The sequence below is a fragment of the Martes martes genome (genome assembly GCF_963455335.1).
Source record: "Martes martes genome assembly, chromosome: 11".
Taxonomy (NCBI): Eukaryota; Metazoa; Chordata; class Mammalia; order Carnivora; family Mustelidae; genus Martes; species Martes martes.
In genome coordinates this window covers 21145848-21217936 of record NC_137899.1, presented here as the reverse complement: position 1 = coordinate 21217936, position 72089 = coordinate 21145848, and the positions used below count along the sequence as shown (strand labels likewise).

Genomic DNA, 72089 nt, shown 5'->3' with positions numbered 1-72089 from the left:
AAACTATTTGTGATACATATATTGATTATTTTGTTTTCTGTTTTTAGTTTTAAAACTAGCTAAGAAGGAAAGGAATAAGTATGTATGTGTATGCATATATATGTATACACACATACACACAATGCTGAATTGTTTTTCAGTTACACAGTCCTATGTTTTTTTTCAATGGGCCAGTGGCTCTCGGTTGCTGACAGCTCTCTTCACCCACCTCCAGCAGCTGAAAAAACTCATTTCCAGAGGAGTCCTGGGCACGGCTCTGTCTTGTGTTAGGAGGCCAGTACTTGTAACTCCATTTATCAAAAATGCTCACCTTTCTTGATAATTACAGTTATACTTGCCCCTTTTATGGAATGTATGTAACAGAAAAGTATATACTTAGAACTCTTCTGTATGTGGAAATTGTTGCTAGAAATCTCCTTAGAGGTTTATTTTTCCAGGTTATCATAGGAGGAGTGGAGAGGACGCATTTTGCAGAGCCTGGAAATAATATGAAATGTGTCCTTTTCCCAGAGCTAAGTCATTCTCTTCTTCGCTCCCTGTAGGAAAAATACAGTGACGTTCCTTCCTCGGGCAGGGTAGGGTGATTGCGAGTTGTATAAATCTCACAGAACTTTTCCGGGCCATCTTTCACTCTGTCTTGCTCTCTAAGAGGAGGGAGAAAACTGCTGAAGGTTTAAACAGAAGGTGCTCTGCCGTATGGAGCGCATAGGAATGAAGTCCTGAATCGGTATTCAAGTAGCGTTGTATATAGAGCAGTGGTTCTGGACTGGAGACGATGGGTGCTGAAGAATTCTCTGGTGGCTTATCCAGGTTACACAGGCCTTTTCCGCTGTCATATCATGGCAAGTATCAAATGTTCAGGGATAAGTATGGTTCAGAAAAACCCCACAGATAATTCTCATCCTATCCCTTTCCTACTCTGCCTACCGATACAAAAGATAATGCACCTAAACCCTGCTCAAGGATATAGAGAATGCATGTAAAAAATACAAAAATTGGATACAGGAGAGTCCAGAAAAAGAACCAACAGCTGGCACCGTTTCCCAGAAAGCAGTATTTCCTGCACTAAAATGTCCTCTGGCGTTCCTAAAGTGGCTTCCTGGGCATCACCACACTGAGGGGAGACCAAAAGAGCTCTTTGCCCGGGGCACATATTATCTACAAAGCTTGTAAATAAAGCTGGGAGCACACGGCTGGAATGCTGTGTTCCTTGTGAGTGCCACTTAGTTGGCACCATTCCGCAGCCTGGTGACGCAATGTGTTGTTTCAGCCTGTCTCGGTCAGCAGCACTGAACAAACAGGCCATCTGATTTAAAGGAAAACAGCATTGATTCTCAAATTCCACATATCAGCAAGATCACATGATAATTGTCTTCCTCTGATTGACTTATTTCACTCTAATATGCTCTAGTTCCATCCATGTCATTTGAGAAACAAGGCAGAGGATCATGGGGGAAGAGAGGGAAAAACGAAACAGGATGAAACCAGAGAGGGAGGGCTGGGGCGGCTGGGGGATGGACACTGGGGAGGGTATGTGCTGTGGTGAGTGCTGTGAATTGCATAAGACTGACAAACCACAGACCTGTACCCCTGAAACAAATTATGTATTATACATTAATAAAAAATAAAGGAAAAGAGCAATTATTTTTTAATAAATTGCTAATTTAGAAAATATTTTCAGCCTTTTTCATCTTACATTTTAGATGTGTCTCTTACAAGCAACAAATACGTGGATTAAAAAAACCCCAAACTATTTTATCTTTTGACTGATTTTATGTTCATATAGGATATATGTATATATTACTCATACGTGCAACATGTATGTGGAGTGTATCATTCATCTTTTAATTTTGCTATTTGTACCACTTGTTTTTATTTCTTTTTCTCCCATTGTTAGCCTTTTGACAAATTTTAACCTTCCCTGTTTGAAAGCAACATACTTTGTTCCTATTCCTATTAATTCAGTATTCATACTTATCAAAGTCTAAAATCAATGAATAAATTTAATCTCCTCCTGACAGTTCAAGTGCCTCAGAACACTTTTAACTCCATTTATCTTGCTCCTGAGCTAGGCTGTACTTGCAGATTTTAAGTATTGTTTAATTTAAATCCATAAGACAGTATCATTGTTTCATATAGCCAGTTGTGTTTAGTTTATCCATGGATTTGACTACTTTTATTATTCTTTATTCCTTCTTCTCTTAGGATTTCCCTTGTTGAAGGTATGTTGGTAGCAAACCTTCAGTGTTTGGTGATCTGAGAATGTCATTATTTTATCCTCATTCCTGAAGAATATTTTTAGTGGGGATAGGGTTCTATGTTGGCAGATATTTCCTTTTAAGACTGTGGAAGGAGCTGAGATGCCCTTCAACAGACGAATGGATAAAGAAGACGAGGTTCATCTATGCAATGGAATATTACTCAGCTCTCAGAAAGGATGAATACCCACCGTTTGCATCGCCATGGATGGAACTAGATGGGATTGTGCTAAGTGAAATAAGTCAAGCAGAGAAAGACAATTATCTTATGGTTTCACTCATATGTGGAACATAAGGAATAGTGCAGAGGACCACAGAGGGAGGAAGGGAAAATTGAATGGGAAGAAATCAGAGAGGGAGACCAACCATGAGAGACTCTGGACTCCAGGAAACAAACTGAAGGTTACAGAAGGGAGAGGGGTGGGGGGTTGGTAACTGGGTGATAGACATTAAGGAGGGCATGTGTGAGGATGAGCACTAGGTGTTATATGCAACTAGTGAATCGTTGAACACGACGTCAAAAATGAATGATGTACTATATGCTGGCTAAGAACATAATAAAAAAAAATCGTGCAAACCGAGAGTGGTAGGGGAGGGTGAGGTGAAATAATGCAGGTAGAGCACATGTACACACACAGAGAACACACGGTCCTTTTGGGACGCAGCAGTGTCTTCCGGCTGCAGTTGTTGAGAGTTCAGACGGCGGTCTCTGTCCTTAGAATGCCAGCTGTTCCCCTCTGGCTGCTTTTAAGATCCTCTATGATGTTGATTTGCAGTTCCACAGTGATGTGCCTGGATGCTTGGCATTCACTGAGCTTCTTTAACCTTTGGATTATTGCTTCTTTCTTATAAACTTGGATAAATCCTGAGTGCTTATCTCATTTTCTCTTTCTTCTTATGTAGCTCTGATTAGACACACATGTTAGTCCCTTTCACTCTTCCACATTGCTTATCTTCGTTTTGATTTTGTCCATTTTGAGAGAGAGAGAGAGCATGTAAGTGGGAAAGGGAGAAACAGAGGGAGAGGGAGAGAGAATCTTTAGTGGAATTCTAATTTATGACCCTGAGATCATGACCTGAGCCAAAATTGAGAGTCAGATGCATAACCAACTGAGCTGCCCAGGCACCCTTGTCCATTTCTTTTGTGCTGATTCTAAAAAAAATGCCTTCTGAGCTGTCTTCCCTTCTGGTCCCTCTGCCGTTACCTAATCTGATTTATTTCTGCATTTTTAATTTCCATTAATTCTGTTAATTTATTAATTTTCAAATCTGGGTCATTTAAAAATTTTTCTTTCCCTATAGATACTTCCAAACTATTTTATTTTATTATTCTTTTAAGATTTTATTTATTTACTTGACACAGAGAGATCACAAGTAGGCAGAGAGGCAGGCAGAGAGAGAGGGGGAAGGAGGCTCCCTGCCGAGCAGAGAGCCCAGTGCAAGGCTCAATCCCAGGACCCTGAGATCATGACCTGAGTTGAAGGCAGAGGCTTAACCCACTGAGCCACCCAGGCGCCCAAGCTATTTTATTTAAAAAAAAAAAACAAACATTAAGCATAGTTATTTTAGAATGTCTCATAATTTTAATATCTGAGCCTTTTATGGGTCCATTTTCTGTCACCCTCCTTCATGGTGTCTTGTTTCCTTGTGTAATTAGTTACTTTGTGAACTGCTCATTCACTTTGGAAAACTATTCTGGCAATTCTTTGAGACTCAGGATGGGAGCCCTATCAGAGAGGATTTACATCCTGCCAGGTATTTAGGAAACTCTACCAGTCTAGTTTAATCTAAATATAAAGCTTGAGGTTTCTGTAACACGCAGGGGTGTAGACTTCAGATAGATGCAAGGCCTAGCTTTCAACAATAGCTTCTTAGGGATTTTTTTTTTTTTTTTCCTAACTTTGCCTGCCTAAAGCAACTTTTCTTGCAGTGCCTTCGTGGTGCAGTGGTAGGTTTACTATTGGTTTACCATTGGAATTCATCCTCATTCTAAAGTGTAGCCCTTTGGGGGCCTACTTTATTGAAAGACAGTCTTTGACTTCTGTTTACCATATCCTGTCAGGCCCTAAAAACTAAAGCCAATAGTCTCCAGGTTTGGTAAATGCTGCAGGACAAATCCACATTTAGTGCTTGTTTTTTTCCTTCAGGGCCCTATTTTCACTTGGATTTTGATCTGGTCATTTCTCACTATCCTGTTAGATCATTACTTCTAAAATAGTAGTAGTAGTAGTAGTAGTAGTAGTAGTAGTAGTAGTAGTAGTAGTAATATAATAATAGTAGTAATAATAATAAAGATGCGCATTAGTTTTGTTGTTTTCAGTGGTAGGAGAATCAGAATTATCTAGCCTGCTTATATTTCTGGGGGAAAAAAGCTGATAAAAATATGAAAAAAGCTTTTGTCAGAAGTTTGATGCTGCTGATTTGGACAGAAGATTCCTGGGTTTTCTTCTAAATCTTCCCACATCACATGGTCAGATTTCTTAATTTTACTTACTAAACTTCTGTTTCTCTATCCAAAAGCAAAAGACATTTAAAATAGCCACCAATTTTGGAATCTGTGTCAGTGAAGTCTGCAGATTCTTGTTAAAAAGACTCAAAATGAAGTCACTTTTGTTAAACCCCACATCAGCCACCAAGACTAAATGCCTATTTTTTTTTCTCATTAAATTCTAATCATCCGACATATAGTTTAATATTAGTTTCAGGAGCAGAGTTCAGTGCTTCATCATTTACATTTAACACCCAGCGCTCACCATCACAAATGCCTTTCTTAATAGCCATCACCCATCTCTTATCCTCCAACCTCCCTCCCTCCATAGTTGAGTCTCTATAGTTGAGTCTCTCATGACTTGTTGCCCTCTCTCTATTTTCTCCCTCGCCCATAAGTTCATCCACTTTATTTCTTAAGTTTCACATGAGTGAAATCATACAGTATCTTTCTCTGACTTATTTTACTTAGCACAGTACACTCTAGCTCCATCCACGTCATTGCAAATGGAAAGATTTCATTGTTTTTGATGGCTGAGTAGTATTCCATTGTATATACACTACATCTTCTCTATCCATTCATCATTTGATAGGCATTTGGGCTCTTTCCATAACTTGGCTGTTATTGATGGTGCTCCTGTACACATTGGGTGGGTGTGCTCCTTCATATGTGTATTTTTGTATCCCTTTGGTAAATACCTAGTAGTGCAGTTGCTGGATCATAGCGTAGTTCTATTTTTAGCTTTTTGAGGTACTGCCATACTGTTCTCCGAAGTGGCTGTGCTCCCACCAATAGTGCAAGAGGGTTCCCTTTCTCTGCATCCTTGCCAATACCTGTTGTCTGCTTTTAGCCATTCTGACAGGTGTGAAGTGGTATCTTGGTATGATTTTGATTTATATTTCCCTGATGCTGAGTGATATTGAGCATCTTTTCATATGTCTGTCAGCTATCTGGTTGTCTTTTTTGGAGAAACGTCTGTTCATGCCTCCTGCCTATTTGTTAGAACTGAGTTATTTGTTTTTTGGGTGTTAGGTTTAATAAGTCCTTTTTGAATTTTGAATACTAACCCCTTATCAGATATGTCACTTGCAAATATCTTCTCCCATTCTATACTGTAGGCTGCCTTTTAGTTTTGTTGATTGTTTCCCTTGCTGTGCAGAAGTCTTTTATCTTGATGAAGTTCCAGTGGTTCATTTTTGTTTTTGTTTCCCTTGCCCCCAGCAACATGTCTATTAAGAAATTGCTGGGGCGCCTGGGTGGCTCAGTGGGTTAAAGCCTCTGCCTTCAGCTCACGTCATGATCCCAGGGTCCTGGGACGAGCCCCGCATCGGACTCTCTGCTCAGCGGGGAGCCTGCTTACCTTCCTCTCTCTCTGCCTACTTGTGATCTCTCTCTGTCAAATAAATGGTTAAAATCTTAAAAAAAAAAAAAAAAAAGAAAGAAAGAAATTGCTATGGCTGAGGTCAAGGAGGTTTCTGCCTGTGTTCTCCCTAGGATTTTGATGGCCTCCTGTTTCACATTTAGGTCTTTCATTTGTTTTGAATTTATTTTTGTGTGTGATATAAGGAAGTGGTTCAGTTTCATTTTTCTGCATGTTGCTGTTCAGTTTTCTAAACACCATTTGTTAAAGAGACTGTATTTTTTCCATCGGATATTCTTTCTTACTTTGTCAAAGTTTAGTTGACAATAGAGTTGAGGGTCTATTTCTGGGTTCTCTATTCTGTTCCATTGACCTATGTGTCTGTTTTTGTGCCAGTACCATACTGTCTTGATGATGACAGCTTTGTAATAGAGCTTGAAATCTGGAATTGTGATGCCTTCAGTTTTTTTCTTTCTCAGTATTGCTTTGGCTATTCAGTGTCTTTTGTGGTTGAAATTTTAGGATTGTTTGTTCTAGCTCTGTGAAAAATGTCGGTGACATTTTGATGGGGATTGCATTAAATGTCTAGATTGCTTTGGGTACTATAGAAATTTTAACAATGTTTTTCCAAACCATGAGGATGGAAAGTTTTTCCCTTTCTTTGTGTCCTTTCAATTTCAAGGACAATACAAGTATTGTAGAACCTTTAAAGTATAGATCTTTTACCTCTTTGGTTAGGTTTATTCCTGGTATCTTACGGTTTTTGGTGCAATTGCAAATGGGATTGATTCCTTGATTTCTCTTTCTGTTGCTTCATTATTAATATATAGAAATGCAACAGATTTCTGCACATTGATTTTATATCCTGCAACTTTGCTGAATGCATGTATCAGTTGTAGTAATTTTTGGTGGAATCTTTCAGGTTGTCTACATAGAGTATCATGTTGCCTGCAAAGAGTGAAAGTCTGATTTCTTCCTTGTCAGTTTGGATGCCTCTTACTGCCTTATGTTGTCTGATTGCTGAGGCCAAAACTTCCAGTACTATGTTAAATAGTAATGGTGAGAATAGAAATCCCTGTCTTTCCTGACCATAGAGGAAAAGCTCTCAGTTTTTCCCCATTGAGGATGATATTAGCTGTGGGTCTTTCATATATAGCTTTTATGATGTTGAGGTATATTCCTTTTATTTTATTTTAATTAATTAATTACAATGATGATGATGATAATGATGTTAGTCACCAAACAGTACATCATTTGTTTTTGATGTAGTGTTTCATGATTCATTGTTTGCATATAATACCCAGTGGTCCATGCAATCCATGCCCTCCTTAATACCCACCACCAGGCTCACCGATCTCCCACCACCCTCCCTTCTAAAACCCTCACTTTGTTTCCCGGAGTCCATAGTCTCTCATGGTTTGTCTCCCACTGTGATTACCTGCCTTCGTTTTTTTTTGGATGGGACTGGAGGAGATTATGTTGAGTGAAATAAGTCAAGCAGAGAAAGTCAATTATCATATGGTTTCACTTCTCTGTGGAACATAAGGAATAGCATGGAGGACATTAGGAGAAGGGAGGTATATTCCATCTATACCTAATTTGTTGAGGGTTTTTATCCAGAATGGGTGCTGTGTTTTGTCAGATGCATTTTCTGCATCTATTGACAGGATCATATGATTCTTATCTTTTCTTTTATTAACATGGTGTAACATGTTGATTGATTTGGGAATATCGAACCATCCCTGCAGTCCAGGAATAAGTACCAATTGATCATGGTGAATAATTCTTTTAATGTACTGTTGGATTTGATTTGTGAGTATCTTGTTTAGAATTTTTGCATCATGTTCATTGGGCATATTGGCCTTAATTCTCCTTTTTAGTGAGGTTTTTGTCTGGCTTTGTGATCAAGCTATTGCTGGCCTCATAGGAGGAGTTGGGAGTTTCCCTTCCATTTCTATTTTTGGAACAGTTTGAGAAGAATAGGTACTAACTCTTCTTTATATGTCTGGTAGAATTCCCTTGGTAAGCAATCTGCCCAGGACTTCTTTTTTTGGGGAGTTTTTTGATTACTGATTCAATTTCTTTATTAGTTATGGGTCTGTTCAAAAGTTCAATTTCTTCCTGTTTCAGTGTTGGTAGTTTGTATGTTTCTAGGGATTGCCCAGTTTATTGGCATATAATTTTTCATAATATTATAATTGTATTTCTGTGGTGTTGGTTGTGGTCTCTTTCATTTTTGATTTTATTTATTTGGATTCTTTCTCTTCTTTTTGATGAGTCTGGCTAGGGATTTATCAATTTTATTAATGTTTTTGAAGAACCAGCTCTTAGTTTCACTAATCTGTTCTATAGTTTTTAAAAATTTTGATATCATTTATTTGATCTCTAAATTTTGTTATTTCCCTTCTGCTGGCTTTAGGGTTTATTTGCTGTTCTTTTTCTAGCTCCTTTAGGTATAAGGTTAGGTTATGTATTTGAGACTTTTCTTGCTTCTTTTTTTTTTTTTTTTTTTTTTCTTCTTGAGGCAATATACTTCTACAAGTATATTGCCTGTATTGCAATATACTTCCCCCTTAGGACTGCATTTGCTGCATCCCAAAAGTTTTGGACTGTAGTGCTTTCATTTGTTTCCATGTACTTTTACTTTTTTTTTTTTTTTTTAAATTTCCTGGTTAACCCATTCATTCCTTCTTAAACCTCCAGGTATTTGTGGTCTTTCCCAATTTTACCTTGTGGTTGACTTCAAGTTTCATAACACTGTCATCTGAAAATATGCACGGTATGATGTTGATCTTTCTGTACTTGTTCTGTACTGATTAGCGACCCAGTAAGTGATCTATTCTGGAGAATGTGCCATGTGCACTGAAGAAGAATGTGATTCTGCTTTAGGATGAAATGTTCTGAATATATCTAAGTCCATCTTGTCCAGGGTGTCACTCAAAGACAGTGTTTCCTTGTTTTCTGTTTAGATGATCTGTCCATTGCTATAAGTAGTGTGTTAAAGTTGCCTGCTGGTATTGTATTATCATCAGTGAGTTTCTTTATGTTATTAATTGATTTATATATGAGGGTGCTCCCAAGTTGGGGGCATTAATATTTACAATTGTTAGATCTTCTTGATGGATAGACCCCTTATTTATGATATAATGCCCTTCTTCATCTGTTGTTACAGACTTTGGTTTAAAATATAGTTTGTCAGGACACCTGGGTGGCTCAGTCGGTTGAGTGCCTTCAGCTCAGGTCATGATCCCAGGGTCCTGGAATTGAGTCCCACGTCTGGCTCCTTGCTCAGTGGGGAGCCTGCTTCTCTCTTTGCTTCTGCCTGCTGCTCTGCCTGCTTGTGCTCTCTCTCTCTCTCTTACTCTAACAAATAAATAAAATCCTTAAAAAATTTTTAAAAAAATATAGTTTGTCTGATATAAGTATGACTACTCTGGATTTCTTTTGACATCCATTGGCATGATAGATTGTTCTCCATCCCTTCACTTTCAATCTACAAGTATCTTTAGGTCTAAACTGAGTCTCTTTTAGGTAATATATAGATGGGTCTTTTTTTTTTTTTAATCCATTCTTATATCCTATGTCTTTTAATTGGTACATTTATTCCATTTACACTCAGTGATGATTGAAATAATATGAATTTACTGCCTTTGTTACCTATAATTTGGTATTTCTGGTGATGTTCTCTGTCCTTTCCAGTCTTTGTTGCTTTTAGTGTTCTTTCCTCCCCAAAGAGTCCTCTTTGGTATTTCTTGCAGGTCCGGTTTAGTGGTCATGAACTCTTTTCATTTTTGTTTATATTGGAAACTCTCTCTCTCCTATTCTGAATGACAGTCTTGCTGGATAAAGTATTATTGGCTGCATATTTTTCCCATTTAGCATGTTGAATATACCATGCCACTTTCTTCTGGCCTGCCAGGTTTCTGTGGAGAGGTCAGCTGCTAAACTTATGTGTCTACCCTACTGGGTTAAAGACCTTTTGTCCTTATCTGCTTTAAGAATTCTGTCTTTGTCTTTTGCAAGTTTCACTATGATATGCCTTGGTATTGATCTGTTTTTGATGACTGTGAGGGGAGTTCTCTGTGCCTCTTGGATTTGAATGCCTGTTTCTTTCCCCAGATTAGGGAAGTTCTCAGCTATATTTGTTCAAATATACCTCCTGTCACTTTTGTCCTCTCTTTTTCTTTTGGGACTTGTGTGAATATTATTTCTCTTTATAGAAGCATTCAGTTCCCTTAGTCTATATTCATGATCTAATAGCTTTCTTTTCCTCTTCATGATTTTCCACAATTTTATTTTCTAGATCACTTAAGTTCCTCTGCATCTTGTCCCCTTGTTGTGATTACATCTAATTGGGATTGCATGTTGTTTATAGTATTTTTAATGGCTTGACTAGATTTCTAGTTCTCTTATCTCTGCAGCAAGTGTTTCTCTGGAGTCTTCTGAATATCCCCCCCACCCCCCCGCAAGCCCAACTAATATTCTAGTGACTGTTATTCTGAATTCTTGTTCACATATATTACTTACATCTGTTTTGAGCAAATCCCTGGCTATGGTTTCTTCTTGATCTTTCTCTTGGGGAGAATTCCTCGGTCTTCCACAATGTGGTGGGGTTTCTTTTTTCAGCTCTAGTTGTTCATTTTGATTTTCTCTGTCCTTGGTTCGATTTCTTGGGTGTTCAAAATGAACTGGTATTTATCTAGCTGAGCTCAAGGGATGAGGCAAGCCTATGGTCTCCCTTCTCCTTCACCATCTTAACTCATTACTCCTTAATGCCTATCCTACCTGCAGTTTTAACTCCCCAGAACAAAACCTTTAACCAGTCATTTTGAAATCACCTAGCTAGCACTAGTGAGGTATTCCACCTCATAGGCCCTTGTCTTCCCCTTAGGAGAACGACCTTTCCTTGACACAATGAATCCTTTACTACAGTGCATTCTTTGGTAAATTTTTTCTGTCCCCTTTCTGCCTTTAAAAAATGTTGACTTTTCTAAAGTTCAGTAGAACTCCTTTCTATTGGGATGCTGCCTGCTTTCCATGAATTGTTTGATCTTTAAATTTACTAGGTTGAATTTTTGTTATTCAGCAACCTTTTATATTTATTTACCTTGCTTTGTTAGAAAACCAATTGATGGTGATTAAAATCTTAAAATTCCCAAGAGCACCACTAGAAGTTCAAAGAGCGAGAAGGGCATTTGGTAGAGCCTTGAATGCTAATCTCTGTTCTGCAACTAACCAGAGTTCTCGATGTGGAGTCTGTGGAACAACCTGCTAAGTTCTGTGTGAAATGTTTATTTGCAAGTAAGAATTTTTCTGTCATGATGGTACATAGCTTTAAGCAAATTCTCAGAGATCTAAGGCCCAAGGAAAATTAATAGCTAGTGAAATACATACAAAAAATTTGTCCTTTTCATAACTTAATCTATATATTTTATTTTTATTTTTGGCTTTTTAAAGTTATTTTTAAATTCTAGTTAGTTAACATACAGTATTATATTAGTTTCAGGTGTACAATATAGTGATTCAACAATTCCATATATCATTTGGTCCTTAGTCCTTATCATGACAGGTACACTCTTTTTTCCCCATCACATATTTAACCCCCCCCATAACCATGTTTGTTCTCTATAGATAAGAGTCTGTTTCTTGATTTCTTTTTTCCCCATTTGTTTCTTAAATTCCATTACGAGTAAAATCATATGGTATGTCTTTCTCTGACTTACTTTGCTTAGCGTTATACTATCTAGCTCTATTCATGTTATTGCAAATGGCAATAATTCATTTTTTTATTGCTGAAAATCTATTGTATGTATGGAGATATATCTATATATATATATAGATATCTATCTATATATCTAGATAGATAGATATATCTCACATCTTTTTAAAAAATTTATTTATTTGACAGATCACAAGTAGGCAGAGAGAGAAGGGGGAAGCAGGCTCCCCACCAAGCCGAGAGCCTGACAGGGGGCCCGATCCCAGGACCTCGAGACCCCGACCCGAGCTGAAGGCAGAGGCCCAACCCACCGAGCCACCCAGGTGCCCCATCTCACATCTTCTTTATCCATTCATCAGTCAGTGGATACTGGGACTGCTTTCATATCTAGGCTATTGTAAAAAATGTTGCAAAAATCATAGTGGTGTATGTTACCCCTTTTAATTAGTGTTCTTGTATTCTTTCGGTAAATACCCAGTGGCATGACTACTGGATTATAGGGTAGTTGTATGTTTAACTTTTTCAGGAATCTCTATACTGTTTTCCAGATTGGCTACACTAGTTTGCATTCCCACCAATGGTGCAAGAGGGTTCCTTTTTCTCCACATTGTTTCTTGTGTTGTTAATTTTAGCCATTTTGACAGGTGTGAGGTGATATCTCTCATTATAGTTTTGATTTGTATTTCCCTGATGGTAAGTGATGTTGAGGATCTTTTCATGTATCTTTTGGCCATCTTTATGTCTTCATTGGAGAACTGTCTGTTCATGTCTTCTGCCCATTTTTCAGATTGGATGATTTGTTTTGTGGATGTTGAGTTGTATAAGTTCTTTATATATTTTGGATACTATCCCTTTATAGGACATATCCTTTGCAAATTTCTTCTCCCATTCAGTAGTTTGCCTTTAAGTTTTGTTGACTGTTACCTTCTGATTGCTTCGCTGTGCAGAAGCTTTTTATTTAGATGTAGTCCCAATAGTTTTTTTTTGCTTTTATTTCCCTTGCCACGGGAGGCATTTCTAGGAAAAAGCTGCATGGGCAGTTGTCAAAGAAGTTATTAACTGTGTTCTCTTCTAGGATTTTTATGGTTTCAGGTCTCATATTTAGATCTTTAATCCACTTTGAATTTATTTTTGTGTATGGTATAACCAAGTGGTCCAGCCTTGTCAGCATTACTTGATGAAGAGACTGTTTTTCCTGTTGGATAGTCTTCCCTGTTTTGTCAAAGATTAATTGACCGTTATCTGTATAGTAACTGTATAGTTATAGATCTATTCTTTATTGATCTATGTGTCTATTTTTGTGCCAGTACCATACTGTTTTGATTATTATGGCTTTGTAATATATCTTGAAGTCCAGAATTGTGATGCGTCCAGCTTTGCTTTTTCAAGATTTGCTTTGGCTGTTTGGGGTCTTTTGCGGTTCCAAACAAATTTTAGGGTTGTTCTAGTTCTGTGAAAAATGCTGTTGGTATTTTGATAGGGATTGCATTAAATATGTAGATTGTTTGGGGTAGTATAGACATTTTAACAATATTTGTTCTTCCTAGTCTGTGAGCATGGAATGTCTTTCCTTTTCTTTGTCTTCTATTTCTTTCACTAGGATTTTATAGTTTTCAGAGTACAGGTCTTTCACTTCTTCGGTTAGTTTTATTCCTTGGCAACTTACTATTTTTGGTGCCATCGTCAATGGGATTATTTTCTTAATTTCTCTTTGTGCTCCTTCATTATTGGTGTATAGAAATGCAACAGGTACATTGATTTTGTGTGCTGTGACTTTACTGAATTTGTTTATCAGTTCTGGCAGGTTTTTGTTGGTCTTTTGGGTTTTCATATATGGTGTCATATGCAAATAGTGAAAGTTTTATTTTTCTTTACCAATTTGGATGCCTTTTATTCCTTTTTCTTGGCTGATTGCTATGTTTGTCTGATTGCTAGTACTATGTCAAATTAAGAGTGGTGAGAGCGGGCATCCTTGTCTTGTTCCTGACCTTAAGGGAAAAGCTCTCAGGTTTTTCCCATTGAGGCTGATGTTCGCTATGGGTTTTTCATACTAGGCCTTTATTATGTTGAGGCACGTTCCCTCTAAACCTATTTTATTGAAGGTTTTTCTCATGAATGGATGTTGTTCTTTGTCAGTGCTTTTTCTGCATCTTTTGAAATGATATGGTTCTTATCCTTTCTCTTCTAGATGTGATGGAACATGTTGACTGATTTGCAAATATTCAACTACTCTTGCAACCTAGGAATATATCTCATTTGATCGTGGTGAATGATTTTTTAAATGTATTGTTGGATTTGCCTTGCTGGTATTTTATTGAGGATTTGTGCATCTACATTTATCAGGGATGCTGGCCTGTAGTTCTTTTTGAGTGGTGTTTTGGTCTCAGGGGAATGCTGGTCTCCTAGAATGAATTCGGAAGTCTTCCTTCCTTTTCTCTATATTTTTTAAAGATTTTATTTATTTATTTATTTGACAGACAAAGATCACAAGTAGGCAGAGAGGCAGGCAGAGAGAAAGGGGGAAGCAGACTCCCTGCCAAGCAGGGAGCCCGATGCAGGGCTTGATCCCAGGACCCTGAGATCATGACCTGAGCCAAAGGCAGAGGCTTTAACCACTGAGCCATCCAGGTGCCCTTTCCTTTTCTATTTTTTGGAATAGTTTGAGAATAAATATTAACTCTTCTTAAAATATGTGGTAGAATTTGCCGGTAAACCCATCTGGTCCTGAACTTTCATTTGTTAGGAATATTTTGATTGCTGACTCAGTTTCTTTGCTTATTATTAATCTATTCTAATTATCTGTATTTTCCTGTTTCAGTTTTTAGTTTCTATGTTTCTTGGAAGTGATTAATATTTTTCAGATTGTCCATTTTGTTGGCATATACTTTTTCATAATACACTCATAATTATTTGTATATCTGTGCTGCTCATTTATGGTTTTATTTAAGTAATTTCTCTTTTTTGTCTTGATGAGACTGGCTAGAGGTTTATCAATTTTATTGGTCTTTTCAAAGAACGAGCTTCTCTTTCATTGTTCTTTTTTATTTTAGTTTCTGTATCATTTAATTCTGCTTGAACCTTTATTATTTCCTTTCTTCTGCTGTTTTGGGGTTTTGTTTGTTCTTTTCCTAGCTCTTCTAAGGTGTAAAGTTAGGTTGTTTGAGACTTTTCTTGCTTCTCAGATGAAGCCTATATTGCTGTAAACTTACCTCTTAGAAATGCTTTTTCTGAATCCCAAGGGTTTTGGACAACTATGTTTTCATTTTCATTTGTTTCCATGTACTTTTTAATTTATTCTTTGATTCCTGGTTGACACAGTCATTGTTTAGTAGCATGTTATTTAACCTCCATGTGTTTGTCATCTTTCTAGATTTTTTCTTGTGGTTGACTTCTGGTTCCATAGCATTGTGGTCAGAAAAGATGCGTAGTGTGATCCCAATCTTCTTGAATTTGTTGAGGCTTACTTTGTGGCCTAATATGTGATCTATGTGATCTATTCTGGATGATGTTCTGTGTGTACTTGAATGTGTGTTCTGCTGTTTTAGGATGACGTGTTCTGCATATATCTGTTAAATCCATCTGTTCCAGTATGTCATTGAAAGCATCGGTTCCTTGTTGATTTTGTTTAGATTATCTGCCCATTGATGTACGTAGGGTGTTAAAGCCCCCCACTGCTACTGTATTATTATTGGTTCGTTCCTTTATGTTTATTATTACCTTTTTTATGTATTTGGGTGCTCTTATGTTGGGGGCATAAATACTTAAAATTTTTATATCTTCTTTTTTGGATTGTCCCTTTTATTATTATGTAGTGTCTTTTCATTTCTCATTATAGTTTTTATTGTAAAGCCTATTATGTCTGATACAAGTATTGCTACTCCAGCTTTATTTTGCTATCCATTTGTAGAATAATTTTTTCTCCATCCCCTTATTCTCAATCTGTCTTTAGATCTAAAAGGAATTTTTTGTAGGCAGGATATAGATTGGTCTTGTTTTCTTTCAAAGATTTTATTTATTTGACAGATACAGTGAGAGAGGGAACACAAGTGGGGGAGTGGGAGAGGGAAAGCAGGCTTCCCACCGAGCAGGAAGCTGGATGCAGGGCTTAATCCCAGGACCCTGCAGTCATGACCTGAGCAGAAGGCAGATGCCTAATGACTGACCCACCTAGGTGCCCACTGTCTTGTTTCTTGTTTTTTTTTCTAAATCCATTCTGTCACCCTTTGTCTTTTGATTGGGTGTTTGGTCCATTTACATTCAAAGTAATTACTGACGGATATGAATTTATTGTCACTGCATTTTTCTTGCGGTTGTTCCTGATGATTTTCTCTGGTCTTTTGTCTTTCATGGTTTCCTGATTTTCTCTAATGATATATTTGATTTCTTTCTCTTTGTTGGTTGCATATTTATTAGTGGTTTTTGATATATGGTTAGCATTAGGTTTGTATCTAACTTCTTGCAGATAGCAGTCTATACTTAAAGCTGATGGTTGTTTAAGTGAACCCATTCTTTACTCCTTCCATGTTTTAGGTATATGTTGTCATGTTTTACATCCTTTTGTGAGTTCCTTTACCGATGCTCCTTTTGTGTTTCCTACATTTGATACTGTCATTTTTGGTCTCTCCTTTTCACTCAAAAGAGTCCCCTTTAATATTTCTTGCACAGCTGGTTTAGTAATCATGAGTTCCTTTCATCTTTGTTGTCTGGGAAATTCTATCTCCTTCTATTCTGAATGATAGCCTTGCTTGATTGAACATTTTTGGCTGCACATTTTTCCCATTCAGCATTTTGAATACTTCATGCTAATCCCTTTTTGCTTGTAAGTTTCTGCTGAAAAAGCCCTTGATAGCCTTACGGGGTTTTCCTTATAAGTTACTGTCTTATTTTGTGTTGCTGCTTTTAAAGTTTTATCATTATATTTTGCTAATTTATTACAATATGTCTCTGTGCCGATTTGCTTTTGTTGATTTTGGGGGGCTCCTCCATGTCTCCTAGATCTGGATATGTTTTCTTCCCCAGATCAGGGAAGTTTTCAGCATTATTTTGTCAAATAATTTTTTCCCTTTCTCTCTCTTCTTCTTCTGGGACTCCTATAATATGAATGTTATTACATTTGATGGAGTCACTGAGTTCCCTAAGTCTATTATCATTCTGCATAATTCTTTTTTCTCTTTTAGTCAGCTTGATTACTTTGCATTAGTTTGTCTTCTAACTTATTAATTTGTTCATCATCCAGCCTGCTGCTACCAAGCGTTATTTCTCACTTTGTTTCTTAAGCCCTTTATCCCTGCTGTATTATTCCTTATCTGTATTAATGGTTTAACTGATGTCTTCCACTCTTCTCGAGTCCAGTATCATTATGAACATTAAATTCTCTATCAGGCATATTACTTACATTTTTCACTTGGATTTCTGCCCATCACCTTGTGTTGTTCTTTCATTTGGAACAAGTAACTCTCTTCTCATTTTTCTAAGTTTCTGTGCCTATTTTGTGTGTCAGGACAGTCAACTACATCTCTTGTTCTTGAGGGTAACAGCCTCATGAAGAAGAGGTCCAGTAGTGCCGTGCCACCATGTGGTCATGTGGTATCCTGTTCACCAGGGCTCGGCTTCTGGGAGTGTCTCCAATGTGCGCTGTGTGTGTTCAGCTGTTGTGTTCTGGCTGTTTTATCCTTTAGGCCAGTCATCTGCAGCTTCTCTTTGCCTATTGTGGGCAGTGTTTGGTTCCTGGTCTGAATGTGGTGTGTTTTAACTAGGTGTGCTGTGATCTGCTTGTGAAAAGAGACCAGTCACAACCACTGCCTGAATTGAGGCTCCACAAAACTCCCGCATTAGTAGACAGTGTGAGCAGGAGATTGGGCATGTCCTCTGGTGGAGGGGGTCGGCTGTGCTGGGACTGAAGTAAGCATGACTGGGAAGAGTGGTTCCCCCATAGCACCTGGTGGTAGGGCTTGGTGTAAGCAATTTAGGAAGGGAGAGTGGATGTTGCATTGGTTCCCACAGGTGGGCCTGTGGTTATGCTGAGTGGTGGCAGAGGGAAATGGCAATTCCTTTGTTACCAGAAGGGTCTCCACAGATTTTCTCTTTGGAATGTGCTTGAAGATGAGCAAATAACCTCCCCACTGTGTGCTCCAGGTGCTCTTTAGATCACTGTTTCCAAGCTTACATCCATGTTTGTTGTGTTGTTTGATTACGTTTTCTCCAAAAGCTGAGCAGTGTCCTTGGGACTCTATGTCATCCAAGTCTGCTGACCTTTAAAACACCAGGCTTCAAGTCCTGCTGGTTTCAAGAACTTATAAAATTTGGCCCCTCTCATTTTTGAAGCCAGTTGCTATGGGGATTCACTTTCCTGTGGTGTTAGTCTGTCTCTGGCCCTTCTCAACCACAGCTCCCTCCCCACTGCACTGGCCACAATCCATTTCTCTCCCAAACTGCATCCCTCCCCTTTCTATCTCTTCAATGTGGCTTCTATTCCTTAAGTTGTAGAGTTTGTTCTGCCAGTCTTCAAGTCAATTTCTGGGGTAATTTAGGATGATTTGATAGTTATCTCATTGTATTCATGGAATGAGACGAGCCTAGGTTCATCTTCCTCCATGCCATTGTCCAACCTCCAGGCTCTAATCTATATTTTGATTAAACACCTTATTTCATGAATGTACTGTAATGATTTTTCAAAAGGACAGTAATATTTGAACATGCTTTGAAAGTTATCTGTCTTTTTAAAAAACAGTAAAATGGCTTTTTTAATATTTAGTAAAATGTTCAGAGTATTAGCATTATTAGGGTACCAAAACATTCAGAAAAGCCTTTATCTTAATGACATTTACTCAACAAACATTTGTATGTCTACTATGTGCTAAATGCAGGAAATAGGGATGAGTAAAACACTGCTATACATATCCTACACCATAGGACATAGACCCATGGATTACATGTGCATTTTAGAAATACACTCAATACCTGTGGAGCCCAGAGGAAGGGTCCCTGGAATGAGGATGGCAGATGAATGAGTTGTAAAGGGTTCTTGGAGGCGTTATCACCTAATCACCTAAAATAAGTTGGCCAAAGGAAGGCATTTCTGGCTGAGGTGTCAGCATGAGCAAAGGCAGAAAAAAAAAAGAAGATAGTGTATTGTGAATATGTGTGCATGAGTGTGTGGAAGGTAGAGCAAATCAGTTAATCCTGGCACAGAAAAAGAAAAGTAAAACAAGAGGCTATCTGTGTAGCATGGGGCAGATCAAGCAAGGTTTGTGGGTTAGGCTGGATTCTGAGCATTATCCCGGAGGCTAGAGGGAGCTTCAAATGTTTTAAGTGGGGGACTGACACTATTGGAATTTGTTAATACTCTGGTAGTACAACGAGAGGGAGAGGGGGTTGGGATAGGAAAACTAGTTAGATATTATTTCTTTGTTTCAGGAAGAGATCTGCACTGAAATGGAATTTGAGGGAAGAAGATTGTAACATTTAGTAGGTAAATTAGCAGGACTGTGAGTTTGATCATGTGTGGGGTGGGGAATCTCACTTAGGTGGTGGGCTGAACCCCCAAATGAGGCAGATCTTCAGGAATATGCTAAGTTTGGAACTGCTATATTTGAGTAGGTAGGTATCTGGGTGACAAGGCATCATAGAAAAATTCATAGCCTAGAGATATCAATGCATAGAAGCTTTAGTAGATAGGTGATAGCTGAGACCACGAGAATGGCTAAGATCAGCCAAGACAAATGTGGAGATAAATAGGACAAGATAACATTTAAAAGGTTTAAGTGTGTGAAGAAGAGCCCAAGGGGCCCCCATCATATTATACCATAGACAACAAAAGAGTAGTTTCAGTTATTGGCAGTGGCAAATAGAGGAGCAATCCTCTGGTCAGATAAGAACTAACCACACTCAGTTGGCAATCAAGAGGTCACTTTGTATGAGGGATGAGGACCAGATGAGGATGAACAGGAAGTGCCCAGTAAATGGGCACAGTTTGAGAACTCTGGATAAGAAAGGAAGAGGAGAGCTGGTGTTATCAAGGGATTTTTTTTTTTTTTTTTTAAAGGATGAGACAAATAGAGAAATTCCTGCCTGAGAAGGAAGGAATAGAAAGTGAGAAGCTGAAGATAGAGTTATTTTTTTCCCCTGAGCTCAGAAATCTGGTAGAAATCTTCAGGCTACTCAGGAAGACCGACTGCATCAGAATTAAACCTGTAGCCAATTAATTCATCAGGATTGCTTATAAATAAGTATAATCCATCTTAAATTAAAAACCATGTCTTCCCAAAGTTTAAGTCAAAGAAGTAACAGCTCAGTAACCAATTACAGAATTAAAAAAAAAAAAAAAAGTTGGTCAGGATAACTTTAAACTGAAATTTTTTGTCAACAAAGAATAATGCTTCATTTCTCTGGGATGAATATAAATCAATGTAAATCAAAATTGCCTTTTTTCTGCAAACTATGCTATAAGCCAGTAGAAAAGTCAACTGGCAGCTTCTACTGCTCACCAAAAGAATAGCACAAGCCCTGAAATGTGGTAAAAGCCCCATGTACCCACGAATACTAAGTCAGTCACCAAGAGTCTTTATACCAATAAGGTGAAGGCTCAGTTGCTCTGGGGTAGTCTACAGGCAAATTTCCTGATTATCAAGGCCGACTTCTATGTTAGTTAAAGAAATTTTGGTGAAGTTGGTAATTTGATTCTAAAATTCCTTTTAAGAACATATTTCTCTTTGTTGGAATAACCTAAACAAATACTTTTGTTAAGTTTTAATAGAACAAATAACTGTGAACCGAATAAAGATGGAGTTGTCTCTGGGGAACAGTTAACAGTTAAAGAAACTTCAAATAAAATGAAACTAATTTAAAACGAGGTGGGAAGGGCGCCTGGGTGGCTCAGTGGGTTAAGTCACTGCCTTCAGCTCGGGTCATGATCTCAGGGTCCTGGAATCGAGTCCCACATCGGGCTCTCTGCTCGGCAGGGGGTTCTGCTTCCTCCTCTCTCTCTCTGCCTGCCTCTCTGCCTCCTTGTGATCTCTCTGTATCAAATAAATAAATAAATAAAACATTAAATAAATAAATAAATAAATAAATAAATAAAATGAGGTGGGAAGAGCCTGATTACAGGAGAGGTGACTGGTTTTATTTGGCTGCAGAATGCTCTGGCTGCTCTTTTTAAAAGAACTAAACAAAATGTAAATCTTAAAACATTAAAAACAATTTCAAAAATGCATTTAAAGGCTTGAACACTTGGGCCTGTGTCAGCAGAAGGGGTGTTTATAGCATGCTAATAAAATCAAGAAATTTCTTATTGAGATTATTCCTTCCCTCCGTTATGTCAACAGATATTGACTGAGTGCCTGGTAAAGGTCATCAGACCGCCGGCAACACACTAAGTGCTTTGTGTCTGTTTCTCCTTTTCCGTGTGTGCTTGGACGCCATGAAAAGGCTGAGCGCCTCCTCTTGCAGGCTGACCTGGGTCAGTGGTCTCCACTGCCCGATCCCTTTGAGGCTCACACCGTTGACTGTTGCTGCCTCCTGCTGACCTCTGGGTCCCTTCCTTTCATTCATGGAACATGCTGGTGCCTTATACAGCTTTCTTCTACTACCTCAACTTCTGCCGTCTTTCCTCATCTTGTTTTGTGTCCCATGATCTTCTGCATTCAGCCACTGCAAGGTCATACCCTGGAAAGTACTATAGCATGAACTTGCTCCTCTCCGATCATTGATCCAAGCATCCTCATCTGAGACTAGTGTTTCCTGTCCTTCCAAACCTGCCTGTTCCAGCAATGTAGATCAGAGCTGCTAGCAAACTGTCCACTGGGCTCCCTATGTGTAGCTCTCATGTCCTTACCTCTCACCTCTCCGGTTTAGATACATAGGATCATTATTTTGGCAATTACTCACTTAGCATCCCTTTGTTTTATCAGATTCATCTGACAAAACACCAAGTATCTCCATGTTCTCTGTGTCTGTACCCAGGCATCAGGGTGCTACTACGGAAGGGAACAAAAGCATCACAATAGGCCAACTTTCACTTTTAAGTTGTCACCAAACAGTTGGGTCCTCCACACTGTGCTATAGTCCTACTATGCCTCAGGTCACTCTATTCTCCACAAAAACTATTTAAAAACCTCCTTTTCCTAAAGCGCAATCTCCTTTGGTCTCTGACTTCACAGAGAAAACCATGGCCTGCATGAGCACCTGTCCCATCACCACCAGCGTTTTGGACCCCATCCCCCTCACGAATTCCTTTTGGCTCTGTTATCGTCAACTTCTTCTTTCCTGAGTCCTTTTCAGATATAAAGCAGTAGTAGCTAAGAAGGGAAGGGAAGACACATTGTTGCTTCATTTGTTTCCTTTTTACATCCAGAATTCAGAGTTTTGTAAGGTAGCGGCTTTCTGCCATGTGCTGCCTTTGCCGCTATGCAGGGAATGCTGGGAAGCCGCTAGTTATTTCCAGGTTCAATGCAGTTGATGCTTTTCATCCCTCACTCTACTTGGTCTCTCAGCACATCTTCAACACCGTGCAGAAACACTCCCTTCTTTCATCCTTCCTTTCCTCCTCCTGGTTTGCCCCTCATCTCTTTAGCTGCTACTTGTTGTCAGTCTTCTTTGCCTGCTTAGCTTCTGCCACTTAGATTTTTAGAGTTCCTCTGGGTTTGCCCTTGGTCCTCCTTTCCTTATACCCTCCAGCAGAGATTGGCACATTTTTTCTTTAAAGGCCCATAAAGTGAATTATTTAGGCTCCATAGGCCTTGAGGTCTGTCACAACTTCTCAGCGCTGCCACTGTAGCATGAAAGCAGCCATAGGCAATAATCAGACTAACGTGCATGGCTTGTTCCAATCAAACTGCATTTACAGAAACAGACGGGCTGGATTTGGCATGTGGTTTCCCAGGCCGTAGTCTGTCTCCCTAGAGAAGTACCCTTTCCTGTGTCTTTCATGACCAGCTATACATCAAATTCATACCTGGAGACGCTCCTGTCCCCAATCTGTAAATTCAACTACCTAATATCCACATTTAAATGTCTCAGTGGCATCTGAGATCTTAACCTAGGAATTATGCCCTTTTCCCCCAAATCTGGTCTCTCTCCAGTGTCTTTAGTAAGAGGCACTGCCATTCAGATAGCTGCACAAGGCAGAAAATAGAGGAGTCATCCCTGATGCCTCTCTCTCATTTTCTAGTTCTTTGAATTGGAGGAATACCTAAAAGAGGGTAAATTTAGAAATGGCCATTATTTGAAGCACACAGTCAAATTTAACATTTCACTAATAGAGCTAAACTTTATTTCCATGTTTATTACATGTTTTATCTTTGATGTTGTAGTATACATATTAGAATTAACATACAACTTGGGAGAAAAGCTAGACATTCTCCACTGAATGGGTTAAAAAGGAATGTAAAACTACAAAATATTTGTTTAAGTGTTGAATTCTAAATTATGGCAAACAGAACAATAATTACCTTGCCATTTTTCTCTTCCTAGTTTTCCAAGATGAATTTCATTATAAAATATTTTCATAACAATTTATTTCAAGAAAGGAAATAAGGGATAATCATTAAAACCATTTGACTTGAAGTATAGAGTACAAATAAAGAGTCTTAACACAGAACTCCTATCTTCTATTTAAAATACAAATACTTCATGATATTATGAAACTGAGAGGGATTAACTGATGTCAACTGCAAATCTAATGACTTAAGCAAACCCAAACATGCCATTTGCTTTTGTCTGGAAGAGTTAGGCTGATTTAAAGGTGACACACAGCAGAATTCTAATTGATAACTATGTCAACCGTTTGCTACTGAGAATGGGGATGGCCAAATATTATTAAGTGCTTAGACACAGAAATTCAAATTACTCAGTTCCAAGTGGCTAATAGAATTAATCATTCCACCCCTCTCCTTCTACGCCATGTACTACTGCACAGATGTTAGCATTCACTGGATGTCTGAAAATAAAATCCTCTAGCTACTCTGAAACTGCTGAGATTCACAGTACACAAAGAATATTATCTGTAGTATAATTCCAATGTTTAAACAAAATCAAAATTATGGGTGGTTATCAAAGTTGTTATTTGGTAATAAATATGGTCTTTTAATTCTCTAAAAGCCCCTTAGCACATTCTGTGAAGAAAGCTGTGTTTTTAATACTAATTTTTGCTTAGATACATTTAAAAGAGTTAGCTTAAAATAATTTTCCACTAGGAATTACAGGATGAAAACTCTTAATAAAAGTGAACAATGCTTATTATTTTCAATAAACAAGTGTTTAGAATCATCTGCAAAAACCACCTTCTTTTTAATGATGTTTTTAAGAGGCATTATTCTACTGATAAATACCTTTCTCTTGTAACTGTTTTAGGACAAATAATTTATGGCTTTTCAGTTTTTTAAATTTCACATTTAAAGTCATGTTATTAAAGCTTTCAAAATTGGTCTTCCAAGATTAGATTCTTAAATAAGAACAGAAAGGACAAAAGAAAGACAAACTCCTTATCAACATAGTTTCCTCCTGTCCCTGGAAATCAACATTTCTCTTAAACTTCAAGGCACACACACACTTTTTCTTAGACCTCAGGGGTCGACAAACTTTCTGCAAAGGGCCAGATAATAAACTTTTCATGCTTTGTGGGTCATATGGTCACTGTGTAACTACTTGATTTCTGCACTGTCCCAAGAAAGCAGTCATAGACAACAGGTATTTATTATAAAAAAGAAAGCAGTCTGAACTTGGCCACAGTTGGCCAGCTCCTGCCTTAGAATAGACGTAAATAGAAAAGAATCATTAAAACAAAACTGGTCTCTTGTCAGATGTGACGACTGACTCAGAATCTAGCAGTTAATCACTCGAATATTTCTGATGTTGAACACTTTGAATGTAGCCAACTTACTAATCTTGGTTAAGATTCTTCTCTTCAAACTCATGTCATCATGCTTTAATTTATCTTCAGTTAAGAACTTGCTTGCGCATTTTTATTGAGGGATTCAGTTTAAAATTAATAAATGATGTCCATACAATTTAATATCCAATTTAATTTTTTAAAAACTTAATGAAAAATATAACAGAATCAAAACATTTAAAATAAGTACACTCACTACCCATTCCAGTAATTCATTTAAGTCGTATCAGCTATAGAATAGGAAAAATAAATTCAGAAGTGTAATTTAAAATACACTACTTCCACTTTTGTTAATATTTTACATTTATGTATATATTCTATCGTGGAAGCAGAAATTCTCTCTAAAAACATCTCCTTAAAATCTTGAGGTGCGTGTTAGAGCCACAGGCAATATCTGACATATAAAACTGCAGTACAGGCCTTCAAATTTGGCATTTCACTGGTACAATACAATGACCAACGTATATAATCACTGTACAGTGCCTAGACATTCCAGTAAGAACCATTATTTTCTTTAATGTAGAATGATTAATACATATTCTACAAGGGGCAGTGAGGTTAGTAATTCTATAGGGTATGTCCCGACATAATTTTCAAATTGTACAATAACATAAACAGCTCTGTTAAGGCCATGTTTTATTTGCTGATTAATGGACAAAAGGCAATGTAATTTATTTCAAGTATTTTCTTGAAAGTCTGTGCTCATAAAAATCATGAAAAGTTGGAAAGACTGTTAAATCACTGAAACTTTAAATATATCTTACACAATCTTGTTTGTACAAAAATACAAGTTAAATATAAACATAAAGCAATCAATGATAATTTTATGCAAATCTGTTTTATGTGATCTTCAGTTATATATAAAAATTTCTGGATTCTGTTATTTGTGAAAAGATCAATACCAGATTGAATTACTATCTATTGGCAAAGGGCCCTAAAAAGCTTGCCTTAGCATTAATCTTTTACATGGTTAAGTGCATTTCCTAATTTGAGATCACCTAAACACTGGAAAAAAAAACCGAAAGGGCAGTATGTCCATAAACCAACAAATAATTTGGCTGTAATGTATCATAAAACACAAAGAAACCCGCACACATCTGTACAATAAACATTATTACATACTCACACACAGGTGTCCACGTGCGTGCATGCACGTACACACACACACGCAGGCGAGCACACACACCCACTCGTAAAGCCTAATGAGGTGCTACTTCCAGTTCGATATTCAGCTCTGCATTTTTTCTTATTTCATCAAATGAATAGCTTTTTGTCACCTTCCCATTCTTGAAGACAGTATGGAGAAGATCCTGTACAAATAAAACAATGTAAATATATTTTCATATTTTATGTAAACATAAAAACGTAAGTTTTATTAACTATCAAGCAAAATACTTCAGTAATGCTTTGATGAATTAGACTGACTAGTCAAACACAGAGATGTCTGATGGTGTTCAAATTACAAAATATCTTTATACACAATGCTTGTGGAGCAGGCAGAGAGCCTGGCAGTATCTAAAAGCGCTATGTAAAAATATTTAGCTTTAAAAGAAGCTAAATATTCTTAAAAGTTTTCCTTGAAGGAAAATCCAAAAAACTCCTAGCTGATCCATCTCTATGCTTTCAGGTGGAAGCTGCTCGGCTGCCCAGAAGAGTCCTGCTGTCGCTGATCGTTATGATGGACCGTGAGCAAGAAAAGCCTGCCAGACCTTCCCTTGTTCCTAGACAACAGACTCAACACTGATTAAACTTACCCACCCTGGAATTTAATAAACTTCCTAGTCACTGAGTTTTGGACTTTAGACAAACAAAAACCCCTAAAAAAAAAACAACCAAACCAGAAACAAAAAAGTATTGATTTCTTGATGAATGCTCAGTGACTGATTTAAAAGCTGTATATTTCAGAACTAACTGATACATGTAATCCATTTGATCTATGCAAGGGTCACAACGCTTGAGAATTAAAACTAAATTCCCTTTTGGGTCTGGTAAAGCCACTTGGGTCTCCCTAAGGAACTATCTGCCTGCCTTTAGTTTCTCTTTAAAACACCCTAAATTTCCCATTGAGATTGAGATGCATGACCTTCTCTCTCATAAAGTTAAGTACTATCAGAGAATGGGGTTTCCTATTCTTAAATTAAAATGCCATTTAGGATTATAATTGACTACTGCCTCAAATGTTCTAGAGTATCATGTACATACTCTTAAAATCAGTGCCTTTTTAAAGTCATAGTTAGGACTGTATCTAAAGTGACGCTAGTCCATCCGGAAACACTGATTCAGCAAACTCTTGGTAGCTAGGAGAGTTAAGTGAAGGCTACCAAACCCCTAAGCCATCAGGCTAAACCTAAAAATTAGCTTAAGGACTAAATGCTTTTTAAAGACAAAAATATTCTGCCTCAAAATCTTAAGAGTGTCAAAGCAATACACTCTAAGCAGAATATCTGACATGGTATTAAGAATCCACAGTGATAAATTAATGTATGTATAAACTTTTTTTGGTATTTTTTTTTCTGAGAATATGAATGTTCATAAGTAGTTTCCCTCTAAAAGTTTGTTCAATCCAGTGGCTTAAATAAATTTTGTAACTTCTGAGTTCACAAATACAAGTGTATTTTTGCATGTTAAAGACTGTTACAGCACATGGACCACTTCGGCACACTAGGAATCTTTCTGGTTTGGTTGATTTGAATCCGGAAACTTGGTTAAGTCTAGGTTTCACCAATTGTTATTATGTTATCAGAATCCAGTCTTGGCCTTTTCACATCTTACATTAAGATAACATAATTTGCATTTTGTAGCCCAGAATTGCTGTGAGAATCACATGAGACTAAAGAAAACCATCTTGACTGGATTCTGTTTAGTTTAAAAAAAATGCAATTATCTTTAACAACATCTCAGAATTTAGACAGCCCTTCCTTTATTAAAAGTATCATAGTTTTACTATAACATAAATAACTTCCTTTAAGTATTTTTGGCTATTCCTCTTCAGAAATTATTTGCTGCTAAATTGGCAGTAAAAGTAAGAATATGTACACAAAAGCTTGTTGAAGCTCATCAATCACTACCCTGCGGGTCACTGTGTAGAACTTTTTTTTTTGAATGTTATAAAGTTTTTCACCCACTGTATACACTGACTTACAATCTAGCCCCTTCTTGGTTTTCAACTTATTTTGGTAGACTAGGTCAGCATTTGTACACTTTATCACAAAAGTACTTTGTCCTTCAAGAAAAAAATCTATTCTGAAAATAATTTAAAAATACAACATAAGAGCCCCCTTTCTTAATTTGGAAAGCTAACCTATTGTTAAAAAAAAAAAATTAGCATAGAGAACATACATGACCATATTCCTCAAGATCTCCCTTTCCTTCCTCAAGTGTAACAAAATTCCCCGCTGGTGTCCGGTGTAAAGATAATCGACCCTTTTTGGATCTTTTGTTGGGATCAGCAACTGGGTCTTTGAAGACATTAATCTGGAAGAAAGAGAAATAAGACTAATCAGGAATGTTCACTCAATTCCCATTCAAGAAAAAAAGCTTAGGTATTTTATAGGTATAACTAAGGAAATCCACAGCTGGCTTTTAGAAGCATCACTCTAGCTTGTGTTGGAGGACGGAGTCCTCTTGTATAAGGTATGAACAAAATCCAAAGTCTTAAATATCCTTTCGTACCACTGTAGATACCTACTACTCTAGTTGTAAGAAGTCGTTGAAGTGAACATGTGACCCTTAAGGGATCTTTTATATTCTGGATTACCTTAAACGGATTCAAGTACAGCACATGCAAGCTACTGAAAAAAAAATCTATGTCAACTGTATCAGAGAATCTGTGGCAAGGGAACTAGGATTCTTAATAAGGTAAAAGCTTCCATTCCATTACTTGATAACCTCTCCTTTTGTTACTTTTTACTCTATTCCATGTTACTGTGAAAAGCAAAGAAGACCTAGAGAACCTGAAGAGAACAGAGGTTAGTTTAAACATCAGAAAGGTAGGAGGCCAATATAATAGAAGCAAGTAGTCAATCAACCTCAGAATTTTCCAAAGACAGACAGAAATGAAGTAAAGCAGGGAGCCAAGCCAGGTATTGAGGAGTTCTTGGTAACCCCCACTCCCACCTTTGGATCCACAGATTCTCAGGGGCTATGAAGGGCCAGGGTGATTGCTGTTCAGCACCTGGAAACGGGCAGCTTGCGTTCTCCTGTTTTAAGGCTATCAGAACAGGATTGTGGTATCTGAACTCCAACCTCATGCTCCACCTTCCTCAAACACGGGACAGTGCCTACAAACTCACTTATCTTTAATATGTGATGGCTAGGTGAGCTGACATTCCCACTCAAAATGGTCAGCTTTCTGACTCAAAGGTAGAATAGTGAAGCAGTAGGAAATGAGTGGCCTGCATCATCTCTCTAATCTTATTTTTCCTCCTCTCCAAGTCACATTTTTTTTTTTAACCTAACATCTTTTTTCTATCCTTGTTTTGAGTCAAGGTCAGTGGTATATGACAACATATTATGAGTTTAGAATCATATCCTTTGGTAGAATGCAGTTATTCAATGTAATAAACACAGAAGTTACTAACACAGGAGTAAAAGTTGGACATACCCCAAGGCCATTGGTTACAACATAACTACACTTGAAGGAACAATTCAAGAGATCTCTCGTTAACTTCTGTAGCAAAGCTCCACCAGAACCAAAGGCAATGTTTTCAATACTCCATTTTTTTTGCTTCATGCCTTCTACAATCTAGAGGATTAAAAAACAAAAACTAAGTAATCTGATAGAGGAAGGTTATTTTTGCTGAGTCATACTGATGAACAAAAACATGCTAGAGTCATAACACCATACATGGTGAGGTAAGAGTAAGGCCTACAGAGTTATATTCCACATTTTCTCTTTTAAATAACCTACCCACTTCAAAAAGTGTGAAAGGAAGGGATTTCACTCCAAGCTCCTGCATGTGTGGTGTTGCCATTGACTGTGGTTAGGGTGGGGGGAATGAAAGAAATGAGGAAATGAGAAACAACTGGTGATAAAACATTTAAGGTTTTGTGTCTATCATAAGAGGTTTCTGCCTCTTTTCCTAAATAAGTAGATTCTGGTACACAGAAATCTAGAGCAGGGTTATATCAACTTCATAAGACGTCACAGGGAAGCAAAGTTCAAGAGTGAGGCTGACTATCAATGAGGGAAGTCTGCTGTTTGTGAAGTTAAACAGAATTTTCATTTTGTCACATTTAAGGCATCTAGTAGATGCACAAAGCAAAACTGCTACAATTCCTTTCCTTGCTTCTGAAAACTTATTTCGACTCCCTTCAAGACAAAACATGTGTTACCTTTTAGGTCAAACAACACACAAGTGCATCTGCATTAACACAGATGATTCATCTCTGACCAAGGCTTCACGAAGGCCAAGGAGTATCTGTCTCAATATTTAACTTCTTGTTCGTAAGTTAAAATAAACAAACATACACTTGAGTTTAAAGCTAATTCTCAACTTAAAAAAAAAAATTGCACATACACTCTCAAAATTTACAAAGAAAAAAAAAGAAAACTGAAGAGTTTCAGTTTTTACACGGAAGTTCAAACACCCGGATGAACAAGCTGACTTCCAGAGCTGACTGCCGGGTCTGAGCCACGGGAAGAACATTGCACTAATGGGTTCTCTGAAAATGGCTCAGGCCCCTTCCTGCCCATGATTCTTCATGTGAAAGGGGGAGAAATGCGTGTGAGGGCACCTGCTAAACTCACTAAAATGTAGGCATGGGTAATAGTTCTTAACGGATACCAAGTAAGAAACCTTTAATTTAGCTGAGCTAAGGAGACAACAGCAATTAAAAATGCCTGCTGAGTTTTCTCTACTCAGGTCTTCCTTCCTTTTTGCACGAAAACCCCTAACCTCCCCATACCAAGTGTCTTAGAGTTGGGGAGTTTCCACTTTTCTTAAGTAAGGCAGTTTGGGAGAGCTCATTTCTGTAACTGCAAGTGATCTGTTCCAGAAACCTTGTTCTGGAACTCTAAATGCACATCACCACAGAACCACTGTTATATGCCATAGTTTTCTCTTAAATGGATCTTTGGGACACAAACTATTTATAATTTGGGTATTGACCTTACTTTTACTACACCAAAAATTCTTGCAAACAGAAAAATCCTTTGGTAACTTGTGTTATACAAGCGGGTGCTATTGGGAGATTGATGGACATGAAAATACCAGTGCTTTATGACAGCAGACCGTGTACAGCATGATAGCAGGGACAGCCTTCATTTTTATGGAATATTTTAGGTATTAAAGTCGTAGTGCTTTAAAAGCTTATTTGAGGAAAAATGCAAAAGTTTTAGATAACGGAACACTGTTTGGCTGCATCTAACAATAGTGATGATAGTCCATGCTTAATTTAGAAGAGGTGACAAACCATTCTATACTCTTGAGAAAGCACATATTAACACCATCTGAATTTCATAATTGCATTCCAGTAAGACACACCTGTTTAAGCTGTGTCAAGACTTTTCACTTCATATACAAGGAAGTGTTCCGTAACAGGCATTTTCTTGTTTCATAGTGACACATCTTTAGTCGCAGTATCAAGGATGCCCAATGAGGACAGAGAGTAGTACGTGCGGTCTGGCTGCTATGTCTAGACTTGTATTTTCTCTTCCTTATGATTTTCTTAATACTTTCTTTTCTCTAGCTTACTTTATTCTAGGAATATAGTGTATAACACACAGAATAGACAAAATATGTGTTAATCGACTATTTATGCTATTGGTAAGTTTCTGGTCAACAGCAGGTTATTTGGAGTTAAGTTTTAGGGGAGTCAAAAGTTATATATGGATTTATGACTGTGCTGGGTGGAGGGGGTATTGGTACCCCAACCCCTGCATTATTCAAGGATCAATTGTGTCTATACATTTTAAGCAATTAAAAGATACATGATCATGAACATTTGTGAAAAGAATCACAGCTGTACTTAAGTTATTAATGTGCTATTTATCAAACTGATAAAGAGCTTAATTCTAAGGAATGCTTTATTGGAACTTTAATATAAGACACATACCTCTTGTAAGGTATTAATATCTACTCCATCCCCTTGAATAATTCTAAGATAAGGTGGCAGCAACTTGTAGCCCTTTGCGTTCTCAGTAACAGGGAACTTCTTACCCAAAATATCCAAAACCTGTAGGGGAAAATACATACCCAACAAAGTAACTAAAACGGCCGGGGAGGGGGAGTGTAAAAGCTTTCCACAGTTAAAAAAATGACTTTGCTTTGCTAGACAGTCTTGAGAATATAAAAACTGATCAAATTACTTAAAAAGTTTTACAACACTATATACAAAGCCTTCTATAATTTAGTCTCAATTCCTTTTGATTACATTAGAAACAGGCATGCTGTTTTTCCATCATGTCAATTTATACTGTAAAGTCATTCCAAATACAAAATTTTCTTCCCATCTTTCAAATTAATACAGATTCAGGGAAAAAAATCTTTGACATTAGGAAATTAAAACAGTAAATTTTAAGTGAGCAGAGTGCCCAGTGAACACAGGCTGGGCCCGTAACCCAGAGGTCAATGAATCAAAAATAGTAAATATCATATTTTTAGTAGGTATATAAAACATCATTTGACAAACTTATAATTATGATTTGGATTTATTCTGCCTATGCCCAACAGTTTGTTTGGCTTATTTATTTTTTTAGATTTATTTGTTTGAGAGAGAGAGAGCAAACATGATCAGGAGGGGCAGAGGGAGAGACAGAATATGAAGCAGCCTCCGCACGGAGTACAAGTCTGATGCATGGCTCCATCCTACTTACAACCCTGAGATCATAACCTGAGCTGAATCAAGAGCTGGAGGCTTAACCAACCTGCCAACCAGGTGCCCCAGTTTGGCTTATTCTGTCTGACAGAACCCAAATATAAACCCATCTGAATTATAAAACCTCAAATTATGATTACAAAGCACGAAATGAAGCACATACAGCCCAAGTTTCTCAGAAGTTCTCATTTAAAGGTGACACCCATTTTTTTTAAAGACAAATTGCATATTATGCAAATCATCCCACTCATTCACTGCCTACTAAGTTTTAGAACAGCTGAAATTCCTGAACACTGATCTAAAATTTCTGAGAAAGCTTGGGCCAGAGCTTACAAAAGACCTACCAGACATATATTTACCCCGAATCACTCCCTTTTCCCAAATGAAGATTTTACCAATGAGAAAATTCCATATGGATGACTTGGTTTATTCTTAATTAGGTCAGTCCATTTTTATTAGGCAACAGGGAAGACATGAAACCTGTTAAGTTTGCTAAAATCCAATTCAGACTAAGACCTTCAAAATTGCCTGTTACTGAATGGGATAGGAAAAGACTTCCTTGGTTCTCTATCCCCCTTTCTCAAGGGGTAACTCATCATCTAATCATTAGTTGGGAAAGTCTGGTAAAGTGTGAAGGCAGGAACTACAAAGATCTATATTGGATACCTGGCATATTGTACATGTTGTGTGACCTTTAGCAAGTTATTTTAACCTCTCTAAGCCTGTTGCTTTGTCTATAAAAGAGATGGTAATATTTATCACACAGTCTTCATAGAAATGAATTGACACAGCTTAAGTAAAGCACCTAACACAATATTTTTCTAGTAGTAGGCACCAAATAACCTGCTTTTACTAACGATTTCCAGAGAAGGCAAACCAAGTCCTGAAAGCTTAAAAAAAAAAAAAAAAAAAAAAGCAAAGCAGAAATGCTACATTGAGGATCAACAGTATCTCCAAAGAATCACTACCTGAAAAGTATTTTTGAATTCTTTATTTTCCATGTCACCTTGCATGTATTTCTTCTGCACTAAAAACTTCAAACGTATAGCAATGATTTGTGGTAAAGAAAAACCACAAAACTGGTAACCAAATCACAGGATTAATACTACTAATTAATTTTCTTTCTTTTTTTTATATTTTATTTATTTATTTGCCAGAGAGAGAGAGGGAGGGCAAGAGAACACAAAAAGGGGGAGCAGCAGGCAGAGGGAGAGTAGAAACAGACCCCACTGAGCAGGGAGCCTGACGTGGGACTCGATCCCAGAACCCTGGGATCATGACTTGAGTCAGAAGGCAGATGCTTACTCGACTGAGCCACCCAGGCATCCATAATGTTACTAATTAATTTTCAAGGTATGTAGAAAGTATCTGTTCAACATTATTATCTATTTGATGATACACAAATAACCCAGAACTGTGGGTAATCCTTGGACAAATTTATTACCCTCCTTGAGCTGTATAGTTCTGAAATGGCATGTGCACAAATGAAATTAAAATAGTGCTGATATAGCTCATATACAGGCATTTTAATAATCAAGTAATGTGTTAAAATTTACCTTCAATACAGTGTCCAGAGGATTTCCAGAATCAGGTCTGATTATTAGTGGTGCCTCTGTACTTCTTGACAGTATTAAATGTCTTAGGTCTTCACCCCATATTTTTTCACATGCGTTGTAAATGTCGTAGCTATCGCTGACCACAGATACAGGCACTGATGAAAACTGTGTAACTATATGTTCAAAAGCATCTTTTTCACGGTCTTTCCCCCAGGCTGTTATGGTACTAGGAAATAAAATGAAAATAGATTTACTTAGGCAGACACATTATCTATTCCTCAATCATTTCTCATGCACTATACTTACACCAGCAACATCACAAAGAAGGTGAGTGATTTAGCTTAATGAATACACATCATAAGGTTCACTGACTATTTGGGCCACACCACCCCTTGGCTGATGTTTAAGAGTATAAGAAATCTTATTCCTGTCCCATAGTTATTTTAACTCTTAAAGTCATAGTCACCCAACTCTTTTTGTATTCCTGAACCTGCTCATTTAAAATCAGTTCACTAGGGGTACCTGGCTGGCTCAGTCAGTATAGCATGTGACTCCTGATCTCAGGGTTGTGAGTTCGAGCCCCATGCTGGGTGTGGAGTTTACTTAAAAAAACAAACCAAATCATTTACCTAAAAAAAAAAAGCACCTCCTGAATGCCAAGATGTCAGAAAGAATGACTACATATTCCTATTATTTTGCTAGGCAATGCAAGCACTTGGCTCCCTTCTGCGAATTTTCCAAACAATATACCAATAATAGCAAGAACATATATTTGTCTTTTTTGACTTTAAAAATCTTAAAGGCAATTACTTACACAATTATTTGTACTGTACTGTATGTACATATAGTCAACTAACCCTTTACCAGTTATACCTTCAAATGGCCAATAATAGGCAGCCATTTATTTCAGCTATAGAGTATCCACTACTAATTAATACATGCCCAGGGAATGTAAGAATTTTAATACTTAGTTTGCACAAAACATAATTAAGATGGGAAATAAAATGTGAGAGTTTCTATTAGGCAAAAACTGCAACAGTGATTTTTAAAAAGTCCTCAATAATGATTCTTCTTGAATAAGATTAACAATATATAACAAGCACTTCTTGGTTAATAAATATAAGTCAAACAATTTAATAATGAATTTGAAAACTGTTACCAATTCCTCATGCCAAGCCATTTTTCCTTCTCCCTAATTTTCTAGTCTTCATCTCTACCCCATCCATTTTTCTAAGTAAAATAATGGGAAGACAACCATTCATTTATTGTGTAAGCCCATGTAGGTACAAGTTTATTTCAAAACTGAAGAGTCACACAAATCTATGATTGAAATTGTCATTCCATTACGGGTTTTGTTTTTTCCCTCTAAAGGACTGAAGTAAACTATTTCCCCATGCAGTCAGTGATATGATGGTGCTAACAGAGCATGTACACTTCAGGGTTATAAAGACTTAGCTACTCAGTGACAACTTTTGTCTGAAATGGAGAGACAGCAGATCTATTCACATAAAACTTATTTTAGAGCAAACACTGCTCCTGACAAGTACAGAGGCTGCCTGTAGCTATGAAGCCAACTCCCTACTTCATGCCAGCATCTGTAGGCTAAAGGAATAATTAAGACATGAATGAAAAGAAGCCCCATCTTCACATCAAGAACTACTACTGTCCTCTTTATAAGGATGGAAAAAATTGAGCTCAAAGAATACCAACACGAGAGAGCTTTGCAATGTAAGAATGAACTCCTAAAGGCAAAGCTGGCTGCCCACACAGTGCTGTTTGTCCAGTGCTGGTATCAATACAGTGCCCCCCTCTGCTCGTTGCATCGCCCACCACACTTTGTTGTTCATTTGTAGTCTTCTAATCGCTTCCTCTTTGGCGCCTGAACTTCCTTGAAGCTTTCTTTCCCATAACTTCAGAGACCTCTCCACCATTTTTATTTTATTTTTTTCCTATTTCTATGGTTCCAGTCTGCCTCGGAGGCTGTATTCTCCCCTTCAGTCTAACTATAAGCCCTGACCCGGTGCATGCTTTCCTCCATTCACCTCCTTGCGTGAAAAACACTAGCTTTTAAAAACAACAACAAAAACCACTTGTGATAAGGGTTTCCAAAATCTATACCTTAGTCCAGGTTTTTCTTCTGGACTCCAGATCCACTTGTTAGGCAAGAAGGTGATTATCTTTATTATACTGATCATCAGGGAGACATTTCCTACAGCACCCTCTACATAATCCAACTGTAACACCTATTCTTCTGATAATAGTATTTGGTATATGGAGCTTATAAATATCTGTTCAATGAATTCTACTAATGCCATTATTCCAATTTCCAGCATCAAATCAAATTGACAGCTTTCTAAAGTTTGAGGGAAAGTTTATAAATAGCATATTTTTTTTTTCCTCCTCAATGTTCTATTGATTTTTGTTTTACTTATATAGTTTAACAAGGCAGTTTTACATAAGCTAAAAAAAGTAAGCATTTTCTTAACCACATGATGTACAATTTTTAATTGGGTTCCACATTAAATAGTCTAATACTTCTCTTAAGTTTCTTGGTCAACCAAACTCTTCCCACATCTTTGGGTTCAGTGGGGTTTTTAAAAAAGGTGTTATTACTGGCTATAAGAAAGTGTGGCTTTGATTTGCATAGCCTCAGAATAAGTAAATCAGGAATATGAAAACCGTTATATGAACAGGGCAAAATAAGAATCTGAGTATGTGAACTGGTAGTACACTGGGAAGAAAACAGAAAAGTCCTGTTAAATGGAGATTCATATATTTCTTAAAATATTTGTAACAATAATGGCAGTGCTTTTAGAGTTCTCTTATTTTCAAGTTATTTTAGATGTTAGCTCATTTATCCTTAATGACCTGCTAATGCTGGAGACTTGGCATTTTAGCTCCTCCTTTTGTTTGGCTGGATGGACAAACTGGGGAACCGAGAGGTAAGTGACCTGCCCATGGCCACCCAGACTGTCAGCTGTAAGGTTTACTGGGTCACTCAGATTTCCCAGCTTTTAGTTCAAAGCTTCTTTCACTATACTACGCTACTGTTCAAAAGACTTTTCTACTTAGGAACATCTGAAATATTCTTATATATTAAAAGGGTCAAATTTATAAATGTAGTAAATATTATGAGACATCCTGTTTTAACATGAAAACCCTAAGGAAGATATATCTTTATTCTCAGATTTATAGTATCATACTTGTGAAAACAAAACCATCAGTGAAGAGTCATATATGTATATTATTTTTGTGTGTGTGTCTTTTGTTTTTTTTTTTTTTTTTTAAAGATTTATTTATTTATTTATTTGAGAGACAGCATGAATGGGGGAAGAAGCAGAGGGAGAGGGACAAGCAGACTTCCTTCTGAGTGTGGAATCTGATGCAGGGCTCGATCCCAGGACCCTGAGATCAGAACTGAGCTAAAATGAAGAGCCAGCTGCTCAACACACTAAGCCAGCCAGGTGGCCCCAGATACTACTCAAGTTTTTAGAAGATGTACATACATCTAAGTCCAAAATAAAACTACTGTAATCCTAGAGCCTTCATCTGTTGATGACATCCCTGTGTTCCCACTTTCATGAGCCTTGACTGAGAGAGCATTCAACAAGGCCCTAATGTCATGATACAGCATTTCCCGTGAATATTTACGGAATTTACCATCTACTGGTCCCAATCTAATCATCAAGTTCTAGCAGTTTCATTTCCCAAGCCATTGCTCAAGTTCAGCCACTTCTTTCCATTCAGAGCCACAGGGTCTGCACCTTGTCATCTCTCCAAACTGCTGCAACAGTTTCCTATTCAGCCTAACTTCTTGTTTCGGTCAATTCACAGGATATCCTGCTATCAAAACAATCTTCATAAAATATTTGTCTGATGACAAAGCTCCTTATGCTCAAAACTTCAATGTTCACTCCCATTTGAAAAAGTAATTAGATTAACCTAGCATGATGTACACAGTTAACATTCAATGTCAAATGAATCTGAGGGCCTTAACTAACCTATTTTTTTAGTCTACTCTATGTTCCCAACAAAATCCCTATTATGTTTCAGCCCATATTCCCCGAACACATTCCATCTCCTCTTTCACTCTTGCTTTCTCAGGACAATCCCTGACCTGTGGTAGGCATGCGATTAGACTTACTCAGAAAGATTGCTCTCTCATGTCTGCCATTAAATTTTGCCATTCCTTCAAGAAGTGAAGATTTCACATAACCATCTCTATAAAAAGCTTTCTTGATCCTGCCAGCGAGATAACATCTTTCCTTTCCTTCCCTTGCACCACCAGAGCACTTTCACCTCTTTAAAAGTACTTCATCAACAAAGCAGAAAGTTGCTAGTGTATTATTTTTATATTGATATAGGAAGGGTCAATTTCTTATATTTTTCTATCCCTTAGTAGATTGCCTTGGAGAAAACCTCACTGGTGGTTTTAGTACCCTGTGATATCCAAATAGGAGTAAAACTTAATAAACTTCCCCAAACTGATTACAGTAAATAATTTTTGCTATTAAGAACCAGAAATTAGGTTTGGCATACACTGTAAAAGCTCCACTGACTTTCAGTAAAGTTTTAGTAAAGTGGGCAGAACAGTTGCACTCTGGATTGTAGCTGCCTTTTAGAGTGACTTGAGCTGGTTTAGCCGTATCCGATAAGGTAGCATGAAAAGAATCTGAACCCCCTCCTTTCATCAGAGTGCCTTGTTCTTCTACAGTTGATGGTACTGGGTCCAGCTGACAACTTGCAGGGTGTGTGGAAAGCAGGAAAAGAGAAAAAGCGACCAAGTTTTACAGGGAGTGCTCCTAGATTTAACAAATAAAACGTATCTGCATGTGGCAACAGAGCAGTTCTTTTAAAAGCTCTTAAAATAAAACTTACGTGGAAACTTAAGAGTCAAAAGAAAGCTCTTCAGTGGTTTTCATTAGGATGTTTCCAAGTTCTCTACCTCTGATACTAATCTTTAATACCTAATATAAATACTGAATTTGTATTGCTTGTATTTGTGAAGATTTATTGTAGTTACTGGCTTGTAATTAAGCAAAACATCACTGAATCACCAACACAGGAGTGAAAAAAGTCATTTTAGAAAACAAATGTTTAGATAATAGGAGGATGAAAACAGAATTGTACCTGTGTTCTGCTGCTGGAACAGAATAGCCTGGAACAGGATCTTTCGTTCCATAGTATTTTTTAACAAAAGCAATTCCTGCTACTGTATCTGTTCCTTTGAAGTTAACCAAATGAGCAGACGCTCCTATGCCAGCAGTCTGGAAAATAAACCACACACCAAAATCCAACAAAAGAAAAAGACTCATACTTTGAGGTATAAAGTGCATCTCTCAAGGGAATTCCTGTCCTCAAGCCATTCTTGGAGAGATATTTAACTATTAGCAGAGATAACAGTTCCTATGACAAAGATCCAGTGTCTCCTAAACATTTAAGGAGCCAACTGTTACTTCTAGCAGAGAGACCTACTGAATTGTGACCCACCCTCATTTCCCACCAGCCTCTTTTTCCTTACTCTGCCTTGTGCCTTTCTGTAGAACATAATCGGATACCTGCTGTATTTATTATAATATATAACGTTACATGTCTGTCCATCCATTCAATATGTAAAGGATAGGGGCATTTGTTGAAAGCTTCATTCCACATACTCTGAACAGAGGCTAACATATAGTAAGTACTTAATATATATCTGTTGACTGAATGTCTGGAATTTTAAAATGTAGCCTACTCAGAACCAAGATCAGTATCGGTAACGTCCCCCAAATTTATAATTCAGATTACCAATCTCACCAACAAACCACATTCTATGAAATGAAGTTCATTTCAGTTTCTTACCTCTTGGGAAGAAACTCCTCTGTAGCCAAAATCATGTAACTTGTATTCCAGACCATTTAAGTTACCAGATGTCTCCAGCAAATATTTGGCCAATATTTTCTTCTGCTCTCTAGAATTTGTGGCCACTGTGATTGGATACCAGGACTGAACAAGAATAGTCTGTAGTGATAAATTTAATCACAAATATTAGAATATAAAATACTGATTTCCTTCTGAGGGAAATCCCTGCTTTCTCTGGAGGTATGTCCTAGACCTCCATACTACCAGAAATACCAGTTAGACATCTGAACTGTTGGGCAGGATGCCCGCCGCGTGAAATCTGGAGATAGTGCATAGCTTAGCTCTCAAATCATCAACACAAAGGATAAGCACAATAGGACCTTAGTAGTACAGAACATCAAATTACCTAGTTTTTAGCCAAAGCGCCAACGAAGCAAATAATATTTAGAAAGACTGTGATAAAGGACTAATATTTTTTTAATTTTCAATCTGTCATGGACAAATAATTTTATAAAATACATTGACACTTAGGTATTGCGGCAATTAGCATGAAAGTTTCTAAATAAGTTTGGTTATCCTCAATTACTGTATTTAATGTGGACCTGCATCAAATAGTTTATGGACCAGCATGGGAATACACTTTGAGCAGTATGGGGCTAAAGAAGTTAATCATTTACTTCTCTACATGGTCCTGGAACTAATTTTTCCTTAGATCTATCATGACTACCAGTAGGTTATTTAGTTCAGCGATGCTTTCGCCTAGCGCTACAGAATTCTATTCACTGAGTCGTGCTTTACGTTCTTGACTTTTATCAAGTCATTTTAAGAAAGCTACATGAAACATTTCTGCATATGCTATAAAGCTGTGTGGTCACTGTCTATTTTATAATTCTTTTTAACAGCAAAAAGGTTTCGTTTTGCTTTTTGGTTGGAAGAGGTGGTTATGTTTAGCCCAATGTGTTCAATCCTCAGCCCCTTTGTAAGTCTGAGACATCTTTGCAGAACCCTTGGGCTCTTCTAAACATGTTTTGAAATCTGATTGCAGATTTCTAACACCACTATTGATATTGATAAAGTAATTCAGTAATTTTAGTGGGTTTTAAAATTCAGTGTACAGTGAATAGCAAAGAATATTAGCAATAACTCTGAACATCTACTGGGGAAGGTCACTGGAAGGAATACTATTTAGTGCTACTGAAAATGTTTTAAATCAAGGATTGCCTGAACAACATCTTTAAGTTTGTAAATAACAAGTTGTCTAAATATAACATTTTTAACTTTATGGTTTTCTAGTGAAATACACCAAAATAATAATGATTATTTCAACAGGGTTTTTGTTGTTATTGTTTTTAAAGCTAGTGTTTTTTTCACTTTCTGAAGAAAATAAAAACATACATGAAGCAAGGTGAGCTGGGAATTACTCCTCCATGTCCATAAATATCTGCTTTATGGACGTTCAATTAGACAGAAGGGCAAGTACTTATTGACTAAACCCTCAATCAGAAAATAAGAGTGAAAAAAGTTACCCATTAGATGATGATTTTCAAAATAAGATTTATCTGCTTGGGATATTCTGGCACTGGAGGTAAAAAGATAGATGGATAACTATTCCTTTGGTGTTTTTATAATACCATCCTCTTAAAGTCTAGTATTTCCCAGTAAAAATACTATCAAAACTATATAAAAACTAGTAAGTTTTCTTTTACTTTGAATTCACAGTCAATTCTAAGTTTTAAAACACTGCAGTAAACTACTTTAAGTCATTATTTTGGGCAACTGGACATTTTTCCTGGGCCTATTAGCCTACCATAAGTTGATGTCCCATAAAGGGCCCAGTTAAAAGAGTTTTAAATTTTCTGTCAATTTTGAAAATGTATTTCAAACATATTCTTGGACCTCTTATATTCTTTTAAATTTTCTAGTACTTATAAATAACCTCAAATGTATGATTTTACAATATAACAACAAATTAGTTTAACCAATAAATACTAAGATAAAGAATTAGTTCTAGGGGCGCCTGGGTGGCTCAGTGGGTTAAAGCCTCTGCCTTCGGCTCAGGTCGTGATCCCAGGGTCCTGGGATCGAGCCCCGCATCGGACTCTCTGCTCAGTGGGGAGCCTGCTTCCCCTCCCCTCTCTCTGCCTGCCTCTCTGCCTACTTGTGATCTCTGTGTGTCAAATAAATGAATAAAAATAATCTTAAAAAAAAAAAAAGAATTAGTTCTAAGCACTGGGTAAACACATCTCAAATAGTAAGGTGGTATTTCTATAGTCACTTTCTAGGGTATTTCCTCTAATAGAGAAAGCCTAAATTAAGCCCCTGAGAAGCTAAGTAGATTATTAATGTCAAAACTATGAGCATGTGAAAACAGGACTACTTAGGTACAGATGAAACAAAAACAAAGAGCCTTCCTCAGAGTCTCTAGGGTATCCTCCTTTTTGGGCTTAGAAATGAAAATGATTAGCAAGTCTTGAGTGTTGTTTAGGTGATAAAACACAGGCTCTAAACTGATTAGATAATGAAGAAAGCTGTTATTAAAAATCTGAACAAAATTCCTTTAGTACAATTAGAACAGAATATCCACAAAATATCCTAAGTTAATGAAAATAAACCTGCGCTATTTTACTCGGTTTTCTCTATGATAATATACATTTAGGATTGCAACAAACAAGACAGACGACAACTGAGCTTTAATAGTAATAGTTCTTAATAATTTCACTTAGATAAAGTCTCAGAACACTAGATTTCCCTGGAAGGAAACTTAGATTATTTAATCCAACTGTCACTTTATAAATGAGAAAACTGAGGCCTGAAAAGGTTTAGTAAATTGTAGAAGATTACACAGCTTAATTAGTAGCAATTCAATTTTTTAAAAATTTATTTGTGTGTGTATATGTGTGTGTCTAAAGTGTATTAAGTGAAGATACAGAAATAGCTCTCAAGAGTTAGAGGGGTCCCGACAGGGTTGCCCTATTAGTAGCAATTTTAAAACAAGAATGCTAGTTGAATGGTTTTTACATCCTCAACTGATGTTAAACAGTAATCAGAATAAAACAATTCACCTCAATCCAATTTGTAAGCCAGTAACACTCTGGGTCTGTGTTTTCCACTGTGAAGAGAACATTTCCTCGGGGAATGACATAGCCCTCAGGAACAGCTTTTATTTCTATTGGAAGATGCCCATCGTATTTCTGGTAAAAGACAATAATGAATTTATTCATTCAACGGATGATATGCAGTTACTTGTTTTAATAAGGTTCTTTATATTTTATAGAAGCTAAACTTACTATAATAAAAACTGCAATTGTACATGTTACTATATTGCTAGTAATATAACCAGAATATTCTTATTCTCCTGAAATAAAATTAACTAAAATGATTAACAGTTTAGGCACTGATACTAATTGTTAACTTTTATGTTATCAGAGTACTTCTGCTAAGAACATTTCTCACTAGAAGATAATCTCAAACTGATAAAAAAAGTTTTTTTCTCATTCTTTCAAAAAAAGTTTATTCTGACATATTTTAAAGATATTCCAAGAATACTATCTTCCTTCTTAGTTGTTTTCATAAAAAAAAAGCTAAAGGTTAAAAGACAAAATAAAGGACTGCCATTAGCAACATAAAACGATGACAAACAAAAAAGAAGAGAGAGGGCGCCTGGGTGGCTAGGTCAGCTAAATGTCTGCCTTCTGGCTCCAGTCATGATCCCAGGGTCCAGGGACAGAGTCCCACATCTGATGCCCTGCTCAGTGGGGAGCTTGCTTCTCCCTCTCCTCCCTGCTTGTGCTCTCCCTTGCTATCTTTGTCTCTTGCTCTCAAATAAATAAGTAAAATATTAAACAAAAAAAAAAAAAAAAAAAAAAAAAAAAGAAAGAAAAGAAAAAAAGAGAAAAGAGAGAGAGATCCCTGCCAGTAGAAGAATCTTAAATAGGTTTTCTCTTTATTCTGGTAGTAGGCTGAAACCACTTTAGGAATAGACAGACCAATCATTAAGTGTACTTTCTAAAGCTTTGGGAATCAATATGCAAGTGCAACAGTTCTCTCTAAAATTAGCCTGAAACACATCTGCTACAGAGTATGTTACTGGATATTTAATTATGCCTCCTTTCTTTTAAAGGTAAAAGGTGCTGTTAAATTTTGGCTAGGAAGGCAAATTATTTCCGAAATCCCAGGGACAGGTTAACTAGATAAAAAGAAAAATCTGTTTAATGAGAAGCACTGGAAGACCTTATGATACAGCAGAAAGAATACTGCCTTAGAAACTGCAGCGTGGACCCCAAAATACTGACTTTGGGCAAGTCATTTAACATCTCTACGTCTCTAGACTCTATTCTTAAAGCAGGGTTAGGTGAGACTAGATTAGATCCCTAAAATGAACATAAAATCAAAATATTCATCACCTTGGCTACTGGGAATTATATTAATAAGCTTAACACCTATCTATCACTGTTCTCTCCCAGCAAACCAAATGAGGTAAGTGTAGGAGTTAGCCAATAGATTTTACTAACCTTACTTAAGATACAGGGAAAGTATAGTACATAATGCTTACTTGACTTCTTCAAAGACCCATAAGTAAAAAATAATAAAACTCAGTATTACAATATAGGCCTGAAAGTTGAAGTATTTCTAATTATTTTGTGTCTGATAGTCTACAATGGAAAAGACATTTGTTTTTAAGACATAAATTAACACTTTACATGGCAAGATGCCAGAAGATCCCATTCCCAATCCATCTTTGTAGTGAAGACCACCACCAGAGGACATTCAACTCTCATAACTCAATTCCCAGATCTTTGGATGTTCAAAAAGTTTAGGTAATTGATCCAAATATGCAAAGAATAAAAATCAACCTTATAGACTGACATGGAACCATTCCAATGATTCAGTCAGGGAAATTTCCGAGAATTACTGTATAGTGATAGTCTCACCACATCTATTCCCTTAAATAATGTATAGCCAAGAAAAAAGACCTAAATTTTACAACTGCCAAATAACCACGCCCTTTTTAATTATAGCGCATCATCAAAGATCAAATCACCTTTCTGAAAAATGCTAGTGATTTAAATTATAATTCATTTATATTATAACCAATTATTTAGACCTGCTATAGAAAAAAATTTAAATGTTACCCTTAACTTTTCACAAGAATATCTAAAATAGTAATTATATTTGGGTCACAGATGGAAAAAAGTTATAATTACAGTCTTTTACTCAAATTCCTTTGTAAGAAATTTTGAACTAAAAGTAAAACCAAAGTAGAGCAAAACACATTTTTTTTTTACCTCAAGAATGTAGTTCCATCCCTTTTCATTAAAGACATCATCCTGGAAATGCTCTCTGTATACTTCTTTGGCTTCCTGGATCTTCTCTTTGGTCACTACTTTACCTGAAAAGACAAATTCCTCCTTTTTACATTTCTAAAGGCATTCTATAAGTTGCTGAGTTGCTGTAGGATTAATCTCTCTAGCTATTTCACCATTCTATGGATAAAAAACCAAGAACTGAGAGGTTAAATGATCACCCAGAGTCAACCGCACAGAAAAGGAATTTGCCCTTCTGCTTGTTCACTCTAAGCATATATGATAAGTTATTATTTGAAAAGCAGATGTGCAGAAGAAATTATTATACAAAAAGGATTTTTTAAAATCACAGTAATAAGTTAACTTCTAAGATGATTTTTTTAATCACTATAATGTATCTTCAAATTTGATACAGATAATTTTCCAGGTGAACCTTTTCTCTTTATTCATAAAGGGTCTCTTCGGGGCTGATAATCCAGTAATTTTCACAAGGACTAAGTGTTTGCTCCTCAAATACACTTTTAGTTATCTTTAGCTGTAAAATGAGGATTATAGTAGAGCACCTACTTATAGAATGACTGTGAGGACTACGTGAGTTAAGACATATGAAGCACTTGGCATAATGCTGGCCTATAACAGGCAATTAACAGATCTGAGCTATAATTAATAATAATATTCTATAAAGTTTTTAAGCTAAAGAACTGAAGTATGACATCAATCTTTAGGACTTTCTCTATATAAGGTCACTAGAAAACTCATTTAAAATATCTTGGGAAGTCTTACTGCAAAGTACTGTGGATGTTCAAGTCGGTTTTCAATGGTATAACATATCTGAACCATCTGACCTTAAAACTGCCAAGATTATGGGAAGATTATTATCTTTGTAAAATTCAAGTTAATCTGTGTTCATTTCTGAGATTATTTTTATTGGAAAAGGCTTCAGACATGAAATTTTCCAAAATGTATAAAAACCCTTGTGAATTTTTCACCATAGAAATACCATTATAAAACAAACTGGACATTCAAATACAACACTTGATCTTAGCCAAAAGGCCGAGAAGCGATGGACTTTCAAATACAAAAGCACAGAAATTATTTTGGGGGTTTTTCCATTTTAAAATGTATTTTAACTAAGGCCACAGTGTCAGGCAGTTCTGAAAAATAGGCTTTTAAGATAAAACAGACTATGACAAAAATATTCTAATTGCTACCATAATTCAAAATGAATTCCTAGATGAATAATGAATCCTTTACTGTGAATTAATGACTTAAATCTATAAACATACCAGGTTAGCCTCAGAAAATTATTGGCTTTTTTAAACTCATTCCCGAATTAGTTTCAGAAATTCTTTCTCATATTTAGAATAAGCTCATACACCAATGTTTAAGATTTAATGCATTCAAATTAACAGAGTTTTTTACAATTCCAAAATAATATCCGAGACAGTCAAAATAGTTAAGTAAATGTCAAAATTTAACTATTTAAAATCACAGAATATAACAATATAGAGGAAGTTTATGAAGTGTTACATAAAAGCAGTGTTTTAAATGTACTAGGAAAAATAATACCTTTTAAGTACTTATTAAGAATGTACTGCAACCCATAAAATACTGTTTCCTCGTATTTCACCTTCTTTATTTTGGAGTTTTCTGTCTTCTTTTCACGGCATTCAAAGTAGGAATAAACTTTGCTTGTATTGGGTGGGTACTGTTTATAGTGAGTAACCTAAAGGACAGAGAAATACTTGAGTTAGAGAACATCAGAACAGAATATAAATCATGGCAGAAAAGGCTTGAAATAATCTAAAACCAGAGAAACTACACGTCTTATTTGCTACTGATCAGCTTCTTTTCCTAGCTGTTAAGAATACAAAAAGAAGCATCATACTTATTAGGATACTTTTAGTAGTTCATTCAGTTATCTTTTTTTTTTTTAAAGATTTTATTTATTTATTTGACAGACAGATCACAAGTAGGCAGAGAGGCAGGCAGAGAGAGAGAAGGGAGGAAGCAGGCTCCCTGCTGAGCAGAGAGCCCGATGCAGGGTTCGATCCCAGGACGCTGGGATCATGACCTGAGCTGAAGGCAGCGGCCTTAACCCACTGAGCCACCCAGGCGCCCCTCATTCAGTTATCTTAATTTGAAAACCACAGGACAGCATTAAGTTTTATAAACAAATAAACTGAACTTAAAGAAGTATGAGACCTTTAATGGGATGGACACTTGAAATGAAAGTTCGAAGAAAGGTATCTCATTTGGTCTAGGGGAATGGTCTTTCTTCAGGATAGAGAAATGTAGCTGCCTGGGGTGGGGCATACCCATGATATAAAAAATGAACTGGAAGCAGCATTTGGTACTGCCACTATCCGAATGTGCTATATTTGATCAGTCAGTAGTCAATGACTCCCCATGACTCCACTTTGTATAGTGAGGCAGTGAGAATGACTCCTTCCAGTCTTCATAGTAACACTATGAAAACCTGGATGAAAGTACAACAGCAGCAAATAACTAACTAACCAACCAATGAACTAAATAAATAAATAAATAAGTCCTGTTTATAAAATATTACTTTTTCTCAAACTTCCTCTGAATTGGGAAATAAATCCCTGTCCAATGTAACATCGAATCCTTAGGAGTTGAAAAACATGAAGTATTATTTCTTTTCCATGAATTTGGATTGGAGTTACTATTGAAAGTTAATATGTCTTTGTTTTAAGAAAAGAGTGAGTTCATTATAATTTGAATTTTCTTATATTTTAATGTGGTTAAAACATTTTACCAATAGAAAGAAACTGGAAGTATAATGTGTATGTGCTCTGTTGAAACAGTAGGAGTGAAAATGCCTTAAAGGTTAAGGTACAGGGCAGTCAAGCAGGTAATAGTGTAATGATCGTTGCAGAACAAGTTCCATGGATGACACTGAAGAACATAAACCATTCTTCCTGTTTAGCTCTGATCCTAAGTTTAGGGAAACCAATGCTTTCCTTGTTTGGATGCATAATCTTAAGAGTAAAACGGCTTTAACCTAAAAAATATTTGTAGGTTAGCATAAAAAATTCTAAAATAAATATACTCTATATAGAAGCAAAAAAAAAAATCACAAATGTTTAATAAATGTTTCTTCTCCAAAAGAAGCAACTTGGAACTCTATGAAAACAGCGCCCTTATGCTGCTTGAAGGCAACCCACATGAAGAATCTTAAACTTAAGAGATAGAGACCAGGGTTTGGCTTGGGTTTTGTTTTTGTTTTTTATGTCAGAACCTAGAGATTGATACTACTGGAAGCTGAAGTAGTAGCTCAGTGAAATAACTAAAACAAAACCCAGAGCAGTTAAATCTATGAACCAATTCACCAAAACGCAAATATTTAAATCACTACTATTTCAACTACTTAAGAAACTGATTGGAAAAAGGTAACACCACCTAAAAACATACCCCAAATGTACATAAACATGAAAATGTCCAGTTTACAATGTAAGTGACTCCAACTCCTTTAGTGGGAATAAGCAGTGAGGTAGAAGAAAAGTCAACTCCAATGAAGTAAAATCCAAAGATCTGGATCACATTATGCAAGCTCACAGAAGTCAGATTCATAGTTGTGACTCTCAGTAGTTTGACCTTTTTGCAGTTCAGATACTGAAAGGTGCATTTTATAAATTTACTTTTTCTACACCAGATTTAAAAGTATTAGAAGGCAAATAAATTATTTTCATCACCAGTCAAAAGCTGAATGAAAATGTTCCTAAACTATTTAACCCCATTTTGGCCTAAAAGTATACTAAAACTTTTTGATCATGCAAATACAGTTCTAGTTTTGGACAATAAGTGGGTATGTTTAGAATTTCAAAGCTTTACTACTGCCATGTTCTTTAACTATGTACTTAAACCTCTGCATAAATATTTGGAATGCTTCCTCTGAAAACAAATGTCATTAAAAACATAGAACTGTCTAGGCTGCTTCATCAGAAACTAAGTGTGACTTCTAAAACCTTCTTTGGAGAACTTTCAAGAACTGTTCTAGAATTTAGCTTTAGAAGCTAATTCTCAGGCAATTCACCGCCTACCAACGAACACCCAATATATGTAAAGAGCCAAACAGTATGTTTGGATCTATTTATATTAGCTTATGCCATTGTTTTAATGGGGAAAAAATGTTTAAACAGAGCTTCTTAGTAAATATTATTCTAAGAATATAGCCAACAGAAGATTTGTAATGGTCCCAAGTTTTGCCAGGTTTACTAGCATTTTACTTTCTTCATTTTACTTTCTGCTAAACCGCTCTCTCGGAACCACTTGGAACCTTCACTAGAAAATGAGATTATACAGCAGAAAATCAAATCATTAAATTGCTATTTTGTAAATAGTTTATTCACAAGTATATACTGTGTATCCACTATGTATCAGGCATTGTTTCAGGTACTGAGGATGGATGGGGAAATAAAATGGACTAAGGTGGTTTTTAATTCTCAAAGGGCTAGTAAGGGCTAGAAGGTCAGAGAAAAACATATAAATCAACAAAAATAACTTCAGATCTAGATGTAGGTTTGAAAAATTAAAAGAAAATGAGGGGCTGATAGACTGCTGTAAAGACGGGGCCAGGAAGGCTTCTCTGAGATGGTGACAGGACCTGAACTACAAGATAGGAAATACACTGACTTAAGGGACAGAACACAACATGTGTGGTTGGTACATGGAGAGTAGGGAGGAGGAGGAGGGAGTACATGGTAAGGTCCCAGAGAAATGAAGGGACAAGATTGCGTAAGGCTTGTATGCTACAGCAAGGAGCTTAAGTATTACATCAAGTATAGTGGGCAGCCATTAGAATGTTTTAAGCGGGAATGAATACAATCTGATTCATATTTTATAAGGATCGACTTGACAGTGAGGTCAAGAATGGATTACAGGGTGACCAAAGAGGAAGCAGGACCATCAGATAAGAGGCTAAAGACTAGCTTAGGTGATAGAAGTGGCTCATTTGGAGGTAAAGGAGAATTAGGCTAATAGGTTATATTTGGGAGATAAAAAGGGGGAGGAATTTATGTTTCCTACATTTCTGGCTTGAGCAACTGGGTGAATGATGGGTGTCATTTACTGAGATGGGGAAGGCTATGCAAGGAATGGACTGGGAAATCAAGAGCTCAGTTTTAAATATATCAAGTAATACTAACAAAGTTTCATAGTTTTCAAAATTGAACTACAAAAGGGGAGCTATTACGTCATATTGGGTTTGTTTTTTTAAGCACTACTTGACTTCTATCAATAGAGAAAATGGTTCTACAATAAATTTAGCATTATTTATAAGATGAAAATAACTAACTTCTCATAATATCTTCAGCAAACCTTACCTCTAAAAATGTTTCCTAAACTAGCAAGATTTTCCTACAGCTAACAGAGCACTAGCAGTATACAAATACATATGTGGTAAAGAATACAGGCACACAGGAAAAAGTAGCTCTTTAAATAGAAGTTAATTTCATAGTCATGTGATTGATTTACTTCATGAAAAGCTAAAGATTGTAATCAATCCCTAGGCTAAATATCCTTGTCCCAAGTATGACATTTAAAGAGAAATATGAGGGGTGCCCGGGTGGCTCAGTCAGTTAAGCATCTGACTCTTGATTTCAGCTCAGGCCATAACCTCAGGGTTGCGAGATTGGGCCCTGTGTCGGGCTTGGTGCTGGGCAAGGAGCCTGCTCAAGAGTCTCTCTCTCCCTTTTCCTCTTCTCCCTACCCCCACTAAAGATAATAATAATAATAATGAAAAAATGAAGAGAAATATAAGAAATATTTAAGTTGCATAGAATCTTTCTGTAAGAGCAAACTCTTAAGTTTTTTCTGAGCTTCTCCAGATTTCTCATAAAGTTGATCTGGTATTTTTTCAAGAGCTTTCCTCTCACAATGGGATCACAAGACACCAAAGGCAGCCACTACTAATCTACTTTATCAGTTACAATTTTAACAGCTAAGAAATGATCATAAGCCAACATTTTAACCATGTGTATATAAGAGCACATGGGAAAATATATATAATGACACAAATAAGTTATATTATCTATATTAGGGCACTCAGAAAAGGATCCATTCTGCCTTACAATGGCTAAGACTTTCTGCCTTGTCAATGCTAATGTGCTAGAAATAGCAAAAAAATTAACTGATTCTTTATTTTTTCAACATTATTTAAGATATCTCAAGCCTTAGAAATACTTCTATTGCCACAGAAAATAATTTTTTGCTATTTGACTTTTGAAGCAATAATAATGTCAAAAGCAGGATTTTTGGATTATATTTTGGGGTCTTCCAAATCAGCTAAAATCATACTGCCCCTTCCCATAAACCTCCTAGCACAGAGTTCCTGATAGTTTGTACTTTTTTTTTTGCCACACCTTTGAAAAAGATGTAGTCAACTGACAAAGAGGACACCTGGTTCTGGTATCTTTGTTTTGCAAAATATTATATAATTACTACTGCCCTAAGTTAATTTTCCTATCAAGTGTACTCGTGATTTACATATAGGATTTTATTTCTGTTGCCTGAGCTTCTCCTATAATTTATAATATAAAACTCACTGGAAAATTGCCTTGTACGAATGTACACATAATCTCTGACATACAAACGACAACAGTACTCCATTTCTCACAATGCTCAGGCTGCTATGAGAGTCACTGTGAGTGTCTGGTCAGAAGCAATGCAAAAGCAGCAACGATGAAAAACAGGAACAGCTCAGACACTGGGCAGCTAAAGTTCCAGCCAGGACTAACTTGCCAGTAAGACCTGTCCCCAACTCTTTTTCCAAAAAGCCCAAACCTTTAAAGTTTGTTAATCTGCTATTAATGAGGCAGCAAAATCTCTAAAACAAAAAGAGCTACCTTGGGTGCCAAATCACCATACATAAATTATACAATCTTCTTTAACTTCTCTAAAACCAACTTTCACCTACCCTGGATTTTAAGAGACATCTTGTCTTTTACAATACCTTGGAGATCTCCAATGTTTATTAAATAAATTAATGAAAGTTCCAGATAACCAGTTTAGAAATAACCTTTTGAGAAACAACCCACACTGGACAGCACAATTCATAACAATGGGTGATGTGTAAATTGCTTAGAAATTACTACTGTACACTATATAATATTTCAACTCAATTGTCAACATCTTCCATTTTAATCTGCTAATAGGTAAAATGTTCAGAAATAAACTATACTCTCCTATAGTTTGTTACTAACATTATTTACATAGAAGCAAGAGAACGGAACAAGGAATAGAAATACACTTTTTAATGAGTCAGTTATTTGTAAACTAATCAATGGCTACCCCAGAGACAGGCGATTGGCGGGGGGTGGCGGGGGGGCACCCAAACAAAAATCTGACTGGTTTCCTTTACAAAAAGTTCCAAATGCTTTTTAAGTACTGCAATGGCTAAAGCAGCCCAATACACAACATGAATACAACCCAGCAGATACTTTCACTTTATGCCATTTTGAAGATGATTAAACAAGAGCCCAGGATGAAAATGGAAGAAACAACTACATTAACCTGTTTCTCAGTTCCTTATTATGTATTTAAGATAGTATGAGATTACAGAAATGAATATATATTTTCCACCTTCCTCCTTTGGTCCGAATTGTCTTGAACCCCCCAGAGAGGATACAAGTAAAAACAATATGACAAGTAAAAAACAATATACAAGTAAAATATGAAATATAAAAATAAAATATAAAATATACAAGTAAAAACTTGTATAAAAATATACAAGTAAAAAACAATATAACCATGTTGTCATGTGCTTGGACATTACCCTACTACCATTACTACCAGTACTACCTACTACCATTACCCTACTTTCTGTAGACTTTAGACAACAAACTATTCTTTCTTTAGTTTTACAAGAAGAAATCAACAATATTTTCTCTTCCATCAACACATCTAAAACTACTAGGTTCCCTACTTACATTAACTGCCCAGTAGTTTGTAAGTACTGATAAGAATATGTAATAGTCTCATGGAATTGCCAAATAAAAACTTCATTGTTTCTAACCTCAGGATTATAATTTCTGTCTCTTCTTCATCTAAGAAGATAAAAAGGTAAAAATGGAAATAGAACATATGAACCTGACTGAATCCTCTTGAGGGATTTTTGGGGAGGAAAAATGAAAAATCTTACTAAGATAAAAAACCTTTTTAAAAGAATTTTTTAAAATGATTTTATTTATTTATTTGAGAGAGAGTGTGTGCACAAATGCAGGTGCACAAGCTGGGGTGGGGAGGGGTAAAGGGAGACGGAGAAGTGGTCCCCACTGGGCAGGGAAGCCCAACACGAAGCTCAACCCCAGGACCATGAGATCAGAGCCAAAGGCAGATGCTTAACGGACTGAGCCACCCAGGCACCCCAAGATGAAAATCTTAAAATGTCTCATATTAGACAAACTTGGAAGATGGTGGCAGAGTAGGAGGACACAAGACTTGCCTCATCCCACAACTAGATAACTATCTAATCACCCTAAATACCCGAGAAATTGACCTGAAAACTGGCAGAACAAACTCTACAATTAAAAGCAGAGAACATGCCACATCAAAGAAGGTAGGGAGTACGGAGATAAGGTTTGGAAGAAACCGATCATGGTTGAGGCAGTAGAAGAGGAAAGGGCAAGAGAAGAGCTAGAGACGGACTAACACACAGGGGAGCACGCCAAAATATGAATCCCCATAGCAACTGGCTTGGAAAGCAAGAGGAGCCAAATTTCGTGAGTTCTTTCAACTAGCAGGGCTTAAAGCCCTGAGTTTTAAAGGTCAGCAGGCTTGGTTATTAGAGCCCAGAGGACACTGCACTGCTCTCAGAAAGAAGGCAAGTCAAATAGCCCATGAACACAGCGTGGAAACAGTGCTCTGAAGAGAGCCTGGAGCAGACAGTGGAGAGGTTATCTGCTCATCTTGGAGCATGTCCCAGAGGGGCAGAGTGAGATCCCTCTAGGAACAAAGGAACTGGCAGGAGCCATTTCCCTCTCCCAGCCCCCAGCACAAACACAGGACCACCTATGGGAACCAGGGCAGTATCCACATTCCCTACCTAACTTCCTTACACCAACACCCCCTGCACCATGCTTGAGTGGAACTGTCCCTCCCAGTCACGTTTGCCTCAGTCCTAGCACTGTGGGCCCCCTCATCCAGACCAGCCCAAACCCCTGCTCATACAGTGCCTCCAGAGATGGGAGACTTGCAGGGTTTCAATTCCAGTGGCGGTGGCGACAGGCCTCATTCCACAAGCAGAACAGAGCACACCTACTTAAAACGTGCTGCATTCAGCCAGGGACCAAACATTGCCTGAAACAAGCAAAGACAGCCTCTGCAGATGACTGGCCTGAAGGATAAAGTGGCCAGGTATAACAGTTGAGCACATGTAGCACACACTGGAGACACTCCCAGAAGTGTCAGGCCCTGGGGAACAGGGGACACTACATGGCATGACACTACAGGACCTCTTCTTAATTTCCCTCAATATCAGGAGATGTAGCTGATTTTCCTAATAATACACAGAAGCAGGCACAGAGACTAAGACAAAAAAATGAGAAGACAGACAAACTTGGCCCAAATGAAAGAACAAGACAAGGCCATGGGCAGAGATCTAAGTGAAACAGATATATGTAACATGCCAGATACAGAATTTAAAGTAGTGATCATTAAAACACTCACTGGACTTGAGAAAAGAGTGGAAAGCATCAGTGAGACCATTAACACAGAAATAAGGAATAACATAGCAGAAATAAAGGGCTCAATAAACAAAATAAGAAACATGCTTAATGGAATGAAAAGCATGCTGGAAGAAGCAGAGGAACAAATTAATGACCTAGAAGACAGAGTAATGGAAAGTAATCAAGAACAAAAGAGAGAAAAAATAATTATGCAAAACAAGAATGGACATAAGGAACTCAGTGACTCCATCAAATGTATTAACATTCATATTCTGGGAGTCCCAGAAGGAGACAGCGAAAGGGGAAAAATTTTATTTGAAGAAATAATAGCTGAAAATTTCCCTCAAACTGGGGAAGAAAATAGACATACCGATCCAGGAGACATGGAGCAACCCCCCCCACCCCAAAAAAACTCAATAAAAGCAGATCCACAGCAAGACATACAGTAATTAAATTGGCAAAATATAGTGATAAACTGTTTTAAAAGCAGCAGGACAAAATATAGTCACATACAAAGGAAACCCCATAAGGCTATCAGCAGAAAATTCAACAGCAATTTTCTAAGCCAGAAGAGCATGATATATTCAAAGTGCCTGAATGGGAAACATCTGCAGCCAAGAAAACTATCCAGCAAGGCTATCATTCAAAATAGAAGGAGAGATCAAAAGAGTTTCCCAGACAAAGACTAAATGAGCTCATGATCACTAAACCAGCCCTGCAAGAAATATTAAAGGGGAATCTCTGAGTGGAACACAGAGACCAAAAGTGACAGCATAAACATAGAAAATAAAGTTAAGTGGCCATCAACTTAATATAGACCGCTAAATGACAAAGAGATTACATGCAAACCTAATGGTAAGCACAAACATAAAACTGCTAATACGCCAATAATAAAGACAAAGAAATTCAAATATATCACTAAAGAAAACCAGCAGACCATAAGGGAGAAAGACAAGAACAGATCAGAGAAAGTCATCAGAAACAACCGCCCCCCCCAAATAAATAAAATGTATCTATCAATAATTACTTTGAATGTAAATGGACTAAACACTCCAATCAAAAGGCATGACCTGACAGAAGGGATTAAAAAAAAAAAGAGCTAGATCCATCTACATCCTGCCTATAAGAGACTCCTTTTAGACCTAAAGACACTTGCAAATTGAAAGTGAGGGGATGGAGAAACATCTATCATGCAAATGGAGGTCAAAAGAAAGCCAGAGTAGCAATACTTTTATTGGACGAATTAGACTTTAAAACAAAGACTATAACAAGAGACAAAGAAAGCCACTATATAATAATAAAGGGGACAATCCAACCAGAAGATACAATAAGTGTAAATATTTATGCACCCAACAGAGGAATACCAAATACATAATAGTTAATAACAGATATAAAGGAACTAATGGAAAATAATACAATAATAATAGGGACTTTAACATCCTACATACATCAATGTACTGACCATCTAAACAGAAAAGCAGTAAGGAAACAACGCTTTGAATGAACAGATGGGTTTAACAGATAAATTCACAACATTTCATGCTAAGACAGCAGAATACATATTCTTTTCAACCACACAAAGAACATTCTCCAGAATAGAATACATATTAGGCCACAAAACAAGCCTCAACAAATTCAAGAAGATCGAAGTCATACCATGCCATCTTTTCTGACCGCAACACTATGAAACTGGAAGTCAACCATAAGAAAAAATCTGGCAAGATGACAAATACATGGACGTTAAATAACATGCTACTCAACAATGATGGATCAATCAGGAAATCAAAAAATAAATTAAAAAGTACATGGAAACAAAATGAGAACACAATGGTCGCAAACCTTTGGGATGCAACAAAAACAATTCTAAGAGGCAAGTTTGTAGCAGTATAAGATTATCTCAAAAAGCAAGGAAAATCTCAAATAAACATCCTAATCTTACACCTAAAGGAGCTAGGAAAACAACAACAAACAAAATCTAAAAACATTAGAAGGAAGGAAATAATACAGATTACAGCAGAAATAAATGATGCAGAAATTAAAAAAATAATGAAATAGGGCAATGAAACCAAGAGCTGATTCTTTGAAGAACTCAACAAAACTGATGAACTGCCAAGACTCAAGAAAAAAAAAGAAAGGACTCAAATAAATAAAATCACAAATGAGAGAGAAGAAATAACAACTGATACCACAGAAATACAAACACATATAAGAGAATATCATGAAAAACTATATGCCAGCAAACTGGTTACAACCTAGAAGAAATGGCTAAATTTCTAGAAATATATAAACTACAAAACTGAAACAGGATGAAATAGAAAATTAGAAAAGAGTGATTATTAGCAAAGAAATGAGTCAGTAATTTAAAAAAAAAAAAAAAAAACCTCCTAAAAAATCAAAAGTCCAGGACCAGATGGGTTTACAGGAAAATTCTACCAAGTATTTAAAGAAGAGTTAATATTATTCTTCTCAAACTATCCCAAAGTAAAAAAGTAAGGAAAACTTCCAGATTCATTCTAGGAGTCCAGCATTACCCTGATACCAAAACCAGATAAACACACCACTAAAAAAGAGAACTACAGGCCAATATCTCTGTTGAACACAGATACAAAAATCCTCAACAAAATACCAGCAAACCGAATCCAACAATACATTAAAAAAATTATTCACCACAATCAAGTGGGTATTATTCCTCGGTTGCAAGGGTGGTTGAATATTTGCAAATCAATCAACGTCATACATCACATCAATAAGAGAAAGGGTTAGAACCATATGGTCATTTCAACAGATACAGAAAAAGCATTTTTTTTAAAAAGATTTTATTTATTTATTTGATAGACAGAGATCACAGGTAGGCAGAGAGGCAGGCAGAGAGAGAGGGAGGAAGCCGGCCCCCTGCCGAGCAGAGAGCCTGATGAGGGGCTCGATCCCAGGACCTTGGGATCATGACTCCAACCGAAGGCAGAGGCTTAACCCACTGAGCCACCCAGGCGCCCCCAGAAAAAGCATTTTGACAATGTATGATAAAAACCCTCCACAAAGCAGGTTTAGGGGGAACATAACTCAACATAATACAAGCCATATCTGAAAAACGCACAGCGAACATCATCCTCAATGCGGAAAACTGAGAGCTTTTCCCCTAAGGTCTGGAACAAGACAAGGATATCCACTCTCACTACTTTTATTCAGCATATTACTGGAAATCCACACCACAGCAGTCAGACCAGAAAAAGGCATCCAAATTGGTAAAGAAGTCAAACATTCACTATTTGCAAATAAATGATACCATATTTAGAAAACCCAAAGGCTCCACCAAAAAACTACTATAACTGATAAACGAATTCAGTGAAGTTGCAGGATACAAAATCAATGTACGGAAATCTTGCATTTCTATACACCAATACTGAAGTAGCAGCAGGAGAAAGTAAAACAATCCCATTTACATTTGCACCCAAAATAATAAGATACCTAGGCATAAATCTAACCAAAGACGTGAAAGACCTATACTCTAAGAACTATAAACAGTGATGAAAGAAACTGAAAAGGACACAAAGAAAGGGAAAGACATTCCATGCTCATGGATTGGAAGAACAAATATTGTTAAAATGTCTATACTACTCAATGCAATTCACACATTTAATGCAATCTCAATAAAAATCCCAACAGTATTTTTCATAGAAGCAGAACAATCAATCCCAAAATTTGTATGGAACCACAAAAGACCCTGAGTAGCCAAAGCAATCTTGAAACGGAAAAGCAAATCTGGAGATATCACAATTCTGGAGTTCAAGATATATTACAAAGCTGTAGTAATCAAAACAGTATTGTACTAGCAAAAGGTAGATACACAGATCAATGGAACAGAAAAGAAAGCCTAGAAATAAACCCGTAACTACATGGTCAATTAATCTTCCACAAAACAGAAAGAAATATCCAGTGGGAAAAAGTCTTTTTAACAAATGGTGTTGGGAAAACTGGATAGCTACACGCAAAGAATCAAACTAGACCACTTTCTTGTATCATACAAAAAAATAAATTCAAAATGGACTATAACGACCTAAACGTGAGACCTACAACCATAAAAATCCTAGAAAAGAACATGGGCAGTAACTTCTTGACATCAACCAAAGCAACTTCTTGCTAGGTATGTTTCCTGAGGCAAGGGAAACAAAAGTAAAAATAAACTATTGGGACTACATCTCAAAAAGCTTCTGGACGGCAAACAATCAACAAAACTAAAAGACAGCCTACTGAATGGGGGAATGTCATTTGCAAATGACATGTCCTACAAAGGGTCAATATCCAAATTATATAAAGAACTTATACAACTCAACACCCACAAAACAAATCATCCAATTTCAAAAATGGATGGAAGACATGAACAGACAGTTCTCCAACGAAGACATACAGATGGCCAAAAGACACATGAAAAGATCCTCAACATCACTTACCATCAGGGAAACGCAAATCAAAACTATAATGAGATATCACCTCACACCTGTCAAAATGGCTAAAATCAACCACACAAGAAACAACAGGTGTAGGCGAGGATGTGGAGGAAAAGGAACCCTCTTGCACTGTTGGTGGGAATGCAAACTGGTGCAGCCAATCTGGAAAACAGTATGGAGATTCCTCAAAATGTTAAACATACAACTACCCTACAATCCAGTAATTTTTACTAGTGGATACTACCCCCAAAATACAAAACACTAATACAAAGGGATACATGCATCCCTATGTTTATAGAGCATTATTTACAATAGCCAAGATATGGAAGCAGCCCAAGCGCCCTTGATTGATGAAAAAAGAGGGGTGGTATGTATACACACACACACACACACACACAATGGATTACTGAGCCACAAAAAAGAAGGAAATCTTGCCATTTGCTAGGACATGGATGGAGCTAGAGAGTATCATGCTAAGCAAAACACATCAGTTGAAGAAAGACAAATACTGTATGATTTCACTCATATGTGGAATTTAAGAAACAAAACAAAACGAGCAAAGGGGGGGAAAAAGAGAGAGAGAGAGACAAACCAAGAAATGGGCTCTTAATTATGGAGAACAGGGTTACCAGAGAGGAGGTGGGTGAGGGGATGGGTTAAATGTGACGGGGATAAAGAAGTGCACTTGTCCTGATTAGGACTGGGTGATGATACGGAAGTGTTGAATCACTATATTGTACACCCTCAACACATCTACACTGTATGTTACCTAGCTAGAATTAAACCAAAAACTTAAAACCACATATAAGAAAATAAAAAGGTTTCACATGAGGAACATAAAATATATTGGTCTGATTTGAAAATGGGCAGGAATACACTTTATGAAATAGATGCAAATTCTAACAGTGCATTACGTATGCCCTGCTAGATTAGAAAACTTTAAGGTAATTCACTCTTCTAATTAAAAGCATCCCAGAAAACTGATGTTAAGGCAATTTTACATTTGTTATGTATAATTGCTAGAGGAAGTACAAAATAAAGGAATCTGTACTCCTTTTGTTTTTAAAAGACTAATCAACTTGTTTGCATATCCCATTTCCAACCAAATCATTAATTGCTACATTAAGAAAACTTGGAAATCATTTTAAAGATTTAATTAGGAAAAAAATTGGCGGAAGAAATTTAGTTAAGAAAAAACTATGAATGAGACCATTCTGAAATCACTACTGAAGATACTCAAAACACTAGGAAAAAGACAAGAGAAAGTTTTAAGGCCATGTAAACCATACTTGATAATACTTTGATCTCCTTGCAATGCTGTAGATCTCCACTTTAAAATTCCATTTAAAAGACTACTTGTTAAAGAAACTTGGCTCTACTTTTAAAAAGTACCCATCTAAATTATCTTAAGTAGAATCTTAAGGCGATTGGGAAGAAATGAACAAAACAGAAAGTAAGTAAAATGGGATTCTCCAAAATTTTTAAGGAAATATTTAAGGAAAGAAACAAAAAGCAAAAGTTATCAACAAAAACCAACAATATGAGAGCATCATGCTTTCCTTCATATTCCAAACCACCATGTTAAGTAAATACTAAAATTTATTTTGTTCAAGTAGGGTGTCTGGCCTGACATTTCATCTTTTAAGTGTGCTGGCCAACAAAGCTTAGCAACGTATAGTTCAGTTTACTTCATGTAATTTGGAACCTAGGGGAAAGAACATTTGCCAGATTTTCCCCTCATCATTCTTTCCTTTACTAATTTGTGTGAGTTTCAAACAAAACTAATGCGGCAGCAATACCCTCAAGTGTCCATAAGCTTGTTAACACAAATGTGTCATTTCTCTGTGAGTTCTCCAGGGTTAAAACTACAATTCATTTAACTCGTGTTTTCACTTTCCTTTTCACAGAAATCCTGTAGTGGCCCTAATGGAATAAGGGCAGCCTATCGGCCTCTACAACAAGGGATAAGGAGTATGAGTGATCACCAGGAGCCAAGGAGTTTGAAACGGAGCCCAGTGGAGTGGGCCGGGGGAATCCAGCACGTCTACCGAGGGCAGATAAGTGTCCTCCATACCCCGGCCACAGGCAGAAGAACGTGGCTGGCTGCTGCGGCACCCTACTAGGTCCTCGCCCACCCCTTTCTCGGGAAGGGACGTACCTGCCCAGCAAGGGGGGAGCGCACTCGATTCAGCTTTTAGGAGAAAACCCACTTCTCAAACCCCATTCCTTTTCTGCACGGCCGAGCCCCAGGGGCCGTTACCTAACTGACCCGCTCCTCCGGCGACCTTTCGCCAGGCTGGCCCTGCCCGACCCGGCCCAAGGCCAAAAGGCCGCGCTCCCGGGGAAGGCGTGCGCTCGGCCGGGGACGCCCAAGCCTCCCTGGCCCCGACCCCACCACGGCCTCTCCAGCCGCGAGCCGGGAGCCGGGAGCCGGGAGCCCGGAGCCCGAGCCCCGAGCCCCGAGCCCCGCGTCCCGCGTCCCGCGTCCCGCGCCTGCGGCGGGCGGGCGGCGCCGGCTCCGGCCCGCCTCAGCCCCTCGCCGCGCCCCCCCACACCACGCACCCCAAAGCCCCGCCTCCTGCCGTCCATCCCTCCATCCCTCCTCCATCCACCTCCTCCCCACTGCGGCGCCAGCTTCACCTGCCTCAGCCCGCCGCCGCCGCCGCCGCCCGGCCGCTCCTTCCCTCGGGATCGTGCCGCGCCACGACCCCAGAGCGGCGCCCCCAGCCCCACAGCCCCGCGCTTGTCCCGGACGCGCCCTCTCCTCCTTCACCTGCCCCCGCCCCGAACCTCTACCTTGTAGGAGTCGGTGGCCAGGAGGATGTTGAACTCGGCGTCTGCCGCAGCATTCATCTCGGGCGGGAGTGTGAGGGCCACGCGCCGCGAGGTGTCCGGCGCGGCGGCGAGCAAGGAGAAAAATGAGCTTCACCGCGCTCCGTTGCTTAAGTCACCGCTCGGTCGGAGGGGCGGGGGAGAGGAGGGAGAAGAGGAGTGGGGAGGAGGGGCCACAGAAGGGCGGGCCCGGGAGCAGTGACGCGGCGGGGGGTGGTGGCGCCGGTAGCTCTGGAGCTCTCAGCCCAGGGACTCCGACCGACTCCTCACCTCGGCTCCCCGCCCCCGCCCCCGCCCCCGCCCCATTACCCCGGAGGGGACGCGAGGGGCGGGGCGCGGCCGCGCGTGCGCAGCGCGCGGGGGGCGGGGCTGGGTGGAAAGGACGTGAGGCACGCGCTCTTTCTCCAGGACGCCAGCTCCGGGAAAGCGGATGCTTCCGGGCAGTCCCGGTCTGGGACCCGCGTCCGTGCGCTGATTTCATTTCCCGGCACCGCGGAACGGAGAGCGGCGGGAGTGTGGCGGGGGCGGGAGGGGGAATTCCCAGCCTCGCCCCTCCTGCGATTAGCGGGTTCGTCCGCCTGGCTGACACCTTCCTGTCCTGCCCTGTCCTGGCTCGTTTTCTGAGTCCTCCTGAAGTCACGCCACCCGGCTGGGGGCCGAGAAGCCTTCCTCTGCCGGTCTCCCCATCCCCCTCCCGCAGTTACTCACCTTTGTCTCCGACTGGGACTGGGGGTCGAACCTTTTGCTTGCATCCTTCTTGTCCCTCCAGGTCCTCCTAAGCCTCTCCTTAAAATCCGAAGAGCGGCGATGAGGAAGGTCTGAGGGGTCCCTTCGCTCGGCCGCATCGACTCCGCTTTCCCCTGCCTGTGTTGCTGAGCTCTTTGATCCTTTGAGTGATGTTTTGACTTTTTTCCGGAGAAAATAGTCTGCACGTGAAGGCGGGGGTTGAGTTCAGTCCTCCCAGATAATGAAAGTACAAGGCCTAATTGAATCTAACAGTAACGAGAAGTAAACGGCAACGGGCCAAGTTGTGACACGGTGCAAAACTGATTTCATCATTGCTTTAGTCGTTAAATTTTGGGAAATGATTTGGTAACCTCCAAAAAAGAAGCAAAGGAAACGACGTCGGATGACTTCACCGAAGTGTAGACGATACACTTACGCAATTCTCATACGTGATTGTAGTTTTGCGTAAAATTAAGATTTCCTTTGTCCACATGATCAGTAGCTGCTGCTGCCTTTTTTTTTTTTTTTTTATTCCAAGATTTAGGTTTTACAAGATACAAGTTGCGGGGGGAAAGCGGTTCAATGAAAACAGGCATAGGAACTCTATAGACTATTTTAAAAGTTGGTAAAAATCTCATTTTATCGGGGGTGGAGGGTGGTTTGGGATGGGAAGGGGGACACTGTGAATTGAGAGATTCATCACAACAAAACGGAGACCTCTTCAGTTAAAAGCAACTTGGGTCCAGACTGTGGCCTTGGAATAAGTACAGATTCTTGACAGTCGCCTCCAATTATAGAGTCCATACAGGCAAAGATCATGGAAGTGGTGAGATACCAAGGTAATAATAATAAACTCACCAAGGTAGTAAATAATAATACATTTAGAATAAGAATTTTCAGCAAAAAGGTTGAAAACAAAAGAGGCTTTTTTTCTCTTTCTGGTTATTTTTAAAAACAAGTAGGTAAATTACTTTAAAATTTTTTTATTTTGACCAATTTTATTAAGTCAAGCAGTGTGATTCAAAGAAGGATGATCCTTTACGCCTCTCTTGATTTGGTGTTTTCTTCATTTAAAATTTCCATAACCTACCTTACTTAAATGACAAATTCTTTTGGCTTAGCTTCCTGGAATCCATGTATGTATAACTGACCATTGTTCTATGCTGCCTTATTCAGGAAAAAAAATTGGGTTCTGATTACAAAATGGGCTTTGTTTATGGTAGGATTTTCTTTAAAGCAAAATAAAATTTGATCTTGCAGTCTTTGAGTTGCATTTGCATTTTTAAAGTGAAAAAGTTTATCAATTCAAGCAAAAATGTTAAGATTGCATTATTAAATGTAAGAAAGTCACAAGGCCTGCATACATATTAGTGACTTAACCCCTCATGACTTAACCCCTCACAGCACCTCCAGAGGAAAAGAAGTTATATTTGCAATAGAAAAAAAAAATCACCATTTGCCTGAGAATCAGGCACGCTGTATGTAACTACCTACATGCTTAACACTGGACCAGTTCTGAATTAACTGGGCTTCAGAACCATGAAATGATCACCAAATACAAAGTTAAAATTTCATTTTTAAACAGCCTCCCTTGAAAGACTGGTTAACAACCAGCATTTAGCACGTTATCTAGTAGCATGTAAAAGTTTCTGAGAAACTGCTTCTCGTGGGTACCCTCACATGACAAATAATAAAAAGACTCAGTTGGGTCCCCTCACTTTATTCAAAGCCCTGGGTTAAACTACCATTCGAATCCAATGGCGAGTCATGCAGGGTAAACTGGGCACCCAGCTCCTGACTTATATCCCTTGGAGTGCTAGGACAGCTTGCACTCATACATTTGATCAGGCAAAGTGGGTGTTACTGTACCACTCCTGTTTCCACACACTCTTCCAGACTTCGGCACATGTTTGTGTTTCAAAGTTGCCTCAGATATTCCCATATGACCTGGTTTCACTTCAGTAAGAAACAGTTAAAAACAAAACAAAACAAAACAAAAAACAGGAAAAAAAACCCTAGCGAGGTAGGCGTGGGATTCCCGAATCTGCAACTCCTGACAATGGTCCTGTCCATCCCCCTTTATAATTTCCTCTAGTTTTACCAAGAAGCAACAACTGTCACAAAGATAAATGTAACAGAAGAACTTTTTAATTAAACTTAGGTCTTTTCTTATTCAAACTTCCATGGTGCTTTGGGGCCTTTTCAAGAGTTGTAATTTCCCAAGGAAAGGAACTCATCTACGAAAAGATGCGGGTCTTCGCAGATCTAATTGCCCACCATTGCCGCACTCTTCGATGACTCAGCGGCTGGGTCCTCTGCAGTCACACAGGAACACACAGAAAACTGCTGAGTCTTCCGAACGTACAGAAGCGATAGCGTAAGTGTAACCCACAAACAGGAAGGATTAGCACATGGACTTGGGTTGTTCACGGTCATTGCACTGCAAATGTCCTTAGCTCTCAAGACCCAGCACCTGCCCAGATGACTTTCCTTCTCTCCCTATCGAGACCTGGGCTAGATCCCATTCTTTCATAGTACCCGCACCATGCCTGGCTTCATCATCTCCCAGCTGGTCCCAGATCCTTACCTTTTCTTCTGTGGGAGTATCCAGGCTACTGAGCATTCACAGGAAACGTCACACAGCGACTCAGGAATCTGCATCCGTCGCAGGACACCTAGGGCGGCTCTTCCACTCCCTCCATTCTTTTTTTTCCATTTTCTTCAGAGGTTATTTGAAATGTTTACCTCTCTCCTCAAACCCATGACCCCGAAACGACTCCCTCCCTTTCAGCGGTTGGGGGAGTCCCCTGTGTCAGTCAGGCGACTCAGGGCCATCAGCAGGAACTCCCTAAATGGTCATAGCTTTGACAGCAAGTCTGTCTCATTCAGAGAGCCAAGTGTAGCACCAGGCGCAGAGCAGGGGCTTAGCAGATATTGACTGAATGAATGAAGGAGCAACTTCTAACAGCTTGTATGGTTCGCCCCAAATCACAGTCCTTTTCCTATGTCCTTTAGTGTTGAACTCAGGCTTGATGACAGGGGTTGCTTTCACCATGAAATGTGTGCCGTGGGGATGAGCATCACTCCCAGCAGCAGCTCTAAGAGCCCAGGCGTGGTTGTCATTCTCTCTTCTCCTTCTGTCCGAAAGATTGCAGTAGTCCACAGAGGGGCTGACCCATGGGCCTAAATCCTGAAGAGCAGACAACCCAGAATCAAGTCAGAGCCAACTGGTGCTGGCCATGTAGTGTGAGTGAGAAATTAACCTTTTTTGGTGTGAGCTGTGGAGATTTTAGAGGTTGCTACCACAAGCATAACCAGGTTTATCCTGACAGATACTGGCCTCCACACACCATGTTTTCTTTTTCGCTCGGGGAAAGAGGAGTCCTTCCTTCTGCCCCAGATGAATCGCTTTCACCGGTACTCTGGGTCCATCCCTCCCTGCCCACCCCCACTCAGTCTCCTCTGGTGCAGCTCAATTAGACATCACCCCTCTCTCTTCTGAGTCTCTAAACACCCCCTTCCTGTTGACTTCTTCTTGGCACATAGACATATTTGGATTTCTCTTCTTTTAAAGAACAAAACGGAAAGAGCCCAACTTCCTTTCCAGATACCACAATATCATTCTCCTTTTCCAGAAAGAGAGGTCTCTGCCTCCCATCTCTGCTTTCCTTCCTCTTCTTACCTACCTCACTCTGTGTGGCACTGAGCCTTTGGCCAGATAAGCTGGCAGACCCAATGGTTATATTCCACAGATACTGGCTAGTAAACCCAGTAAAAAGAAAAACAACAACAACTTTCTTTTCCTCCTTTAACCATTATCCCTCTTGTGTTTCCCTTTGCCACCAGGATGACAGTATTTTCTCCAAAGGAAGTTGGAACCTATCATTCCACAGTTCCTTTTCGCATGGAACTTGACTATAGGTCCCAGAAGAAACCATATGTCATCTACCCCCAAATTTACCCAGGCCTGGACTAGGTGCCTCTTTCTTTCCCAGGGGTGAATTTTCTGTTCACCTATAGCTTCTGTTAATCAGAGACTAGAGAACATTCTGGATCCTGTCTGGAGCCAGAGGTGTTAATCATACCAACCCGTGGCACATTTCAGCCCCAAAGAGCCTTTCCATATTTTTCAGAGGACCAAGGGGCTCCTCATGCATAGTGGGATCCCTGTGGCCTTCTCTGAAATTCAGAATTCTAAGTTGGACTCATGGACTGGATTTCCCACAGATACTTCATGCTATAAGCGCATATTGGGATATTAATCTGCTCTTCAAATTCATCCAAGAATGAATGTGAGCATCAACCTGAAAACTGAGCAGTGTGTCTGTAGATACTATTCAATTAAAATAATCCCATTTAATTAAAGCTCATGGTGCTTGCCAAGGCTTTTTAAGTGTTCTCCTCTGGTGAACCACACCTATGACACCATAGATGCCCACACAATAAACTCTTCTAGATTTTCTTTTGTCTCTTGAGGTCCCACCAACCTTGTGGGATAATCAAAAACTTGTGAAACAAACCACATGGTTTAGGACTTACGATCTTCTCTCCTCTTCTCTTCCCAATCAATGGTCCCAGATCCTCCCTTCTCAAGGTTTCAAAGAGACTCACTTCAGTGCCCTGATTGCTCTCAGATTTTGTCATTGTCTCTGCTCCATCCTCTGGCTTATGGTGGGCTTTTCTAGCGTACTTGTCATCCTCCTGCAGCCGCATATCCTGAACTCATGCTTATTCAGTGGCTTTGTACTTTTATGAATTGTGGTGCCATGTGAGGCTATTGGACCCCCAGTGATTATAGCTCACAATATACCCTAAAAAGAATTCTGGTTCTTGTAGTTGTCTCATCTCAGATACTCAGGACAACTTCTCAAGGGCTTCCTTACCTAGAGGATATTTGAATGGTACCATCCTGTCTTAAGAAGGTCTCCCTTGGGGCGCCTGGGTGGCTCAGTGGTTTAAAGCCCCTGCCTTCAGCTCAGGTCATGGTCCAGGGGTCCTGGGATGAAGCCCTACATCGGGCTCTCTGCTTAGCGGAGAGCCTGCTTCTCTGCCTACTTGTGATCTATCAAATGAATGAATAAAATCTTAAAAAAAAAAAAAAAAGTCTCCCTCACTTTTCTCAGAGAAAATGCTTTGGGCTCCAGGTAATACAGCAACTATTAAAAGTGGCTTAAGGAATAAGGGTTTAATTTCATCCACAACAGGGAATCTTAAGGTAGGTTTTTCTAGGGTGGGCTCAGTAACTCAAGAATATCAAGATTCTGGCTCTTCTCCGTTTTCTCTGCTCCATTACCCTCAATGTACTGAAGATCTGTCTTTGTCACACAAGTCACAAGATGACTGCCAGGGCTCTAACTATCATGATCTCACACAAGAATACACAGAAGCAAGACGATAAAGTGGAGTTTTGTTTTGAAGGTGTCTGTTAGATGCAAAAACCTTTTTCAAGAGGTCCGCATAGACTTCCCTTGGGCCCGACTGGCCCCAGCTGGATGAACGCCCATGCCCCAGTCATAGGGAGGATGAAAAAGTGAGAATGCTGGCAAGCCCAGTTTGTAGAATGGGAGGAAAGCTCCACCTGCAAGAAAGAAGGGGGTTAGGAATATCCATTACGAGGCACCTGGCTGGCTCAGATGGTTGAGCTTCTGCCTTTGGCTCAGGTCATGATCTCAGGGTCCTGGGGTCGAGCCCCACATTAGGCTGTCTGTTCAGCAGGGAGTCTGCTTCTCCCTCTCCCTCTTCCTCTCCCCCTACACCCTACTCATGTGCTCTCTCTCTCTTAAATAAATAAAATGTTAAAAAAAAAAGAATTGTCTATTGCATGGGTAACAACAGTAATCACAATATCACTACTAGCTAGAAGCTCAGGGTGTATTAATTCTCTGTCTGCACGAAGGAATCTGCCCCTACACTTGGCCTCTTCTGTGTCCTTGTTATTGAGTAATAATCTAATCATTCCCAAAGTAGCTTTAGTGTAAACGTCACTCCTAGTGACCTTCTTGTACTCCAGAATCAAACTGAGTAGAACGTGTAGAATGAATCCTACCTCTGCCACTTATCTTCCCATTCCGTCCTGCCCTCTGCTTCTGGTTTTGCTACAGGAAAGCAACAGAAGACCATGGGTGTTCCTTATGCAGGCTCAGAAAAATGTGTGTGGGCTAGCAAAAATGTTTATACTTTTTCCTAGTGTGATCATTACAATCTCTGAGGAATAAGCACAAAATAATGACCTCTTCTCACAGACGTTTATTCAGTTAGTTTCATTATAATCTTACATCATGTGCCCATTGTATTATCACACTAAATCTAGCACAGTATAGGCTCTCATATTGTCAACAGTAGTTTTTAGCTACCATCTAGATACTTTCTCATGTACTAATGCTTAGACCTTTAAAAATTAATGTGAGCTTCTGGGGCGCCTGGGTGGTTCAGTGGGTTAAAGCCTCTGCCTTCAGCTCGGGTCATGATCTCAGGGTCCTGGGATTGAGTCCTGCATCGGGTTCTCTACTCAGCAGGAAGCCCGCTTCCCTTCCTCTCTCTCTCTGCCTGCCTCTCTGCCTATTTGTGATCTCTCTGTCAAATAAATAAAATCTTTAAAAAAATTAATGTGAGCTTCTGTTCAATAAATTATTATCACTAGCACCCTAAAGCATTTATTAAGCACTGAATTCCATGTAGTGCTATTTTAGATGGTATATAAACAAAATAATGCAACACATTCTACACAGATTTTTTTTTTTAAGATTTTATTTATTTATTTTACAGAGAGTGAGAGTGCACAAGCAGGAGGAACAGCAGAGGGTGAAGAGAAGCAGACTCCCCACGGAGCTGGGAGCCTGATGTAGGGCTCAATCCCAGGACCCTGGGATTATGACCTGAATGAAAGGCAGACACTTCAGTGACTGAGCCACCAGGGGCCTCTCTGCAGAGGTATAATATTAAACATAGGAAAGCAATTGATTGAGTTCAAAATTCATAATTTTCCCTGACAAAGAGGGAGGCCAAGCTCAGGTTGGGCTCAAAGGGATGGTTTCCTCTCAGAAAAGCCTTTATTGGATTCTATTGTTTCATGAGCAGTTATTATGCTCAAGATCTTGTTGGACCTACAGGGATTTATATGATAGAAACTCCGCTTTCTAGGGACAAACAATCTTATGGGGAAACCCACGAATCAGTTTTCCTTCCTTCGTGTCCCCTCAGCAATGGTGTACTTTAGCCTTGCTCTGCTGATGTCCCACCTCAAACCACTATTCACTTGCTGCTCCTAGAGCCTGGGAGGCACAGACTGCAGCCTTCTTCAGTGCAGTGGGGCCCTGTCTGAAAGGGCCACCATGGAAGGCAGAGACACATGGGATGGGCTTCACCTCTTTTACAGCATGTCCCTTGTTAGAGTATATTATTTCATCCAGAGTCTGTATTTGGACGCAGTTACACTTAGTTGCTTGTACCAGAAACCAAAACAAAACCAAACCAAAACAGACCCAAAAAACAGTGCCCTAAATAAGATTTAAGTTGACTTCTTTCTCTGAGAATAAGCAGTGCAGAAATGATATAATGCTTTAGGCATTCACGCTCTTGCTCTATCCTCCAGCTTGGTTCTTTTCAATGCAAGACTTTGATCCTGTGGTCTAAGTGGGCTGCTCCAACTCTGGCCATCAACTTGGCATCAACATAGCTGCCGTATGCAGAAGAGACAATAAGGGATAAGAGAGTAAGCGTGGAAACCAGCTAAGTGATCACTGCAATTCACATGAGAGATGATAGGAGCTTGGACTAAGATGGTGGTAGTGGAAAGAAAAAAAAGGGGGGCAGATCTGAGATATTTGGAAATAGAGCTAACAGGACTTTCTGAGACATTAAGATTTGTGTGGGAGAGTAGGAGGAGATTCACGAGAACTATATGGAGAAGAATGGAATCAATGATTATTCTTAGGTTTTGGCTTTAATACAGGGAGGTTTCATTAAATGAGTTGTGCACAACTTCAGAAAGAGACTTAGGAGATCAAATTAAAAGCTCAATTTGGGCTTTAAGCTTGAGATTTCTATTAGGTAATTATAGGATTACCTACTTGCTTACGGAGTTTTTGACTACTTGGATTTCTCCTTCCTATGTCCTGATGGCTAAGTGGATACCTGGTCCCAAAGCCTTCCATAATTAGAAATAAATCCACTCCTCAGGTTTCCCCGCCCCCCCCCCTGGACTTCCTGGCCATTTGTTTTCAGAGTAGTCTTTGTTGTTCTCACTTTTCCAAGCTCCGTTCTGCCTGGTACTGGTTTTCTGTCCCCAGAGTGAGCTCAGGCCCCGTGTTTCTGTAGTCACAAAATATCCTGGGACTATGCAAATCACGTCTACACAGATGAAGCTGCTAGGAATAGACAAATCATTTTTTCGAATGAAACAAGATCTTGGAAACTTGTGTACTCGTCTTCTTTTGTCCATTCAGTGACCATAAACAAAGAAATAAAATATATTTTTAGAAAATGGCCAAATAATAAATATGAGTTGGATGTTTATCATTGATATTTTCTTATTTAGTAATAGATAGAGTAACTACCTATTGCAAATGAAGAGAGAAGCACCAGAGAAGCCATTATGTTCTTCATATGAAAAATATCTTAAGGGTATCTACATGGTCCTACAGCGGTCCAGAAATAGTTCTATCAATTGCTTGCTCAAAGCTGATTAAACTAGAGACTGAAACGTCAACTAAGCTCACAAGCAACTTCAAGTCTGGTCACTTCACGGGAAGATTTAATAAATTGCAATGTGAAACAAACCTGATTTGACAATGGGATTCTGTTATTTGTACAGCAGTTTCCCTCTGAAAATGAGTTTACATACTAGTAATTTGGTTGGCTGATACAGAATAAGACACAGAGTGTTAGATGCTCTCAGAAGATATCTTCATTAGGACAGTTAAGTCTGGAAAATTAGCTTTCTTTATTCTGGCAATAATATGGTCAAGGTTAGGGCTGCTGGTCTTCTAGAATCAAAGCATCTCCTGGATAATATCAGAAAACAGTGCAAATCCCACAGGTACCATTTCAGTGTGCCAGGCAAGCTCCAATGCAGTTGGAGAGGGGAACAGTTTCATTTTACATCAGTGACATATGAACCATGTCTTCTTGACACAGGAATCAACCATTTTCCAAACCAGGCAACACATTTGT

The 72089-nt window shown here is 38.3% G+C and overlaps 1 protein-coding gene across 1 annotated transcript; it reads right to left on the bottom strand.

The window, feature by feature from the left end:
• Nucleotides 1-24824: 24824 nt before the first annotated feature.
• NAMPT (nicotinamide phosphoribosyltransferase) lies at nucleotides 24825-62320 on the bottom strand. The gene is made up of 11 exons (XM_080817919.1): nucleotides 62157-62320; nucleotides 46799-46955; nucleotides 45212-45315; nucleotides 42989-43117; nucleotides 39927-40085; nucleotides 39216-39352; nucleotides 34086-34311; nucleotides 31768-31887; nucleotides 29315-29455; nucleotides 28051-28185; nucleotides 24825-26021 (listed from the first exon to the last, which is right to left on the bottom strand). The coding sequence occupies exons 1-11, from the start codon at nucleotides 62211-62213 to the stop codon at nucleotides 25911-25913; spliced, it is 1476 nt and encodes a 491-aa protein (XP_080674045.1). The 5' UTR covers nucleotides 62214-62320; the 3' UTR covers nucleotides 24825-25910.
• Nucleotides 62321-72089: the final 9769 nt, after the last annotated feature.

Bases quoted from the DNA above. Each gene is read 5' to 3' on its own strand.
- NAMPT (XM_080817919.1), bottom strand. From the start codon at position 62,213: ATGAATGCTGCGGCAGACGCCGAGTTCAACATCCTCCTGGCCACCGAC. The intron at 31,888-34,085 runs GTAAATTTTAAC...TTTCCCCTACAG, and splicing joins CTCTGGACACTGTATTGAAG to GTTTTGGATATTTTGGGTAA. The intron at 26,022-28,050 runs GTATGTTCTCTA...TTATTTGTACAG, and splicing joins ATCTTGAGGAATATGGTCAT to GATCTTCTCCATACTGTCTT.